This window comes from Strongylocentrotus purpuratus, unplaced genomic scaffold, assembly GCF_000002235.5.
Source record: "Strongylocentrotus purpuratus isolate Spur 01 unplaced genomic scaffold, Spur_5.0 spur5_scaffold_2, whole genome shotgun sequence".
NCBI classification, from domain to species: Eukaryota; Metazoa; Echinodermata; class Echinoidea; order Camarodonta; family Strongylocentrotidae; genus Strongylocentrotus; species Strongylocentrotus purpuratus.
In genome coordinates, this window is record NW_022145605.1 from 37,506,528 (window position 1) to 37,578,616 (window position 72,089).

The 72,089-nt window shown below is 36.1% G+C and overlaps 5 protein-coding genes and 2 long non-coding RNA genes across 7 annotated transcripts; 3 read left to right on the plus strand and 4 right to left on the minus strand.

The window, feature by feature from the left end:
* Positions 1–3,727: 3,727 nt before the first annotated feature.
* LOC105447376 lies at positions 3,728–5,485 on the plus strand. Its single transcript, XM_011685328.2, has one exon. It carries the CDS (start codon positions 3,728–3,730, stop codon positions 5,483–5,485), a length of 1,758 nt encoding a protein of 585 aa, XP_011683630.2.
* Positions 5,486–12,129: 6,644 nt separating this feature from the next.
* On the minus strand, positions 12,130–13,961 carry LOC105447375. The gene is made up of 4 exons (XR_004065087.1): positions 13,887–13,961; positions 13,630–13,696; positions 12,729–12,817; positions 12,130–12,194 (listed from the first exon to the last, which is right to left on the minus strand). It is a non-coding gene; the product is annotated as an uncharacterized LOC105447375 (long non-coding RNA).
* Positions 13,962–18,004: 4,043 nt separating this feature from the next.
* Positions 18,005–27,089, minus strand: LOC115926504. The gene is made up of 5 exons (XM_030991268.1): positions 27,077–27,089; positions 26,344–26,609; positions 24,764–24,860; positions 22,541–22,666; positions 18,005–18,929 (listed from the first exon to the last, which is right to left on the minus strand). The coding sequence occupies exons 1-5, from the start codon at positions 27,087–27,089 to the stop codon at positions 18,673–18,675; spliced, it is 759 nt and encodes a 252-aa protein (XP_030847128.1). The 3' UTR covers positions 18,005–18,672.
* Positions 27,090–27,096: 7 nt separating this feature from the next.
* On the plus strand, positions 27,097–30,603 carry LOC115926505 (uncharacterized protein K02A2.6-like). The gene is made up of 3 exons (XM_030991269.1): positions 27,097–27,222; positions 27,297–27,606; positions 28,739–30,603. Exons 1-3 carry the CDS (start codon positions 27,097–27,099, stop codon positions 30,601–30,603), a joined length of 2,301 nt encoding a protein of 766 aa, XP_030847129.1.
* A 37-nt stretch (positions 30,604–30,640) lies between these two features.
* LOC115926506 (uncharacterized protein K02A2.6-like) lies at positions 30,641–32,190 on the plus strand. The gene is made up of 2 exons (XM_030991270.1): positions 30,641–31,520; positions 32,183–32,190. The coding sequence occupies exons 1-2, from the start codon at positions 30,641–30,643 to the stop codon at positions 32,188–32,190; spliced, it is 888 nt and encodes a 295-aa protein (XP_030847130.1).
* Positions 32,191–53,692: 21,502 nt separating this feature from the next.
* Positions 53,693–55,826, minus strand: LOC105437858. The gene has a single exon (XM_011664958.2). It carries the CDS (start codon positions 55,568–55,570, stop codon positions 53,693–53,695), a length of 1,878 nt encoding a protein of 625 aa, XP_011663260.2. The 5' UTR covers positions 55,571–55,826.
* Positions 55,827–67,919: 12,093 nt separating this feature from the next.
* On the minus strand, positions 67,920–70,011 carry LOC115926857. The gene is made up of 2 exons (XR_004065311.1): positions 69,761–70,011; positions 67,920–68,670 (listed from the first exon to the last, which is right to left on the minus strand). It is a non-coding gene; the product is annotated as an uncharacterized LOC115926857 (long non-coding RNA).
* Between the last annotated feature and the right edge of the window lie 2,078 nt (positions 70,012–72,089).

Here is a 72,089-nt window from a genome sequence, read left to right on the forward strand (position 1 = left end):
TGGCTATTTCTAAATACCACTGTGATGTATTTTGTCCCGTCGAACCCCCATTTTGCACCTCACTAAAAAAACTAATACGAGTTTCAATGGCCGTCAAAATCCTTACCCCCAGATCTGCCTCGCCCTACTTAAAGACTCCATTTAATACATTATATTTAAAATCATTTTATTTTTTTACAAAGCCTAGTACTAAAAATCTGAATCATGCCTTAGAAATATTTCCGTCTCATATTGTGCAATCCTTTTTAACCATGTTAATTTGAAATAAATCAATGTGGGGAATAATGAAAGTTCGTATGGCATACGAATCCCCCTAAATTGCAAATTCCATCATTTTAATAATTAGTGACATTTTTCATTTCATTTTTATCTGTAGGCCTTTATTGACGAGTTGTACTTTTGTTTGTGTTGTCAGTTCAATATTTGTTCCATACTGTTCTACATTATTTAATCCGATAAAAAGGAACAAGTATTAGCGTTTAACAAACAAACACACAAACAAACAAACAAATACGAATTCCATACCACGATTACATACGAAACATTATACGGGAAGTATCCCTTTCAGCATATCCACACATGAGAAACTTAGGAAATATTTCACCCAGGCACGCCTGGGGCTTTAAACAACATGTTTACCTTTAACACAGGAAAACGCTCAATCTTCTCCCTACTTGTCATTTATCATTGACTTATAAAGTTTTAATTGTAGGACAAAGTTCAAGTAGTTTGTATAAAATATCATATAATCCTATTTTATAAAGAATGATGAGATATGAGCTCGCCCATACTACCTTTGACTTATGTTATGTAGTATGAAGGAGAGAGAGAGAGAGAGAGAGAGAGAGGGAGAGGGGGGGGGGGGACTAGTGGTGTCATTTCGTCATAAGGTGTCGCGTATTCACGTCTTGTTCAATTTCTTTGATTCAAACTTTCACTAAACATGTTTCTCTGACTTTTCAGCCTTTAAACAGCTCAATTTGTTTTGAAAGTCTTCTCTTTGATAAATGTAAAGCAATCTGTTACTTGATTAAATGACAAAGATGATTACAGATTAAATGATATGGATAAGGCAGAAAACTGCCGCATTACACCAATATTTAAAGGAGGAAACATGACAGACCCATCAAATATTTAACCATTATCTGTCCTTCAGGTTTGATTACAGATCATGACAAGTTTGTGTTTAAACGAATGAATAATTACATTTCAAGTAACTATATTTTGAGTAATGCTCAGTTAGGCTTTCGGCCAAATTTTGGTCTTATAACTATCACTGAAAATATCCGCAATAGTCTAGATTAAGGTCATGCTGTTGGAGTTGGAAAACAATGGATTTAAAAAAAAGGGTTTCTATTTGGTACCACATACAATTTTACTTAAGAAATTAAATGTTATGGATTCGATGATGATAGCTTGGCTTAGTTTGAAAACTATCTGCAATTTAGAAAGCAATTAAAATTAATCGACGGTGAAAGGTCAACCCATTTCTCCTTTTTAACATGATAGGTTTTTATTTCAATATCGTTGTTCCTTTTGTTTTATTCATATGACACTTTTTTATATCATAGATGTTTATGTTTGTAATTCCTTTGTGTGTATCTATATTTAATTTGATATCTATAATGATCTGTCTGTCACACGGATTTGGTGTTAAGCAGTCTTTTTAGGCAGAGGTGACTTTTACCGTGATTAAATAGATTCAATTCAATTCGCTTAAAGGCACTCCAAATTTGAAGTGAGTGCTTAAATCATATGTAGCCCATTTGACAGAAGTTGATCCCCCATTGTGGTCCTGGGAGTGAAAAGTATCAACTATCAAGATAATATAAGTTGAAAATCATAACAAAATGTGAAATGACGGAGTACGGTAATATCTACAAGTTATATACACATAATATTGTGAACCGGTGTTATGACCATTTAAAAAAGAAGTGAACAGAAACTTTTTTTGTGAAATATTAAACTTGGTAATAAAAAACACCCGTGTAAAACAAAAAGATTCAGGCGAACAATTTAAAATAATTGATCCGTGGCAATGATAGATACTTGTTGATATCTTGCAAGGTGACATCTGAGTAAGTCAAATGTGGATTCTGTTCTGTTTAACCTCGTATTTTATCTCCTAACAAAGTGTCGTCCGAGGACAAAGAGTAATAATGATATATATTCAGTAGGCATTTCGATATTACAAGATCATGCCAAATAACATATTTTTCTTGTATTCTTATTGCAAAGTCCACATTACTGATGACAGAGATTAGAACGATAATCGATAGACTATGAATAAATCTACGAGGAGATAATCATTGAAAATGTATTTTTAAAGGTTCACTGAGAGGTAACATTTTGAATGCGTAAAACGATGTCATTTGAGCGACCAAGTGTATAAATGTTACATTTGAGGAGTCGAGATGGCTCAGGGGTAGGGCAGCGGTATCGTAACTGGCAGAACTCGGGCCCGGAACCAAGTAGATTCGATAGTGCCCTTTGGTTAGGCATTATATCTAATCCTCGTTACCACGTCCAACCAAGAGGACTTATAGCATTCGGTCCCTGAAAGCTCACTTAAAACTATGCTTTCTTAGCAGTTGGGTGGGAGAAATATTCCATGAAATCAAACCCAAATATGTTGGTAGGTCTCTTTTATTTGAAGCGTTGTGATGCGTTTAGGTTATCCAAAAGGGGGAAAGAAAGAAACCCGAAAAAAGAAACGGTTATTGCCAACAGACTATTAGCCATATGAACAATCGGTATATATGTGCTTAATAGAGCAAAGAAACGTTCATTTAGAAATGGCACGTCAAATTTCTTCATTTATTTCAAACATTTGTTTTGGCCCGTCATATTTTCTAGCAGTTGCAGTCTTTCTTCTACAACGATTTTATCAAGTTTGATGAAATATAATATTTTGACAATTAGTATTTTATTCTTAAATAAAACAATAATTGTAATATGTATATCTGCTTATTTATGGTTCATATTCAGAAAATATATTTCGTACTTTATGTTTGTTATGTTACCGAAAATGGTTTATATTTATATGGAAAGCAGAAGAAAATCAATCAAATCAAAATTAAAATTGCCTGATTTCGTTAAAACCGTGAAAACGTTAGTATCACATGAGAATATGACATGAGGGATATAATGAACTTCGGTGTTTTCTTGCATGGATCCACAGTCCAATTCTGCTGGTAGTACGGCACAATCAACAGTACATGGTATACATGCCCTATTCCGAAACCTTGGATCCATTATTGTTTCTTTTCTTGAAATTCCCACCGTTTCGCCACGCTTTTTTCTTCAAATAATCACATTCTTAACATGTTTCATCTTTCTCTTGTCTTTTACTTTTTTAGGGCGGATCATGGACCATGGCATATTAAAGCCTTTAGGGAGGGGGAACTGAACAAGCGAATTCTTAAATGGGCTGCCTGTACTACCAAAGATATAATTCAACAAACTAATAACATTTTATCATTCATGTTTTTTGTATATATATGTTCGATAATATAATTGATATACAAAAAGTAGTTGCTACCATTCTATCAATATTTATGACTAGCGAATTTCAATCTTTAACTCACATAATAGATGAAAAATAAATATGGCGACACTTGAACACACGGTTTCACGCGGCTTGCAGTGCCCTGTTTGTCTGAATCTACTAAGTGATCCTAAACAGTTGTCATGTACGCACACATACTGTCAGAAATGTCTTAGAGACATGTTATCGTGCTCATCGCAGAGAAATGCAAACACATTAGCATGTCCCATCTGTAGAAAAACGACATGTGTAACGGGTGGCAAAGTAGCAAATCTCAAAACCAATGTTCTCGTTAAGTCTCTCGTTGATGACATCAGGAACAGTAAACAGCTCTGTGAAATGTGTGACGCGCAATCAAGAGCTGTACGTTTCTGCTGCGATTGTAGTAAGAATGTGTGTAACGCATGTCTGCAAAAGCACAACAACTGGTCACCTAATCTCAAACATAGGGTGGTGAGCGTCGAAGACATCAGAGAGGGCAAGGTGGTCCTAAAGAAGAAGGTCTACTGTCAAGAAGAAGTACACGAATCAGATGACGAAAAATATGCCTGTACCGATGTATGCGCCACTTGTAAAAAGTTCATCTGTATGAGATGTATATTCTACCACGATAAGAAAGGCCACACAGTTCAAGATGCGGGGGAGTACAATATTTCCTTCAAAAAGGACAGTGAATCCCTACAAGCCCGGGGTAAGACAAAAACTACAACTGTCAAGAATCACATGACATGTGTTGATAATCAGCTGAAGCGTGTCACTGATCACATCGATGGAGAAAAAGCTAGAATCAACAAGACATGCGAAGAAGCTATCAACAAAATAAAAGAGAGAAATGCGATCTTGAATAAGCAATTAGATACTGAGAAAGAGAAATTATGCCAAAGTTTAAAGAAGATGAAAGTTGCCGATGAGAGGTTGGTAACGAGTATTGAGAGTGCGAGTGAATTAGCGAGTAATAGTTTGAAAGCCCCACTAGAAGGGGACGTTGTAGCTATTCGTGATTCACTGTCTGGTGACCTGAAGAATGTACTGGATCAAGATGATCCCCAGAAGAAGCTTGCTAATGATGTAGCTGACCGTGCAGAGGAACTGACGTTTACACCAATTAGCCATCAAGATCAATTATCCATGGGTAAACTCCGGTTCATAAAATGCGAGTCGAAATGTAATGTCGCACTCCCCCAAAAATACAATATGAATGCGATGGCTGCTACCAAAAATAGTAGGATGGCAGTTGGATACAGCGCAGGTGGAATCGATATCTTCTCTGCTGATGGTCAGCTGCAGAAGACAGTCCTCAAAGACATCTCTATATTAAAGTTAGGTTTCCTCTCTGATGGTCGTCGTGTTGTACGAAATACAAGTAATGACATATCCTTGTACACATCAGAGTATGAGAAGCTGGATGTTACATTCAACACTCTAGATAAGAGTGAAGGTGGACGTGGTGGTCTCACGGTAGACAGTAATGATCTGATCTATCTCGGATACAGGATAGCCAGGAAGATCCAGGTATTCTCATCAGCAGGCGGGAAGGCGATCAGGGAGATCCCTTGCGATGGATATGAACCTATACAAATCACTAGTTATGGTGATTCATTGATCGTTAAACATTATGACAATGTGATAATACGTATCGATAGAAAGGGCAATACAATGCATAAAGTAGTCAGTTCGAGTGGTCATAACCTCAGCGCTAGTGTGACTAAAGGTAATTCAATCATGATTGCCTCTTTTAGGCACGCAGAAGGGCTGCTCAATATCGATGAGTACACCAATGACCTGAAGCACGTCAAGACTCTCATCGTCGATCACAAGATTCAGAAGCCTGAGAGAGACTGGTACTACCTTAAGGAGTTCCAGTCAGGAGAGTTAGGCTTCTGTACACCAGATAGGCTCTACATATTCAAACTATCAACCACCCCAGTTAACCCGTGATTATTATGTTTAGTAGAGTTTCAAACGGGATTCCACTGGAGATATTGTAATAAATTGAGATGTTATTTTCGTCTTATCATGATGTAACGTACCGAACGAAGTGATGGGAATATCGCATACATATTTAAGTTTAATTATGAAGCAATCTTTACTCTTGAAGGTGGGGTTCATATATTTAACAAGGTAGATGTAATGCGATAACATGAGGCCATCGATTCGAGCAGATTATGGGAGTGGTGTTATCATCTTTTTTAAAATCATAATCCCTTTCCTTCTCTCCCTTTCGTTCTCCTTTAACTGCAAGTTTCTCCTTCTTCCCGATTGAGACCTCACCCATAGCTATATGCCACTGGTTCTATTTTGTTATGTAGCTTTAGATCTTATTTGGTTTGCTCCCTATGCTATCCTGACTCCTTTCCGGACCATACGCACCCATGGATATCCAATTCAGTATTTTACCTTTCTACTATACACGATTGTAATAGCAAACAAATTATCAAATTAATTCTGATCGACTTGATGACCGGATTTACAAAATTAATTTGGATAACTTATACTAAATTCAAAGTACCATCATTTGGTTCTAACTCTAATTAATATAACGTTGTTCAATTCCTTAACAAGTTTACCAATCTAAAGTATGTTATTGTTGTGTTATCAGTGTGGAAGAAATGGGATTGCATTGATCTGAATTCTTTGTAGTACCGAAACATTGTAAAGTCAAAATGAAGGACAGCCAATCGAAAATTCACATTAAATTATTGCATTGAATTCGCAAACAATTCTTTATTTTCTGAAGAATAACTTTACAAATATTTAGCAGATACAAATCAACAAATCATGCATGTTCATCCTGGTATTTTTCAATTTCGAATTGATCTCTGTCTTCATAACTTTGCCGTAGACCAATTTTCATATTTTGTCATGGTTCTACAAGGAATCTAGAATGAATTTCTATAAGTACTTAACGTGTATAGCTATCATGACTGCTTGCTACTTGAAGATTGCTGGCAGAACCTCAACTTTGTAGCTAACTTTGGTTGTGTTAGTCAACTTGCTCTTTAATATGTTCAATACTATTTAAAAATGGACAATCTTTCAAAGAAAAACCTCTTGGGGGGGGGGGGGATAACAACTTTATATTATACTTCATACTACATCATTTGTGTACGCATAATACTAAATAATGCGACGGTACCTGCATATCAGTGTATGTTTTATTGTAAGTATGATATTAATTACATGTACGTGTCTATGTAGGACATGCATGTAATCATATTGGTATTATGTTCTAGTCCATGTATCGAAGTGTGGAAATACAAATGTGTATAAGCCTTCATGTTATTTTTTATTCCCATTGCTGGGGAAATAATTGGAAAAAGAGGAAAAGGATCATGAAATACGTTGTTTTGAAATAATTCGAGATATCATTTAAGTAATAACTACTTGACTATAAATGTTGATGTCGCTTTACATACAACAACAAAAAGAACATGTACAGTGCGTATTTATGCTTATTATATCTCCATGATGAATAAAATTGTAGTTTATTTGAACTTGATGCCTAATAGACAATATCTTATCATAATAAATACAGTATTTGTTTAACCATCAATCTCAAAGTTACACTGATAATTTACTACATGCAATAACAACAAACTGCTGACAATGCAGACCTACACCAGGTAGATTAGAAAAAACACTTATGGAGTTAAACAAATGGTTATGACAGGGTTTTAAGCTAGATATAAACATTGAAATCAACTTGTCGTGCTGCATGTTATCAATCACTTGTACCATTTATATTTCTACAGATAGACAAATCTCATAACATTCGCAAATCCCAATGGTTATGACAGTGGTGGTGATGGTGGTGGTGCTGGTGGTGGTAGTTATTTTACCTGACTGCTAAGAAAGCATAAATGCTTGTTAGTAAGAAACCAGACAGCCGACGGCTTTAGGTCCTCTCTGAGGAACCTGGCAATGAGGATTAATTACTAAAGGGCACTGGCGCATCGACTTGGTTTCGAACCCGGGTCACGAGACTACTGCTCTACCGACTGAGCTATCGCACCTCATCTTTTTTTAAGCTAAATAAAATAGAAATAAACTTGTCGTGCTACATGATATCAATTACTTCTACCGTGCATGCAGATACAAAAGTTTCATAACATTCACAAATCCAATACAGCAAGATATCTAACTGAAGTATATCTATACATATTTTTACAGTTTGATTTGTTTATGTGTAGCCTTTGATTCGATATCACTGTTTGGTTTGTTACGTTTTATTTTGTAATTTGTTTATCTGCAATTGTATTGTTTTATTATTGTAAAGAGCATTAATATTGTCTCCGAAGATGACATACGCCAAGGAAGCATAGGTTATTATTAATTATATTATTCTAACTTCAATCTTTATTAATATATTCTTCATACTGCTATGTGATAACTCTACTCAATATAGGTAAGTCTTATAAGAGGTCATAATCCTTCCTGCTGGCACCTGTTTATGCAGTATTATGTTATTGAAATTATTTTGGACTTGTAAACCTAATATTGGGCTTCATCCCTGCGGCGAAATAAACACATTTTGGCAGCAGTCAATATTACTTCTTGACCATCAAGATCACTGATCATTATAAAATAATTATATTCATCGTTCAATCATATCTTTTGATTGTCAAAAACTGAACAAGTTGTTCAGAAACCAGAACATGTAAAAGCATGCGTGCTTAACTCTCTTCATCTTTTTCACTCTCTTGATTTTAGGATTGAATTTATGCCAATATCATTTTTTGTTCTTCATGGGAAAGCGGTAAACGTGCCGATGACCAAAATAACTCAGAAGCGGGATGCAAAATAGAATTTCGTAGAGCTGTAAGTAGCAGTACGAGCTGACATATTACTATGCTAGTGAATATAGCAACCTGGCAGCCTAAAAAAAAAAAAAAAATTGAATTATGAATTTGGAGTTCAATTAGAAATAGCAAGCTTCTTCTATATGAGCATTATTTTGTTTTTGATATTGCTGGAAGTGTATACTCTTCTGTTTGTTGTAAGATTACGATTGTAAATAATTATTTAAGATGCAATGATATGTTCTTTTCAATGCTTTTTGTCGTGTTTGTAAGTCACTATACTAAGATATTTAATTACAATAATCGGTACATTATCAGACTGTACATGTAATTATTTGACTGATAATAGGTAAATGGAAGATAAAAGAGCAATGTTATATGTCAATGCTGCTGGTGTTGCTGCTGCTGCTGCTGCTGATTATGGTGATGGTGATGGTGTAATGATGGGGATACGATGATAATAATGATCAATGATGATGTTGATAATGATTGATACTTACCCCTGGACATCCACACTAGGATAACTACCCCCAGTCAACTACCCCTTAGGACAACTACCCCTAGGGAAACCACCCTCTAGGACGCCCAACCCCAGGACAACTAGATTTTAAAAAAATGCACTCTGACTGATATACTGTCTTCATATTGAGATGCATTCCATGAATCTGGAATTGACTTTATATTGATGTGTATACATCTGTATATCTAGCAGAGAATTACACATTGCAATGCTGAGAAGCCCTCAAAATATCATGGCATTTCTAATGCATACAAGCAAATATATACATGATATTAATTTGCTACTTGAGTTAGGCGGTAAAGAGTTGGGAATAGGAGGTAAAATATTTCAAGAAAAAACATTAAAAAGAAAAACACACCAAGGACACACATATCAATAGCGCTATACAGATCTAATTACCCAATGAAATATAAAATATTTGATTGTCAAAACTAATACTATTCCATGTATTGAGGTCATAGTGAAAAGAAAAGCTTAATAATAAGACCTCGAATCAAACACTCAAACACATAAAAGTGTTACCGTAGAAACAACTAGTATACATATACATTGCGTCCCAGAAAAACGAAACCGAGAATTGTAGATGTTTTATCATAACTTAGTCACATTTATAATCAATAAATGACACATATTTGGAAAGCTTAGATCCTCCTCTTTCATTTGATGCAACTCATGATAACAAAAGACTTAACTCCGTTTCGTTGACAATCAGCCGTAGACTGATGGCATGGCTGCTTGTCAACGTAACGGAGTTAAGTCTTTTGTCGATTCTGCTTGTTGCTACAGCAGGAAGCCAGTGGAAACGCATTCGTTTGATAAAATTATGGAAATGCAAGCACTACTTTAAACAAACAGAACTTTGTTATTCCTATCTCATATTTCCTGACTGAGGTGTCATATGAAAGGGCAGAAACTCAGCTTTTTAGAAAAGTGATTTTTCCTTTGAAATTCAGATACCTTTCGCCAAATTACTTTTTGGTTTCCTCTCTTCAAATTCTCTTTACTCACTCATGCGTGAAAACCCCCCAGAAAAAGCACTAAATTTTTAATAATTAATTGCATTTTACCCCGGTCCTCAACATAAAAAAATCCTCTGTGTGCCCATACCTTGAGCCATAATGCAAGGGCACACAGAGGATTTTTTTATGTTGGGGACCGGGGTAAAATGCAATAAATTATTGAAAATTTATTGCATTTTCTTTGTTTTTTTTATTTATGGAAACTGCCCCCTACCCTAGCCCCCGCTGCGTACAGTCATGGTTAAGTGACAAACCAATGGCCTCGTAACTGTGAGGCCCCATGATCAAAACCGTGTCGATGTGCTATATTAGTGCTCTTTTGTGGGGCATTCATCTTCATTACTGCCATTTATGACTTAAGAGCGTAGGTCCCCCAGTATATAAGCATAATAGCATTCACATGCTTTAGCAGTCACGCAAAACACACATTGGTAAATTATTATTCAATAAAATCTGAGAATGTATACTATTATCTAGATCTATTATTTTTAAATTATTTTTGAAATAATTCCATAAATTGGGGTAAAACAAAAACATTCCAACTTTATGAGCGACAGTGTATATTAATGTCTTTCGAGAGGACATCGTTGCTTTGTAGGAGCTCGTACCTATGCTCAATCAAGTGTTCAAGGTACTTGTTTAGGGCATCTGCTTAGGTTGAGTAATTAGAGACTCCGGATTGGTTTTGCGTTGGACCAACTGGAGCTGGGGCGACTCGAATCATTCTCATACTGGGCTTAGCTGCACTTCCCTGACAAAACGAAATGGTAGATAACAGAAGGAAATTTAAAAAAAAGATACCCCAAAAGGAAAAAAAAGAAAGGGGTAGAAAGATAACCATAAAGATATGATTGCAATCAAAATAAGACTGCATATTAGTCGATCCTACATAATATTATAATAATAATTTTATAATAGACCACGACACCTCCACAAACAAATATTTGTTTGTGAATATGACAACTCTTAATTTTAATACAGCTAACATGTTTTGATATGCACCACACATTCGTTTTTTTTTGTTGTTGTTGGGGGGGGGGGGCACGTTACACGCCGACTGTGATGTTTGGTGTGAAAGGTAGCATTTCGAGGCTCATGAATAAGATCAATTAAACTACGCAGACATATGCTATTTTTGCACTAGAAGAAAAAAGAGTCATACCGATTGCATAATTAGATAAAGAGTAAAATTAAACTCCATTTACTTCAGTTATTGAAACTGTACTGGAATTGGTGTCCGAAGTCCTGCTTTCACGAGCTTTGCGATTACGCTCTCTGATGACGTTTCGAACCTGTGGTAATACGAAGAAAAACAAATCACAATTATTGAGACTTTCTGTTTGATTTCATGTAATTGGCTTAATCGAAATCGCCAGATAGTGTGCGCTGTCTATTTTGCCTGTTTCGAGGAGTTGCACAGATCTACTGTGAACTATCGGACGCTTGCAGTTTTAACGAACTTCTTTGTCTAAACTGGCGGGTTGGGGGATCAATATTCGGATTTACCAAAAAATTATATAGCCTACTTTTAATTCGAAATAAAAAATCGGTGTCGACAATAATTTGCCTTACACTTAACACGAAGTAAAAGCAGCATATTGTGGGACGTAAAATTTGCATTCGCATTTTTGCTTGTTGCAGCATAGCTATATTTTGTCTCTGATTACGCCCCTTTTTACTTCTTTACAGAGCAAATTCCCCGAAATGAAATTGTTTTGAGTGTCTGACGCCAGCTTTGATTTTATTACATACCTCCGAATTGAGAAAGCAGTAGAGCCATGCGACGAAGAACCCCTGCAAGGAAACAACAAAAATAATCTACGTTAGTACGATACATGCACAGCACTAAGTTAGATATGAACGTCTCATAGTAAAACAAAAGAAATAATATTGTAGGCATTTCGCCCGTGCGTGAACTTATCAATATGATATTCATCCTTATTGTGAAAAATTATATTTGTTCACTTTGACAGAGCTGAACATTCTCTTTAAAGAAAATGAAAGGTTATCTTTGTTTCATCGGCCCGGCCCTCTCTCTCTTTCTTTTTGTAACAGGTCAAAATTGTACTGTTTTATGGTGAAAAGACCAATCCAATATATGGTTATGGAATGGTTGTACTCGTCTTCACCCCCCCCCCCCTCCCCTCAGCAATAGTATATGATATCACTTATATTAGAAGATACCTGAAGAGAATTGAGCAGGTTGAAGGTGTATTCTAACGCCTTGACTTGGGGAAAAACTGCCAGGTGTCAATAACCAAGCGATACCAAGCAGGGGGAAGAGCAACAAAGTGCTCCGAAGTCCAGCTCTGGAAAATAGTTACAAAGAGAATTTACACAGTGATGTTACATACACATCAAAACACACCAACAACCATTGGAACACCACGCAACGTCCAAATGGATACACAAATTTAACAAAATACCCACACACAAACCTATCCAAATCCACACTTACACACATAACCAAAACCACACACACCCTTCGAACCCCCACATACACATACACACGCACACATCCACATACAAACTCACACACATTCCTAAACTATTGATGAGACAATAACCAATTAATACCAAGCAATACGATGAGAATTTGAGAGCTCCGAAGATCAGCTCTGAAGAAGAAGAAATGATTTAACGAACTTAACATGAAGAAGGGATTTGGAAATGAATATAGTGGCCTATTAAAGCCTCCGTTCAGAATAATATGTATGAGTGAGTATACATTATTTAGATAATTTACTCTGGAAAATACCTTCTAAAAATTTACGTAAGACAAAAGGTAAGGCAAGAAAGTTGTGTAAATTAAATAATTTCTTAAAGAATAATTAGTATATTACTTGATTTGCTTAATCTTATCGTTGTTAAGTTGACCTCGAGATGCAGACACAACTGTCTTTACAACCAGTAGGAGAATAACTACGTTGACCTAGAAGTGGAAATAAATGTATACATTTTGTAATTTTCCTGCTAGTGATGAATTTCTAATCAATATATGTATTATCGCAGACACAAGGAAAGCTTCTAACGTTGAAATACAGTATTAAGGAATCGTTCAATTGTTAATTTGTTTTTCTTTTTGCAGGCGATCATGCTTGGAATAAAATTGCATAAAGATATCGTAATGCGACGATGTAAAAACGTAGACCTAAAAATTAAATCATGCATAAAATATGATACTTTACGAGATTTAAATTTCGAGTAAAAACATGTATTTTTCCAAACTAGAGGGCCATTGTCCGCAATTACATCACAGTGAAATGACCACTTTAGTCATTTTAAAGTGCCCATACATATAACGATGGCAACTTTCAAATTATCATAACTTTCTTCTGTTTTGGTCTGATTTTAATAGTTCAAACTTCCCCAGTCTGAATGTCTGATTTGTTTCCCTTTTTGTTTACTAATAATAACTGTCCGTTGAGGTTAAAACTTTTCTTTAAAATATTTATTGAAGAACGTGGTGTCAGACTCTGATTTACATATTCACACAATCCTCAAAGAACAAGAAATGTGCAGAACACTATTTTAATCTTCTCATATTAGTACATGTATATTCGTGGAAATTACCCAGCTCATCCGTATAACGGTAATCATACTAATATCCAGGCTTCCCAAGCTTCCGTACTATAGAAACACAAATGACAATAGTAACGAACCCACATACTAATACGCCCCCCCCCCCCAAAAAAAAAAAAAAAAAAAAAAAAATCATATTGCAAACTATAACAAGCTTCTTACGAGTACGATTGCTATAGCCGGGCCGGTGAATGCCCAGATTGTCCCATCTCTTGGATTCAGCCAGCAACTGTGTTTTAAATTAGAATATAAAGATAAAACGTTTAAGTAAATTATGCAAAAAGTTTAATTTGTAAGCATTCGTTTTGGGTACCTTTGTAAATATTTGACAATTAAGCCATGCTATCACAATGCACCTGATTTCCGTGAAATATCATATATATTGATAATAGTAGTTTTTTGAATAAAATGATGCTCACCTTTGTTCATAGCCATAGCTTTGATGCTTCACGGCTCCAGTTATGATGAGTATCACGGCTGGACCACCTGCGAAAGAAGGAATTAGTATGGTATATTGCAAAAGGCCGATGTGATATTTTGATTATATAGCCTAAATCAAAGCCAAACTACATATATATTACTTTAACAATCCAATTACTTTAACGATGTCATCATTAGCTTAAGTTTGAGCGATAGTAAGTATTAATTCGCCTCTAGCAGCGTTGTCTAGTAAAACCGCCTTACATTTGGACTTACCCTACCGTAATATGTCATAAACCAGATTCAAATATAATAACTTCTTGATATAACGATAGAGATGTACTCCCTCTGGTCAATGAACATTAATGTTTTCAAATATTAGCAGTGTCCATTAATTAATCTTGTATTTAAGCTTACCGCTGTCATTTATGCTGACAAAAGTCAAAATTTGAGGATCAATTACCAGAGTCAAAATCCTGAATGATCTTACGATTGAGTTGCACGCCCTCAACGTTCAATGTAAATCGATGATTTAGCCTATTTAATGTTGTCATGAAAAATGATTATGGACTTCATGTTTGTTTCGAGACTGAAATATGGCGCTCCATGATGCTTTGAGTGGTTTTCACCAACTTACCCCATCCTAAGATTCCATAAACCCAAGTTCGAGGGTTACCAGAGTCAAAAACTTGGATGATCTGACGATAGAGGTGTACACCCTCAACGAGCATCCAAAACATCATTGCTAGTGAGAAGTAGTGCAGGATGAAGGCATATGCCTTGCATGCAGACTAAACAAGAGGTTCACATACAAGATAAGATATAATGCTGGGGAATCGTAATGTAATACATACGAAGAAAAAAAAATTCCCATTCTTTAAATCATTTAAATAAACTAGAAAATGACTTCAAGAAAAGTCATAAGGGTTGTAAAAAAAAAACATGTCTATGACGCACATTTTTAAATGAATGAAAATGTAACAAAAAACAGGAAGAATTCGTTTGCGTCGCGTTTTCGTTGTTCTTCCTGAATGCCTTCCTTTGATGGAATTAACTGCAAAGTTTGCAAAAAGCGGTCTCTACTGGGAATAAAACAAAGGTTTTGGGTTGGGTACGACAAATCCTTTAACAGCTAGACCAAGAAAACAGGTTGAATAGTTTTTCCTGCCACATCAGATACAACCATGTTGAAAAACTCAGCATATAATTATATCCACACAAAAAAAGAAACTGTACACTATTTGTAGTTAAGATTTTCAAATAAATATTTAATATAACTTACCTTTCATATACCTAACTGAACATAAATTAATCCCAGTTAAGATGATATGCAATTGAAATCATACCTTTAATGCTTGATTAAGCATATACATTTAACAATGAATGCATACATTGTGTGCGGGCAAGCCTGAATCCGACAAACGTGGTGATGGAATTATCTGTAAAGCGCTTTAACAGAGACATAATGTATTAAGCGCTTTATAAAAGCGGAATATTATTATTATCTTGGGTGGGAGGAAAGGCATCTTGACCGTGCTTGTAAAAATTATGCAGTCCTGAGACTACGTCTGACATCAAGAGCTCAATCCTCCTCATCGTTTCTCCTTTTTTTTTCTTTTTTTAAGGTTGAGCAAGACTGTTTTACATATACACATGTTCATTATTTTGAATGGCTACTTGCTCGATTTGTTGTTGTCGAATTTTTCTTAATCAGACCTTCTAACCGTTTAATAAACAGGCCCATCCAAGCGTGACAAATTCGAAACCCGATCCTAATTAATGTTGGTAGAGTATTACTCTTTCTTTGATTTTAAATATATTTTAATATATTTGTTATTGATGGTTTTGATGAAACAATTTTTAAGTTGAAAGAGTGTCCATTTTTTAATTGTTAAAAATATTAATCTTGAGGATAAATACTTCTGATAGCACACGGCTTGACTAAGGAGAACAAGGGGAATGGATAGCCAGTCGGAAACCACTGAAAACAAAATAATCAAGATTACCTCAATTTCAATAGGATTGATGCCGGCCAAGAAGGTGATATCGAAAAACAAAATGGCGACCATAAGGTTGGCGTGAATTATAACACGGTCAGCTGTTAACGATCGTCTATATATAAAGTGAAAATTGAAACCTTAGGTTTACAAAGAGTTTATTTCCAAGTTAACGAAATATATGTTCATTTATTTGTTTCCAAGGCATGTATATCCATGGTACAAAGGAAACAAATATATAATTTAAATCACCTGTTTTCAGTTATAGATGTTAAATGTAAATGTGTTCCTTGGACCTACTGTGGTATAGGGTTACAAAACAACTCTGTATAATTTCAGCTTTTGGTAAAATAGATTACTCTGAGAAATATTTATGAACCTATCATGGCGTGCATCCTAAATTCTGATTTGTTTTTATTTTATACGCACAGTGCACGCATTGAGTGCAAAATAAAAACTTTCTAGTATTTTGAAATCCAAGGTAAGTGCCCAATCATTTCAATACACGTAATCATTTTCATTTTAAAAGAATACAAATATCACACTAACAAAGACAATGATGTTATAATGATTAAAAGATTGTTTATTGTGTTTATACTTTTTGTTGCTTTTTCGGGGAAAATGGTACGTACATTTTGTGTCAAAAGTAGATTTTAATGAAAATAATGCATTTTCAACTTTGAATTGAATTACATTAAAAGAGGATGCATACATTAGAGCAACGTCGATATGGCGCTGCTCAGTGACTGCCGGGCTCACGATCAATTGGGCAAAAAGAATTTCCGTTTCGGTTTACTTCATACAATTTGGAGTGGACTTAAAAGATTATTATTATTATTATTATTATTATCCAAATCGCCAAAATTATACTGGTTTGACGAACCATTTCATACTATAAATTCCTATATATTTTCACCTGAGAATAAAGAATGTAATCAGACTGATAACAAGTGACGTCACGGATAATCCAAGGCCAACCCAGGTAAGAATATCACTGATGATATCTCCATCCTGAAACGTATTGTCAACAAAAAGCTTTCAACAATATTATTACTCTTGGTATAGAAATATTTGATACATTTTCAAAAGCAACAATATTATAATAGACTTTATATCTTCAAGTCTAATCGTGATCACTCGTTTTTTTCTTCAAAATGTCATTTGGGGTAATCATCACCAAAAGCTATTGAGAAAAGGGCTTTTAGGAGAAGCACATTCTAGGAAAATGGGACATATTTCCAACCTTTGAATCATAGCTGCGTCTTTAGGGATCGTTCTAATCATTTTATTATCAAAGATATGAATATTCTCAAAATTAACTCGCCAATTTATAATTTAAACATTAAATGATAAAAATCATTAATTCATGTAACGCATATATTAACAGAAACTCTCTATAATTATCGTATTTTTAAGCTCACGAATTGTAGATAAATATTGCTAAATCTCAAACGTGTTTGTGAAATGATAAGCCGAAATATAATACATCATGGTTGTATCTTACCAGCTCACTCGGCAGCAAACTCACGAGAATGGCAAAGCTGGTCATGTGATCACAGTAGCATGACGTCATATTCAAGTTGTCTGTCGCGATTTCTCGACAGCCGGTGGAATTCCACGTTCTTTTCATAAAAAAAATAGCACACGAGACAGATAACTAGAACGAACATATTATTTTATTTGGTATGGATACATTATTAATTTGTTCTCTGTAACGGTTTATATGAATAAGTCAGAATCTATTCCGCTCCGATATTAGGAGCACATTACAAAATCTAGTTTTGGGGGTTGACGGAAGAACAAAATGCACGAGAGTGCCAGAGTAAACACATCGTTAGGAATTGATGTAATTCCTGCAAGTCCATACATGGCTATAGTTATTGTGTATTATTATTAGAGCAAAAATAACACTTTATTTCACTTTCTGAAACAGTATAATTCTTATTCCAGATTCATCTCATTAACAAATCGAGAATAATCATGTGTAAAGAGACAATATACGTTTTTGTCGTATTTCATTTTCATTTCAAATAAAAAAATAATGTGAGAAAACATGATTGTATTTGCCCTATTGGTAAAAAAAAAATTAAATTTCATTTGTGTCAACATATTTGGTTTATTGTTGTTTAACTTGTAAAAAAGAGTGAATACAGGTCATATTCTCAACATAATCACAAAAATCTTTGAGAATGTAAAAACATGATGAAGAAGAGAAAGAATTACGATTGATCAAATCTTATAATTACAATGCCATATTCCCTACATGATCTGGGGATTATATTGCTCTAGGAATCGTATTTTGTCCTCTGTCTGCATCAAACAGATCTCCACTTATAAAAGAATGACCAATGAGGAATGATAATTGTTTTAAGTTTGACAAAATCCATTTATCAATGTAACATGTACATATAGAAATCAAATGAAAGGCATTTTTTTTCGAAAATAATTTCTGATATCATGATATTATGGCTGTCAAAATAATACCTGGTCTTTATATCCCAGAAGCTGCATGTTGGTGAAAAGTATTTCTGACGTGATGAACAAACACTGCTATATACATCTCCTTAGAAATCTAGCCATCTGTTTGGTCGAAATTGCAGTCGTGATTATAGCCTTTCCCGTTAAGAGACGAACAGTGAGATATCCGCAAGAGTCCGGGTACCAGGAAAATAGTTATATTTTGCTGCGATCCCCATTGGTTTACGTGTTAAACCTAAGTTTGTGCGAGCGCGGCTACCATACAGTGCTTTTTCTCTGCGATTAATTCAGTCGCTACATTTTAGGTTTTTTAATTGCACATAGACGACCGCCGATCTCGATTGTAGGCATACATGTCATCTCCGATATTTTGGTTTCTAAAGCTGAAAGGAATAGATACCAACTCGTGACCCATGTATACAACTGCCGTTATGACATTACTTGCAACTCGAAGATTGACATCATTATTGTCGGTGGTGGCGTTGTTAGCTGTCTTGTTATTAAGGAGTTCAGCAAGACGTGCGGACGTAACAATTCCTAAAGTGACAGGCCGCTGGTCATTTCCATCTGCAGAGGGTAAAGAATCCATTTATAATCCAGTTTAGTTCACTGTAATCGTTAGCAAGGTTATTATATCTTCTTCCTAGAAATATTACAATAATATTAGGTATAGCACACCTAAAAATAGGTACAACAAACACATGTTATTTGATGATTGCAAATGATCAAGCTTCATGAAAGCTTCAAAAAACAAAAAACAGAATTGAAATCGGTCAATGCGTTGTGATTTTATACCATTTTTTTGATATCGCAAAATTACCCCAAAACCTGCCAGAAATGGTCAAATTGGCAAAAATGGCAAAATTCGACAAAGTTGACAACTTAATTCATCACTTTCTTGGACACAAATAATAAATTAAATTATCAGACACTAAAATATCATCTTTGTGGTAAAAAAAAAAGAAAAAGAAAATTCAGATATCTATTACCGTTTTGAAAACAGAAGCAAAAAAAAGAAGTAATTTTTGCCATTTTTGCCATTTTTGCAAATCTGCAGGTATGAAAAAGTTGTGAAAATAACTAAGTCCACATAATAAATATGCGCATATGAAATCAAATCAAAACCGAACATGATACATCAGTAAAACCTATGTAAATCAGACAGGTATGGAAATATATAAAATTATGAATATTCATCAAATATGCAAATTAGGTCATTTTAGCTAATTATATAATTTGTATAATATATAGGAAAGTAAAACTGTTCATTTTGTTGGCATTTTTAAATCATATATTTATAGATCATATTTACACCAACTATTAACATTAAAGTCCAAATATTTTTGCAATGCCAATAAAATATGGCGATGCAAATTACTTGGATCACCATTACAGCTATTTCCTCATATGTTTCACAAATTATTCAGAAAAACAAAAACAAAAAAACGATAAGAATTTGCAGACCTTCAGCTACATCACAGTATATGTTTCTTTTTAAAAAAATGTCAGATTTGAGGATTTATGACGATTTTTCGATAAACCATTCAGCAGGCAATAACATTCTACAGAGACTGAATTACAGGAAAAAACAAAATTTGGTGACCTCAGTTTAGTTGTGGCCAACTTGAGTTCAAACAACAAATTGATTTAATGAGTGAAACACATGAGTATATTGCATTATTGTAGGGGAGTTTTATACATTGAGGTGCATTTTCATCACGCAGAATAGCAGCGCCAGTCAATGGGCGATCAGCGGGCCATGTCATACATGGCTGAAAAGACAATATTCTAATTAATAATTTAACATATTTCTCACATGCCTATAACAGTGAAACTACACATAATTGTAGTCAAAGGTATGCTTGAAAGATATGTGAAAAACAAATTTGAAAAATATTGTTTAGTTTTGTTTAAAATAAATTTACGAAAATTGCTATTTCTACCAACTGACTGCTGTTGTGTGTGTTTGTGTGCATGGGGCAGGCTGTGTGCACAGGTATTGTGATCACCCTAATAATATTCGTTAGTTTTTAGGATTGCAACTGTTTTATATGGCCCATTTCAAATTGAAAAATAAGAGGAAACTGAACAGGGATAGGGAAAATACAAAATACTACAGAATGGTCATGTCGTCAACACAACAAATGATGATATTGAAAATGCGTTTATTTCAATTTTATCTTTTTTCATTGGTAGTTGAGAATGTGTGTGTGTATAGTAGTTTGATATTGAATGAACATTTGTTTCTTTCATTGATACTGCCTAAGGTGTATTGATGTAGGTGAGAATCTGGGGGTGTAGGGGTTTGATAGTATATGAGCATTCGTCTTTTCCCATTGATGCTGGACTTATCTGTTGTGGTGTGGTTGAGAAGGTTCCAGGTGGAGATTTAAATTTAATCTACATTTGCCACTCTCCAGCCAGGTGTTAAATGGGTACACAGGTATGAGCGCGTTTGGTAAAATGTCTGGGCGGAATAATCCCTATAGTAGGAGACCAGCCTGTAGGTCCCGTGACCAATCTCTGAGAACAAAGGTTTGAAAGTGTTTTTGTGTTCCCTGATGAATACCGAACAATTTTGACTTGGGCTAAAGTGTAATGACCTTTTTGACCATAGCGTCCTTTTTTAAGGTCGGAGGTATAACAAACTATACATTTTTGGAATCCTCATGACCAGACGAGTAATTTAATTTTGACCCCTGTTTGACCATTGTTGACCCCTCACGAAAATGCCCGGGATTTTCAAGGGGGCAGCCCAAGTCAAAATTGTTCTGTATTCATCAGGGAACACAAAAACACCTTCAAACTGTTGTTCCCAGAGATTGGTCATGGGACCTACAGGCTGGTCTCCTACTACTAGGGAGCGAAGCGTGAGCACTATCATGTGCGGATTAGCAACTCGAGTGACCGAGGTGATAATAATAACAGTGCAAATGGCTTGTAAACGTAGTAGTAAGCGGTATACAGATGTAACTATTAGTATATAACCATTCGTTGTTTTTTTAGTTTGATACTGAACTAGCATGTACAGGTGTGGATGGGTTGATAATAATATTGTTGGCCTTATGCCAAAAGGGCCTTAACTGCTTTTGGCCATTCCGAGATAATCGCGTTTGAAGTTTTGGCCTCTCTAATAATCAAAAGTTTGTGGTCGTTTTTTTTTCTTTTCTGAAGTCAATTTCGATAAAGATATTAATTTATTAAGTTTTACATGAAATGTGTTAAATTTGTTTTAAAATTATACAGAAAATTTCATGCTATGTGCAAAAAACGTGTTAGGGGCTTTTTGGCATATGGCTTGAGAGTAGCGTAGTTATGCCAGAAGGGCCGTAACCTACGCGGCATTATGCCAAAAGGGCCGTAACCTCCGGCGTAACCCATGCGGCGTTCTGCCAAAAGGGTCGTAACCTGCGGTTATCGTTAGCGCCCTTCTGGCATAAAGACATTTTCTTGTTTCGCAACACCTTTGGTTTGCCAGAGAGTCCCTGCTATGGCTACTGGATCACGAGAACTGATAAAACTGATTAATTACAATTTTAGAAAAGGTATTTTTGATATCTGAATATTTTCATTAATATAATGCAGCTTTCGGTGAAGTTATTATTTAGAGATCGTACATTTAGGACACCTTTTTCGTTGTTTATTTTCATTACAGTCCCATCCGTTGACACCTGCGTATTTCATGAATCAGTTGCATTTCATGCATCCACATCTTACTTAAATCTCACTAAGAATTCATGATCTAAATTCATGACATATACGTTCAGTGATTATTCTAAGTACATTGTGTCTATTGTAGACTAATCATGTTTTTAATGGTGTTTCTACTGATATTTTTTTTATTGAATTATATGGAAATTACGAAATAATCTGTCATTGATAACAAATTTGCCGTGTAGGTTAAGGCCCTTTTGGCTTCAGGAAAAAGATGAGATACGCGTTAAGGGCCTTTTGAGTGAAACGAGTGAAACACATCATTTTAAAGAGAATGATGAAATCTAAAAGGTGATGTTAATAACTCAATAACCCCAAAAATCGGGTTAAGGCCCTTTTGGCACTAAGCCGACGTTGCGTGAGTGAGAATGAGAATGTGCGCGGTTTCGATAATTGAATAGTGACATAAATTGAATGATTGCAGGCATATTTTTTTTTAAATCCATGACTTCATAACCTCTTACCTTTGGATTGGTCATTCCTTTCACAGAAATAGTTTACGGGGAAAGAGAACCGATCTCCGTTCAGGCTGGTGTCCGTCCATTCAGTAGCACACAAATCTTCGAGTACAGATCGGTATACATAGATATCTAGCGTGAAAGTGTTTCCAGGGAGAAGGAAAAGATAGAATGTGGAGAGAGCGATAAGTGGTTGAATAGGGGGAAAAGTATTAGAAAGAGGAAACATTGTTATGGGAACGGAGAACAGAATGAATACAGATAACAAGTGACACAATAACACAAAATGTGTAGTTCCTCATCAAAATATGACATATAACGAAGAAAACATATTAAAAGAATGGAAACTCATGAGGAATGTAGAGAAGCTGATTGACATACTTTTTAAGAATTGATCTCTTTCAAATTTACCGATTCTATCACTTTTGTATCAAGTAAAAAAAAACTGTAAAAATCCATAAATATCCCATTTATGATAATAATCGCAGTTCAGATTGAGATAGAGATTTCTTTTACAGTTTCAATTGAAAGTGTGTATCATCAACAACAGACAAATCATCCTTGTTTTCACGAAGTGACGGTAGTGAAGAAAATCGTCACGCAAAGTGAATGCAATTTTTTTCACTACCGTCACTTCGTGAAAACAAGGATGATTTGTCTAACACAAAATGTGTAGTTCCTCATCAAAATATGACATATAACGAAGAAAACATATTAAAAGAATGGAAACTCATGAGGAATGTAGAGAAGCTGATTGACATACTTTTTAAGAATTGATCTCTTTCAAATTTACCGATTCTATCACTTTTGTATCAAGTAAAAAAAAACTGTAAAAATCCATAAATATCCCATTTATGATAATAATCGCAGTTCAGATTGAGATAGAGATTTCTTTTACAGTTTCAATTGAAAGTGTGTATCATCAACAACAGACAAATCATCCTTGTTTTCACGAAGTGACGGTAGTGAAGAAAATCGTCACGCAAAGTGAATGCAATTTTTTTCACTACCGTCACTTCGTGAAAACAGCGACGTTAATATACATTTCAAATAAGAATGATTTTTCACGTAAATCTCAGTGAATAAAAATCGAACATTTATTGATTTTAGAATAATTTTATGGCCTTCACTTTAATTCATATGTTGACATGCTTAAAACGCAGACTAATTTATTACAGTCAACTTCAGAGCTTGCAAACAAAAATTAAGAAGCAAAAACAGATTATTATGAGAAATGCTTTTAAATGCGCTTTCTTGATTAATAACATTTAGAATTACCAGGGCCCCGACTTATTGGAGTTGCGATTGATCCAAATCAATCGCAAGTCCTCTCATCAATCACAAATTTAGAGTTCCTTTTCTCTTTTGTGCATTTGCGATTGATATCAATCCTAAATAAGTTGTGCTTGATACCAGCTCTTTCTAAGACAGGGCCAATGTCTTACAGAAACATGCACTCACGTGAAAACTATTTAGCTCAGCGTATATTACTGTGAAAATTCATATGAAAGTTAGAAGATATCATATACCTCTCTTTAGAATGTAATAATTGGAGTCGTGATTTTAACCTAGCCCGCCTACCGGTCAATACTTTTTTGTTTTAAAGATGCCAGTTTCCCCGGGTAACGGGACGCATAAATCAATTTTGCTGAGATCCCCATTGGTTCACGTGTAAAAAGGTTCTTAGTGTGGGCGCAGATACCTTACAGTGCTTTTTGTATGCGATTCCCGAATGATCGCTACATTCAGGCAACCTCCAGTGTAGATTTACAGTGTCTCAGATTTGCTGTGATATTTTAACCAGTATTTACTCAAGAAAAAGATAAAGTAAGAATCTTCGAAGATTTGTTTGTGAATTCGGTATATCTGTTTCTATACTGGCTCTCGGGGATGTTACATCCTGTTAACCCCAAGGCGCGTCGTGGCCGGCGACGCGCCGAGGGGTCATAGCAGGAGCCTATAGAAACAGCGATGCCTCTCACAGCAGTCGATTTATATATATATATATATATATATATATATACTAATAAATCATGACTTCCAAAGTTTCATTTAAAATGACGCGTTTTGATATTTTCGCAATTAAAATCTCGTAGCATTTTCATTCTTTGAGGCACCCTGCATGTTAATAACACTTACCAAGATTATTGGAAAATTCCAAGCTCATGATTTTAAATTTCCTGTTTTCTTTATCTTTAGGCAAACAAAATACAATGCAAATCAACTTACTATTGACTTCTATTGATTGTCCTGTACTTAGATTCATTCCAATATCGAAGACCTTCTGCTCTATGATGTCAGGGTTCAGAAGAAGCTGAAGTTCCTCCTATATAAAACAGATGGACGTCATTATTTTGAAACAAAAATACATTGTTTCAGTTGCTATATCCGACACATCACTCTAAAATGCGGTATATAAGAGATCATTTGAAAAAGTTGAAAACTAATCATGTTGTGATAAATTTACGGATGTTTTAGTTCAATGCAATTGTGAGGCGGTTCCCGGCTTCCCTCTTGGTCAAGTACCTTCTGCTTTTCCTTTTACGAGATCCCTCAAGAGTCTGATGTGTTTTAATATAACCAAAATATTTTGCCTTTATTTCTATTATGATTCCTATATATATATATATATATAGCCTTCATGATTGTTGAAAGTGGGATTGGGTATGTATCTTAGCAAAGTCACCACGCTCAACTTGATTTCGCATGTAATATGGTAAACCCGCTATGTTCTCCATCTTCTTATGATCTATTTTCTTATTGTGAAGTGCCAGGGAGGTCAAGTATAGCAGACATGAGCGCTATACTATAACCCACTATTATCATTGTGGTTGTTATTAATATAATCATTACTGTTATCATAATATCTGAGATTCGTCTAGCTGACCATTCTTGGTTACATAATGTGCAGGAAAGTCATGATACTATCAAGAATTAGCTGGCTATGAACTCTTTACATGCTACACAAAGTAGTGATATCTCTGTGCCACAATGTATTTATCATGGGATTGATATACCACACGCTTCATGGTTATTAGGATTAAATATTTCAAGTGCAAGATATACTCTATACAGGTAGTAAAAAGCTTATCATGGAGGTAAACTGGAAAGGGAAATGGGTAATTTTGCAAAGCCATCGGGTTGCAAAAAGCAATCCTTCATTCCATATGTTTCTCATGCTGTGTGAATAATACAAACAATAAAAAGGCACCACAATTTATGATCGCCGTTGAAGAATAAGTGAAAAAATTGTTTTTTTTTCTTTCTTGAAAATATCATTGTACCTGAAACGAGAATGCAGAGCTTTGATAACAAATGCATGCTTTGACACATCCCCGCCATAGATGAACACGTAATAACAAGGATTTTATGATTGATTCAACTTCTCTATAGTATTTCCTTGGAATTGATTAAAATGTGACCTACATGAAATTAAAGCAGACAAATTAAGGCTCCAAAAGCGGAAGAGACCCTGCATTAATTACAGGGACTATGCATGCTTTGACCAAAAAATAAAGAAAAAGGAGGAGGGGGGGGGGGGGGGTGGCAGGCCAAATGCTTTTGTACATGCGAAAACGTTTGCCGTTATTATTTGTGACGGGATGTAGCCTCCGTATGTACTACGTGCTAAAAATCGCTTCCTGATCATGTACCACTCTGCTCTTGTGCTCTCGAGTATAGGGACTCACGACTCATGCATAGAAGCCGTGGCCCTTTAGAGATGTTACCTCAGTCTGAGCATTCAGACCAGGTGTAGACAATGTAGATGTATGCGTTGATACTGCAGTGATATCTGACAGTGAACTTACTGATGCGGTCAAGGTGTGGTCGGATGGAGGCAAAGATGAGGAGGGGAAGGATGGAGAAGTCGTTTCCAACGGTACACTTGTGGTGGGTTTAGTGGTTGGTGAGTCTTTTGACTTCTCGCATATAACTGGCACTAGGGTAGATCCAACTGGTGGGTATGTGAGTATAGCCGCTGTTATGCTGATTCCAAAGTGAGAGCAATTGGGTGGACCATTGTAGACACCACGAACAAAATATCCGTTGAAGTCTGCATTGAACAAAGAACCTCCTGTATATATCAAAATAAACCCCGAAACATTAAAGACCACCAATAAATCATATGAAGACAGAAGTTGTCGTCAATAATGCTTATTTCCTTTGGTTCAAACTGATTTGACTTTGCTTTGAGTAGAGTTTTGTCACGGAGGATTATGGTCCTAGCTTCTCTTCCTATGTATTATTTATAGCGCCACCTTGTGTTAATAAAACGTGCAGAGATATGACTCCCAAACCTGGACCATTGTGTTATCTTTGTTGTGTCCAAATTGTTCTAATGATGTACAGACACGACAATTGGCGACGAGGATAAAGATAACCGTGAACTATAAGCTGAAAAGTGTAAGTCATTAATGAAAAAATGATGACAGTGTTCCTATAGACTGCAGATAGAAGTAAAAGTCGGCAGTCTTGAGGTGATGTGAACTGTTTAGCCCACATATTGAACATGGTGTCAGCTATAGTATAGTGACTGTGAACGTACACGTCGCATCGTAAAAATGGCGTCAACAACGGGTAGAGCTGAAAGTTACAATCCAGACATTGAGCAATATGAATCATACAGAGAAAGAATGGATTATTACTTCGTGGCTAATGACATAAGTGATGAAAGGAAGAAAGTGGCTGTAATTTTGTCAGTAATGGGAGCAAAAGAGTATAGACTGCTAAAGACTAAAAGAGTGTGGTAGCTCCACAGAAGGTTTCTGAGCTGACATTGAAAGAGGTCGATGAGGCGCTGAAGGAGCATTACAACCCTAAACCACCAGTCATGCTAGAGAGATACAAGTTCTATCAGAGGAATCAGAGGGCTGATGAGAATATCGCTACATACTACGCCGAGTTGAAGAAAATGGCGGAAACATGCGATTTTAGCACCTTCAGAAAGGAAGCACTTCGAGACAGATTCGTGTGCGGGTTAGCAGAGGAGAGCGTTGAGAGGCGTCTTATGTCCGAAGATGACATCACTATCGAGAAAGCGGTGAAGCTGGCTACAAGCATGGAAGCTGCCAGTAAGGGTACCGCAGCATTGAAAACACTTGAACAGAAAAGTTCTACAAGTACAACTGTTAATTATGGAGAAATAGAATGCTATTGTTGTGGAAAAAAAGGACACACCAAGAAACAGTGTCGGTATAGGGAACTGTCATGTGACAACTGCCACCGTAAAGGACATCTAAAACAGGTGTGCAAGAACAGTAAGAAGGGTAGCTCTAGATCACAAAATAACCCAAAGAGTACAGGTAGTACTAGTAAGTGGAAGGGACAAGAACATAAGTATAAGACTAAAAGAAAGTCTAGGTTAGGCGTAAGTCATTTTGAAGGTGACCAGTCAGAGTCGGGTAGTGTTGAATGTTCAGAGTCAAACACAGATGATGATGATGATAATGTGTATTACATTGGAGTACATAAAGTATGGAAAGGTGTGAAGCCTATCATGGTTGATGTAGAAATAGAAGATACTACATTGTCGATGGAAGTTGATACGGGCTGTGGAGTCTCGATTGTTAGTCAATCTGTGTATGAAAAGAACTTCAAACAGAAGGTAAAGGTAGACAAATGTGATATAAAGCTCAAGACCTTCACACGACAGACGATACCTGTAATGTAATGTAGAGGTGTCGTGGACGAGTGGATATGTCACCGGACTGTGGATCACAAGGTTCGCGGTTCAAGTCCCACCGTGGCACTAATGTCCTTTGGCAAGACATTGATCTACATTTGCCACTCTCCACCCAGGTGTTAAATGGGTACCCGGTAGGATGCGAAAGCTAATGTGGTTAGATTAGCAAGTGTGCGCTCGTAAAAAAGACGCCTGGCTGGAATGCTCCCCAGGGAGTGGAGAATGTGCATACATTGTGTGCGGGTAAGCCTGAATCCTATGACCGGGGTAATAATATATATATATCTGTAAAGCGCTTTGAGAGGGCCTTCGGTCTTGAAAAGCGCTATATAAGAACTAGCTATTATTATTATTATTATTATGGGCAAATGTATGGTGAATGTGAATTACCATGGTAAAAAAGAAAGGTTACCTTTAATCATTGTGAAGAATGAGGGTCCTACTTTACTGGGTAGAGATTGGTTGTGGGAAATTCCCCTACGATGGAAAGAAATATTTGAGGTACACCATGTGACACCTAGTGGTACACCACAAGATAAAGAAGGCAATAGCAGATAGTGAGGTCTTTGATAGCAGTGTAGGAAGAATAAAAGGGCAGGCCAAACTGAAAGTGAAAAGTGATGCGGAACCAAGGTTCTTCAAGCCCAGACCTATTCCCTTCGCGATAAAAGACAAAGTGGCAGAAGAGATTGATAGGTTAGTGAAAAAAGGGGTACTAGAGCCTGTAGAGTTTTCCGATTGGGCTGCTCCTGTAGTACCGGTACAGAAACCAGATGGTAAGATAAGGTTGTGTGGAGACTATAAAATTACAGTCAATCCACAGTTAGAAGTGAAAGAGTATCCAATGCCAAGACCTGAAGAGTTGTTTGCTAGCCTACAAGGGGGAAAGAAGTTCACAAAACTTGACTTGAAGAATGCATATCAACAAGTAGACTTAGAAGAGAAATCTAGACAATATGTCACAATTAACACACATCTAGGTTTATACAGGTATACACGGTTACCGTTTGGGGTGAGTTCAGCTCCTGCCATATTCCAGGAATGCATGGACAAGATTCTCCATGGTCTTAAGGGAGTAGGATGTTATTTGGATAACATCATAGTCACAGGTTCAAGTGACAAGGAACATGCATCCAACTTAGAGAGTGTGTTGAAGAGGTTGAGTCAGTTTGGACTACGGTTGAAGAGATCCAAGTGTGCATTCATGCAGGATTCGGTGGAGTATTTAGGTCATGTGGTAGATGCAGGAGGGTTGCATCCTTCACCATCGCGCGTTGAAGCCATTGCGTCGGCAAGCCCACCCAAAGATGCGTCAGAGGTACAGTCTTTTACTGGGCTAATCAATTACTATCGGAAATTTATTCCGAATCTGGCATCCATCTTGAAACCTATTGATGGGTTAAAGAAGAAGCAGGTGTTCGAGTGGACTACTGAATGTCAGAAGGTCTTTGACTTGGTGAAGAAGATACTGAGCTCCAGCAAGATACTGGTCTATTTCGATCCAAGCAAAGAGGTGACATTGGCGGTGGACGCATCACCATATGGGATAGGTGCGGTCATTTCCCATGTGACAGAAGAGGGGGACAAACCGATTGCGTATGCGTCTAGGAAGTTGACAAAGGCAGAAATGAACTACTCTCAGTTGGAGAAGGAAGCTCTAGCTATTGTGTATGGTGTGAGGTATTTTCATCAGTATCTTTGTGGTAGGAAGTTTATGCTTCTTACGGACCACAAACCATTGACATTTCTACTTGGACCCAAGAAGGGGATTCCGGTCCTAGCGGACTCAAGGCTGCAACGCTGGGCAATTTTGCTTTCAGGATACGTGTATGATATAAAATATCGGACATCCCAGCAGAATGCCAATGCAGATTTCCTATCACGTCTGCCTGGTTCAGGAAAGGTGGAGAGCGAGGAGGATGAGTTTGTAGTGAAGTGGACTGAAGAAGCTACACAGATGAATGAGACACAGTTGAAGTCACTGCCGGTGACAGCTGATAGAGTGCGGAGAGCTACGGACACTGATAGGGTGTTGCCAAAGGTTAGATTCTTTGTTCAGAATGGATGGCCTTGCAGGGACGAGATCTCACCAGAGTTGCAGGTTTGGCTGAGGAAGAAAGATGAGATGACAGTAGAAAGTGGTTGCTTGCTTTGGGGAATTCGTGTGATCATTCCAGATGGTTTGCAGCAACATATTTTGGAAGAGCTCCATAGAGGCCATCAGGGGATGGTGAGGATGAAGAGTCTTGCCAGAATGCATGTCTATTGGCCAGGTCTAGATCAGGATATTGAACGCTTAGTACAGGCTTGTTCATCTTGCCAAACCATGCAGACCTTACCACCAGCAGCACCGGTGAATCCGTGGGCATGGCCAGCCATGGCATAGAGTGCATGTTGATTTCGCTGGACCATTTCTGGACCAGATGTTTTTGCTAGTCGTAGACGCTCACAGTAAATGGCCAGAGGTCATTCCCATGAGGTCTACAACAGCAGCAAATACCATTCGGGTGTTGAGGTGTTTGTTTTCGAGATATGGCCTTCCCCATGAAGTGGTATCTGATAATGGACCACAATTTGTTGCAGAGGATTTTGCTGTGTTTTTGAAGAAGAATGGCATCAAGCACATCAAGTCAGCAGTGAAGCACCCAGCTTCGAACGGCGAAGTTGAACGTTTTGTTCAGACCTTTAAGAAGGCTATGAAGAAAGCCAAACCGGATGGGGGTGATGTACATCTGAAGTTAGCTAGGTTCTTGTTGTCATACAGGACCACTCCTCATGTGGTGATCCAAGAAACACCGTCAAAGATGTTCATGGGACGAGACTTGAGGACACGGCTGAGTCAAGTGAGACCTGATTTAGGCTTGAAACTACAGCAGAAGCGAGCTCTGAAAAAAGATAGAGTGAGAAGCTTTGAGGTTGGTGAACGAGTGAGAGTGTTAGATTTTCGGATTCATTCTGAAAGATGGTCAGAAGGTATGGTGACCAGAGTCCTTGGTCCTGTGACTTATCAAGTAGTGGTAGATGGTATTCGGTGGAAGAGGCATGTCGACCAGATAAGAAGGATGTCGCAGTGTGTAGATTCAAGGGCAGAGCCACTCAGACAAACGGTACCGAACACAGACATATACAATGACAGAGACACCATCACAAGAGCCTTGACAGACGAAGACATACCAAACACACACACACATCTCATTCACCTAAGAAAATACCTCAGACCCAAGACAAAAGTTACACAGAACAACAGCAACACACAGAGCAAAACCTCCGTCGTTCAAAACGTCACATCAGTAAACCAGATAGGTTGGATTTGTAAAAAAACAAAACACACAATGTGTAACAGTTTTTGTTGCATGTCATAATGTTATTGATAAGATGAGATCAGAGTAATATGTGGGGATATGAGGATTATGATCAATACTGTTTGGTAATTTGTACAAATTGTACATTAAAAAAGAAAAGAAATGCATCTGTGATGCATAGTTTGACGTTTTAAGATGAAAAGTAATTTTTGTTGTTATGAAACCATCTATGTTTTTTATAGTACGGAGTCAGAATAAGTATTTTACGTAGTCAGATCAAAGCCTAAGAGGTGAATGTTCAGTACACAGTGTTTATACATTTTCACAGTGAAGGAACCAAGCATTAAGTTTAAAAGAAGAAGAAAAAAAAAGAAGCAACAACAGCAACAAAAAAAAAAATAATAATAATTTTGTGACGAAATTCAAACCGCCTCTTTATTTGTTGTTATTGATCGATACCGGATAACAATATATCTATGCAAACTGGCAAATATATGTATACTGGAATATCACATGTGATGATATTAGTTGTTACAAAAAAAAAATTGAAATTTTGTGCGGAAGGAGAGGAGATGTGGTATAGCGCCACCTTGTGTTAATAAAACTTGCAGAGATATGACTCCCAAAACCTGGACCATTGTGTTACCTTTGTTGTGTCCAAAGTGTTCTAATGATGTACAGACACGACATTATTGACCATGAATTTGAATTAACTCGATGAATCAAAATATGTCAAACCCCATTTCTTTCCCCTCAAACATCCTACGAAACTATAGGCCTTTTCAAATGGTTGTGGTTGAACAAAAACGCAGACCAGGTAGATGAAGTCGACAAATGTCAAGAAACGTAAAGCCACAATGAAAGATATTATGATCAAATCTTATAAAATCATTATAGATAAAGATCAGGATGATGATTATCACAGTAATAACAGTATAGTTAATGATAGTAGTAGTATCAGTAGCAGTAGTAGTAGTAGTAGTAGTAGCAGTAGTAGTAGTAGTAGTAGTAGTAGTAGAAGGAGTAGTAGTAATTATAACATTACATATATATATATATATATATATAATAATAATAATAAATAATAATAATAATCATAATAATAATAATAATGATCATGATAAATATTACAACAATAAGAGTAATGACATCAACGGTAATGTTAGAACAAGCAGGCGTAAGTATAATGCTATTGATTAGTTTGCAATTATAAGCCTACTTGCTACATTCAAATCAGGCAAAAATACTAAAATTTTATTTCAATTTATATAGGAAGGGTAGCATTCATACGCAACAAATAATAATAATAATAATAATACAAACGTTACTTATAAAGCGCTTGCCACCGAAGTCTCTTAGCGCTTTAACAAACAAAAAAGACTGATAAACACTTACATATTTAAAAAAAAAAGTGCAAATAAACCTACAATACATATGGAATACACATCAAAGTGAACAGAGTTAGTTAATCTTCGAATGCAATTTTGAATATATGTATCTTAAGACTAGTTTTGAACTGCTTCACAGTTTGACATTTTTTTTTACATTTAAAGGTAGTTTGTTCCAAAGTTCAGCAGAAGTTTTGCAAAAAAGAGCGTTTACCATAAGAAAGAGCTGACACAGAAGTAGACATGAGGTTTAATTGTGAAGATGACCTTGACAAATTGCGTGACGGTTTGTATTCCTGGATTAGTTCTTGCAGATAAATTGGTGCCAATTCGTGAATGCATTTATAAGTTAAAAACAAGATTTTGTACATAATACGGTACGTCACCGGCAGCCGATGCAATTTGTGAAGTACTGGAGTGATGTGTCCACAAGAACGTGTGCGTGTTACAAGCCTGGCAACGGAGTTATTGGTTCTCTGGAGTTTTGCAATGTGTGAGTCCGAAAGGCAATAAAGAAGGCTATTGCATTCATCAAGGCGGCATGTAATACATATATGCGTGTATAAACGTTTCGGTAGATTGTTGATCAAGAACATTTCTAATACGACCTTTTTTGTACAAGGGCAAGACATATTAAGCTGAGCGACAAATATTTTTTTTTATATAATCATCCATCCTAAGATCATTTTCAAAGATGACACCAAGGTTACGTGCACTTTTGACAGGTTTTATCGGAACTTTAGCAATTTCGACAGATGGTAAATGGGATAACTTTCTGAATCGAGATGTTACGTGTATAACCTCAGTTTGTTATCCTCATTTAACTTCAAATCATTAGCAGTGGACCAAGCTTTGATATCATTTATACATCTTTCAAGTTTGGTAATGACAGAATGGTCGGAATCACGTTTCAAAACAACATAAACTTGGGTGTCATCTGCATATATGTATCATTCGGCCTAAGCCAATGCGCTTCAATAATATCTTCGCGTTCGTTAGCCTTAAAAGGCTAATGTCATTCCCATTCCAAAAGGCATTACATCAACAAACCCATGCACTTATCTTTATGAATAGATACATCACATGCGTATTCTACAGACACGACTGCGTCGATAATAACTATTCCAACGTCCACCAATATAGCTTCGCCTAGGTTTAACCACCGAGAGGAATTGAGGTAAGTAGTTAATAAGATTGGCTAGGCAATCAAGAAGGTGTCACATTAAATAACCCATGCACTTATTCGTTTACAAATGGATTACCTGTGTATTGTACAGACACGACTGCATCGATATAGATGAGATTATACTTATAGGCATCTTTACCGGGTACAGCCCCCATGCAGTATCGGGTAGAGTAGCTAGCTAGTAAGATATAGGCCAGACTCCCACAGGTATAGGAGTCCCCACAATTAACAATGCTGTTAGCTGCCTCCGTGGCATCCACAGTCGCTGTAGTCTCTCCATACCCGTCAAATGAGTTGACCGTCACGTTAGCATGGGTAACATGGGTGGTGTCCAGTGAGCCCTCTGGACACGCAGGGAATGTTGGATTACATGGATTGTATGCGGTATCTTAGTAGGGAATCAAACATAATGAAATAGTACGTGCCTATATAGTATACATTCCCATTGTATAATGTGCTTTTACGAAAGAAAGAAAAAAAAAGAAGAGGAAAAACCGTAGAATAGTAAGTATGCGAAAGGTACAATCCTTTATAACAAAAGAGTAAATGCAGCAAATGCATCCCTGACAAACAATTAAGGCAGATAAAACGGTTTACTCTTCCATTGTCACCGTATTAGGTCATAAAAGTTCACGGATGCGTCACCATAAACAGGGTATCTTCACTTCAATAAAGGAGTTCATTTCCTAAATACCCATCGGCAGGGGCATTTCAGTTTTCATGGGGGAGAGTCATGGAAACATTGAGGGTTTTATACATGCATATCCCCCGTCACTCCACTGTCTGCTTCTGTGAATGGTTGATGATATTAAGTATTGCTTCCCCCTCAACATATTTGACTCATTCACGCTCTGAGCATTACTAAGGTCTAACCATCACTGTCCGAAAGACCGTAAACTTAGACCTTTTGACCTTTTGGTGTCTTATCTCGTACACGCTTTCCCTCAAAATTCATTCATATTAAAATATAGAAGCCATCTTACCTAGGCTTGTTCGGAAACACAGCTGTCCACTTATGCCAGGTAAGAGCTGAATCCGTAATTATACCAAAGTATGAAATATGAGAGGAAAACAAATCCTGGTTAAAACAAAATATAGAATTAAATATCTGAACATTTTCGGGAGCACAATTACCTAATCTAAAAGATATGAACAGTGTGTACATCTTTGAAGATAAATGTTAGTTGAATTGAATATGAGTCACAACACTCCAGTATTTGTCATTTATCATAAAACTTTTTATCCGCTGTGACGACTTCGAAAGAGACTACAATTAGAATATTTGTATTTTCTCCAAGTTTCACGGGCAATCATTAAAAATCATCATCAATTATCACTGTCAACCTTATGCTACGGTCACAGAGGCTCGTACGAACGATAATTTCGTAAGAAGCTCCCTGTTTTTCTATTGTCTTCCCGAATTTTCATTGTCTGAAAATCGTTCGTGCGGCGTTCGTAGCAGTTCGTAATGGCATTTGTGACCGAGGCTTAACCTCACTATAATATCAACAAAAGAAAAAAAGGGGTTAAAAATTCACCTCGCCCAGCTTCGAACCCGGAAGTTTTGAGTATAAACGCAGCGTTCTTACCCATCGCGCCCAAAAAAATCGAGCAATATTGTATATTTACGAAAAGCTTGAATATTGTATATAATTTAACTCCCTACAACCAGGGGCGTCCCTAAATGGAGTGTGGGGGTGCGACACCCCCGCCTGTCAGGATATTGTCGGTAAAATTGCGCTGCTGTCGGGGAAAATGAGAAAAGGGGAAAGGGGAAAAGGAGAGGGAAAGGGAAATAAAAGAAAAGGAAAAGAAAGGAAAGAGAAGAGGAGAAAGAAAGAGAAAAAGAGGAAGGAGAGGAAAGAAAGGAAAAGAAAGAAAAGGGAGAAAAGGAGCAAAAGAAAAAGAAAAGAAAAAGAAAACAAAAGAAACAGGGGATGGAAGAGAGAGAGAGAGAGGGGGGGGGGGGTAAGCGCCTGAGAGAAGAGGGGTGAGTAAGAGAGAGGAGTCGCCACGTCGAGGGAGCAAGAAAGACACACATAGATAATTTTTTTGCTGTGTCGGGTCCGCTGTCTCGGTATTCTTGCTTGATCCTCATATACCATATTAATGCAGAAATTTGCAGTCGGTGAAATGTATTATGTCGGTCACCCGGCAACTTTTTTCCCTACGAAGTGTGACTTTTTATCGGATAAAGAAACATTCTTGAAAATTCAGACAATGATTAAGAGTCGGTACAACGTATCGTCTTCTTTGTCTAATACATAAATTAAACGTCAAAGCTTCCGCGCTTCGCGAGGAGAAGGGGGGGGGACTGGAAAATAATTTAGCTCCTGTACCCGGATTTATAGGGTTAAATTTGTACGCATTGGGACATTGGCATTAATAATATATGTCGGTAATTGGTGGCTATTTTTGTAGGTATTCGGTGGCCTCCCCTACCCCCACTGAAAACGATCTAGCGACGCCCCTGCCTACAACCCCCTTCTTGTCGCTTCCTTCCTTTGCTGAAGGTAAGGGACATGTATTATATCAACCCCTTGATGGCAACACTGCTACACCCCAACCGCACCTTCCGTGAAACACAAACAGGCTACGCTATCTATTAACTATTTGGACGAGAATTGGCGGTAATATGTACTTGTACCACGGAAATACTGCAGGGAGGGTAGGCCGAATGGTCGGACTGATGGGGGGGGGGGGGGGGGGACGCCTTCTTCTTCTTCTTTCAAAAATGTTTTCAATAAATGGTTTCTACAAATATTTGGGGCCATGTGCCCCCCACCCCTCCCGCCTACGCGACAGCCGTTGGGTGTCCCCTGTCCATTTTCGCTCTCTTATTAACATTTTGTTTATTGCTTATTTCATTTTCATTCGTTATGAATAGCAACCCTTAACCCTTATTATGAAGAGCGAACCTCATTCCGCGTTTTGAATAGCGACCATCATTCCGTTTTATTAATAGCAAACCTCTACTCCTATTATGAACAGCGACCCTTTTCTCGTACTATGAATAGTGACACTCGTCTCGTATCATGAACAGCGAACCTCTACTCCTATTATGAATAGCAAATCCCTGCTCCTATTATGAATAGCGACCCTCATTTCGTATTATGAATAGTGACACTCGTCTCGTATCATGAACAGCGAACCTCTACTCCTATTATGAATAGCAAATCCCTGCTCCTATTATGAATAGCGACCCTCATTTCGTATTATGAATAGCGAACCTTTACTCCTATTATGAACAGCGACCCTCTATTCCTATTATGAATAGCGACCTTCGTTTCGTATTATGAATAGCGACCCTCCTTTCGTATTATAAATAGCGACCCTCTACTCCTATTATTAATGGCGAACCTCATTTCGTATTATGAATAGTGACCCTATTATGAATAGCGACCCTCTATTCCTATTATGAATGGCGAACCTCTACTACTATTATGAATAGCGAATCTCTACTCCTATTATGAATAGCGACCATCATTTCGTATTATGACTAGCAAACCTTTACTCCTATTATGAACAGCAACCCTCTGTTCCTATAATGAATAGAGACCTTAATTTCGTATTATGAATAGCGAACCTCTACTCCTGTTATGAATAGCGAACCTCTATTCCTATTATGGATAGAGACCCTATTATTAATAACGACCCTCTATTCCCATTATGAATGGCGAACCTCTACTACTATTATGAATACGAATCCCTACTCCTATTATGAAAAGGGACCCTCTTCTCTTATAATGAATAGCGACCCTCATTTTGTATTATAAATAGTGACCCTATTATGAATAGCGACCCTCTATTCCTATTATGAATAGCGAACCTCTATTCCTATTATGAATAGCGACCTCTACTCTTATTATGAATAGCGACCCTTATGAATAATTAACCTTATGAATAGAGACCCTCATTACGCAATATGAATAGTGACCCTCACTTCGTGTTGTGAATAGCCAACATCTACTCCTATTATGAATAGCGACCCTCATTTCGTATTATGAATAGCGACCCTCTTCCCTTATTATGAATAGCGATCCTTAGGAATAACGACCCCGATTTTGCATTATGAATAGCGACCCTCTTCTCATATTATGAATAGCGACCCCTTTTCCCTGATTATGAAAAGCGGTCCTTATGAATAATGATTTCCGACCGACCAATCCATGTTTGGCACCTAAAGGGCAATACAACTAGGCCTAAGGTAACGACACGGGGGTTACCAAAAGCGTCAATGTATAAATACTTTCATTCATTTACTCATTTATTAATTTGACAATATTGAAACTCACTTGTCCAGGATAAAACATCGGCAACGCTACATTTGTGTCCTGATTAATGTCCTGATTAACGATATACATCATTACGAGCATTTCGAATACAAGAAAAGATACGAAAATGTATAAATGCCCGTTACACTTTTGGCATCTTTATTTTATGAGTTATGAAAGAATATTCAAATAAAAAGAGAGATGCAATTTGATATATACATGTAAGGAGTAGGAGAATGGAAGAAAAGATAGAAGAGAGAAAGAGAGAGAGGGGGGGGGGAAGAAAAAACCTGAATCACAAATACGACATACAAAAAGCGGAGCCTTGAACAAAAGATTTCGCCTAAGATGTGAATTTTACAAAGAGGACGTTAAGAAAAAGGAGGAAACTGGAACTAAAAGAACAGTGGAGTAGAAGAAGTAAGCTGTTTTACCGTTACAATACTCCTGAATAACGCCAAACATCATTAAATTTCGTTAATGCATATAACGGATATTTTGAAGAGATACAAGTTTGTTTTCTTTCATTTACTTACCTGAGAAAACCCACAGCACAAGACAAAGAATATTCTTAATCCAGTCAAAGGTGAATCAACCATGATGATGATTTTCTTTCACCAATCCCTCTCTAAGATCGATATTGTCAATGGAGAGTTAGTTATGAAGAATATTCAGACAAATCCTGAACCTTCGTATACTTTTTTCCCATTAAGAATCAAGGGAAGTCATCTCCTCCCTTTCTCAAAATGTAAGTAACCAGTGTTTTTCTCCCTTTTTTCGCAGACTAAACTGGTTGTACTCAACTCAACTTTGAAAGTCTTCTTCTAATAATCTGCTCCTTTGAAGCATGAAAATCCAAAGACGGGAACCTAGGAATCACTAAAGATGAAAGCGATTGTGCACGCTCTCCTGAAGAAAACGCTGTTATCTTGGTACGTTTAGTTGCGAAATGCTTAATGATAGCATGAGGCAAATGAGAGACAATATACAAGAGTTTAATAGACGCAGCCTGCTGAAATCACGTGAGGCGGTTATCACCATGGTATCAAACACACATTTTGTTATGTTTTCGTTTGTTGTAGTGCCTGACTACCTACGATGGATTAATGCCATAAATGGTTTATCTCTAATTGATATACCGGTCACATCAACAAGTCCGACAGCTGGTTACCTTACCCCCACCGGACAAGAATCGGGCGGTTTGAGTCAGAAACATATTAGTAATTTCAATCAACCTCCCCCTCCCCCACTCACCCCCACTCTCGGTCTCTATATACAACTCTTATTTTGAATCTGTCATGTTCTATATTGGTTTACTTTGTTATCAATCATATTACTTGTGTTCTTCCTTTTTATTCAAATCAAGCTGTGATGGGTATTTGACCATTCATTGTCGTTTATTCTTGTATTCTTTCCCCTTCTTTCTATTTGCCTCTCTTTCTGCGTCTCTCTTCCATGTAAAGTCTTTTCTGCATCTCTCCTCCACACTTAATTTCACCTATCCCCTATCTCTCTCTCTCTCTCTGATACTCACACACGCGCGCACGCTTGGACAAACACATACACACGCCCACACAAAACAAGACACACGCACAGGTATAATCGGTCTTCTCTTCCTCTTTATCTCTCTCTGGGTCTTCTACCGATTTTATGTTATATATTTGTCTTTATTTAATTTTTTTCTCCCTCGCTCTCATTGCCAAGCTCTCTCTATGTCTGCCCCCACCCTCCCGCCACCTCTCTCTACCACTTTTTAGTACACTATACATTAATGCCTTTCCCACAGTTAGTTTATCACTATTTTCAATGACAAAACTAAGAAGGCATTCCGTATACAGTGTGAGTAAAAAAAAATGTTTACACCTAGAAAATCACTAATTATTTTTAGAATCTTTTATGAACAGTAAATTATTATACATCTTATGAAAGAGTGTTTTATCCCAAATCATTTTGTATCATTTTTGTGTGGTATGTGATCACGCTTGGATGAACGGGAGACATTGTTTAAGAGAGTGCAGCAAAGTGACTTGCGCCAAAGTGATGCCTATGAGATGTTTGAATAAAACAATTGGGATTTGGGTATTAATTCGGTCTTTGCAGATCCAATTATCATCCCTAACACAATTAATCATGCCATTTTTTGTCTGTAGGTAAATTAAATCGTAACTAGGTTTTAATTTTTCTCCATATTTCTAACATATCAAAACCTTCCAAGGAAATCCTTGAACTCTAAATTAAAATATCCAATTCAAAATTTAGAATCATAATAAAATTGACACCAACTATCATAAGGGATTTGTTTAAATTTAATTAATTTCAGCGAACTCTTAAATGGATTTAAAAAATCTATTTGTTCCTGCTGTTTATCTCGAACTATAAAATATACATTACAAATAATGTATCTTAAATGTTTTGTAAATAAACTTCCAATATTATGTACCTCCCGTCTGAATCACACTCATTCCTTACTACCTTCAACTTCAATTTTTGTGAAATCAGAATACAAACTCCTCGACTGTGGTTGCTTCCATGACGAAAAAACACTCCCCACTCCATTCCCTCTCCCATCGATCCTCCACATTGTTTGCACTAACAGTTTTATGAAACAAAATTATATATCCTCTCTGTTTACTCCATTTTACTATAGCGTTCCTTTTGGTAACGTCTCTAAGACCCTTAACATTCAAGGAAACTATATTCAACATATCGTACTCCCTATCCATCATGCATTATAAGACTAATACCTCATAATATGCCCTTAAATCATTATATTGGGTTTCTGTTCGTGCATTAAATATTAACAAGTGTATCAATGATAGCATGTTTGCATCTTCATTGTTGAGTTCTGTTGCAGAGGGTGTGACACAATTTTGTTGTAAGATAATGAAAAACTGAGTGTCAAATTTGAAAGAAAATAATATTTAAATGACAAAATCATCTTTGTTTGATCAAAATCGGTGCAGAGACGGCTAAAATATAACGATTTCTAATAATTGTGTACCACCACAAATATTATATATTTTGACAAATTTGAAAAAAAAACGTTGAAAAAACGAAATAACTCCTTTTACGTCGTATTTCAGCCAATGCCGATGTTGGCTTTTTTTGTTGGCATTTTAGTGTTGCTTATAATTACCCACAATTAGCCGGCTCATGTATTGTTATTTTTAATTAAATAATTAATTAACGGTCACCGTGTTTTTTTTAAGTGGAGCTGAACTGTTATGATCGTATTGCCTAAATTTCACACATTTTGGGGTCTAAAATTACCTTCATAGCAATTTTAGGTTCTAAAAGGGCACAATAAATGTCATAGATAAGAATAAGAGCAATAACCATGCACTTTGACGGCATTTGCGGTCTGAAAACAGAACTCAACTATCCCTTTAAAGGTAATGCAAAGTTTTGGGACATTTTGACAATTGGATGGATAATAATTCCTTAAAATTTTGATATATTTGGATGCTCATGTGGATGTATTTTAAGCACTAAGAAATCTAGCCCCTAAAACACTTCTGCTTTCTAAAATTGAATTAAAAACAAATTACCGGTGCTCCCGGTAAATGTCAAATATTTCAAATAACCCTATGGCCATTCCATGGTAGCTGCTACCATGAAAATCTCGGAATATGCAGTTCTGTTATATAATTTCCAAACTGGAATAGCCAATCGGTCGATTGTAGTCAAGAAACATTGTTTTAAAGCTATAGTAATATCAGTCTTGAGAGGGAGCTATGCAACACAAAGAGTTTATTATTTACAATGTCATTTACTTTAGACTCGATTTCAACCGCGACAACGATGATCATTGAATATTGTAAAATCGCATTTGCTTCCAATATGTTCATGTGAACCAAATTCTTGACCGCAGACCAAAACTTTGTATTACCATTAACATCAAAAGACACAACGCAAACACAAACATAAAACATCACAACACACACAAAGAAAAGAATAAGCAAAAACAAACGAAGGAGCGGACGCATTATAGTGCACCAAAGGGAACCGAGGGCCCGCTGCAAGAAGCTATTAAAACTCACTTTTCCGGACCACTTTAAGTAACCTTTTTCTTAACTTGCTGTATTCCATCCCCCTACTCTATAAAATCCATACCACTACTTATATATATACATTTTCTCTCTATTCAGGTTCTAATAGATTTTATTCAGCCTTGAATTAATACTCTATCTACGCGAACATGACAAATAGAACTATTTATATATTAAACCAAATACTATTGTTTCAACGTTAAACAACGATTTTGCTTGTTAGGCTATTTTTTTTTTTGAAAGCACACCACTCACGGATATAAACTAATATTTTGGCTTTGGGCCGTCAACAGACACCCGTATAATTATTGAATATATATGTATAATCAAACCTCGTTTTGACAATATCCTCACTCACACCACCCCCCCCCCCCTCGAATTTTTTCCCTGATCTACAGTGAATGAAAATGTTGTCGAATTACCACTACGTCCATGTTGTCCTATATTAAGGATTCTGATGAAACGTCTCACCGATTCATTATATGTATTCTTAGTGTCACATGAGTTTACATTTGAAAGTATATAACATCTTTGATGAATATAACCTGAATATGTATATAGGCATAATTTATAACCATCGATTGAGCAGTAAGGACCTAATCTCAAAATGAAAAAAACAAACAAAGAAAGAAAGAAACAAACCTTTCTCATCCTGATTATTATGTAGATACCTCATTAAATCAGGTTAAAGAGAATCAAATACCAAAATAAGAAGAAATATTAATAATAATAACACATAACATTTATTAGGCGCTTAATACGGGTCAATGACAATGACAATGACAATTTATTCTCATGTAACCCACATTAGGGTATTGGAGAAGTTTACAATCAGTTTGAATTTGTCAATTTAACACTGTGAAATAAACAATACAAATAAAATCAATGTTAATCCATACAAAATAACACTATCGACAATGGTGAGAAAAATTATGATGATAATGATAATAACACAATTGATGATGATAATAATAATAATAATTAAAAAAAACACGATAATATTAATTAAAACGATAAATAATGAAGAAATTAATGGAAGCAATTGAAAAAGAAATTTACTGGCACCAGTAAATTGATATCTGAATCAATAAATACTGAAAATATTCTTGATACAAATTTAATAAATTTATATAAGACAAAAAAGAGAAACATGAAGTTAATATTGAACTCATAACATGTTTTTTGCACATACTGAAATAAAAACGAAGCATTATTTTTCGACAGAATTTTACTAAGTTTAAACGTGTTTTTACATTATTGGAGTTAAAAAGCTGATCCATTTTCAGTGTATTTGGTCTTTCAATAAAATGTTTATCGATGAAAATGTTTCGGTCTGAACGAAAGGTAGGGCACACAAACAAGTAATGAAACTGATCCCCAAGTGATTGCAAATTGCACAGCGTACATAGCCTCATTTCCCTTGGAGTATTTGAATATCTACCAGCTACAATCGGCAGGTAATGATTGCCACAGCGAAAACGACTTAATATATTGTCCGATCTCTTTTAATGAAATCGATTAAGTATCTTTCTAAACATGAAGAATGTTTGAAGATTCGATAGTTAACACAATGCGAATTATCGTACATACAAGCAGACCAATACTGAGCATGATAATCTCTCAATCGACGTTCCACAGTTTGTTTGACCCACTCACAGCTAGTATTTTCACAAATTTCCCATAAATTAGACATCCCCATATTGTCCAGAGTCAGCTTGATTTTGTTTAACCAAGGTGCCTGATATATATTCTTCTCAAAGAGTAATTTTAAGATAATATACACCTTACCAGAAAATGTATCTTGTCCACTATGTACAATCCTACACCAGAAGTTTATCATTATGCTTTCGATATATTTCTCAAGGGTGTAACATCCAAAACTTATAATAAAAACACAAAATATAAATCTGTTCTTTATTTAATAAATCATACGTATAAAACATTAAAATAAATCAAACATAAGGTCAAACGTAACATCAAACAAACAAGGAATACGATGGTGTGCACCTCCTTTGACCGAACCACAACTGCAGAATATCATTCATGAATTAAAAAGGTGCGTTTTCAGAAAGGATTTAAACTGGTCAAGAGAATGAAAATTATGAATATGCGCTGGTAAATAAATAGGCAGGTCAATTTGCAAAATACCACCTTACTTTATAGGATCTACAAATCAGAGCATCATGAGGTCCAAATTGATATGTCACATTTTCTTTATATACACTCTTTTTTTTTTACCAGAATTTCACTCAAGATTAGTGATATCAAAAAAATGATTTATTGTTGTCGTTAAGACAAATGACACTTTAGCTTATAAGTATCCAGAAATAGAGCAAGTCTTATGGACAAAAACAGAAGTAAATAATTCGTCTTTCTTGTCGCTAAGGAATTTTCTTCATTGAAGAATAGAAAAAAAAGTGTTTAAACGTATAGACCAGTTTTGTTAACGCCCCCTCTCAAACAAATGAAATGGAAGCTCTTATTACCAAGCATGTGAAAGAGTATGTTTTGACTCTCATTACGTGATGATACAAATTTTGCCGGGAAACTGCCTACTTATTGATATATTTGGTACATTATCATATTGATCCGGACTGGATAGATATCGCGTAGTCCCATATACATCTTTCTGTGTACAGTGCTTGTAATTTTACCAAAACTGGGCCACATTTCTTATAATTTTGATGATTCCAGAACGTTGCAGTACACACCAATACGTATATGCTAGATGATCAACCTTTTCTGATCGATTCCACAACGTTTCTTTCACAATGCAATCGTATGACCAGAACGGGTCTATACCTTTAAGTGTAGTTTAATGACTGTGGTTTTCCATTTATATGGAGACAACTGATGCTGACTGAGACACGGTAGACACCGGTATGGAGCTACGGTCACGAAAGAAGACTGTTAATAAAAGTCGTCTTCTAAAGTACGGAGAACTTTACCATAACACTTACTTTTTTTTTGTATCTATTTCACGTACACCTTTTTTAAATACGTGGAAATTGTAAATTAATTAAAACACGAATATCAATTAAAAGCGTAATCACCCATACTCCAAACAATAGCATATGAAATAGTTTGGAAATCATTTATTTCTTTATGACGACGTGTTGATCGGTTTAATTTAGAAGTATACAAAATATATCATTGAATTGACCAAAAATTGCACTTTTCTCTTTTTGTTATGTCTCGGTTGCCTCCTCAACCGTAACTATGCCACCAGTTCTCTTGATTTATTTTGTTTTTTGCTCACTAAGCTATCCTGCCCTATACCAGTCAATACACACCCCTGTATTTCTGCTCTACACGACTGAAATAGCAAAAAAAATATCATTACAATTCTTATCAAATTCATGACCAAATTTGCAAGATTTTTTTTGGTTTACGTACACTAAATTCAAAGTACCATCATTGGATCTAAATATATAACAACTTTATCAATATTAAAGTATGTTATTGTCGTCGTTTGTTATCACTGAAAAAAAGGGATTGCGTAAATATGATTTCTTTGCAAGTGATACCAAAACGTTGTAAAATTGAAATGAATGAAAGACAAACAGATACAAAACAGGTAGATAAAGCAAACGTATACATGTAATTATACCAGTTATTATGACAGTGTTTGAAGCTAGATAAAATGTTATCAATCACTTCTACCATCTATAGAAATATAACAATCCCATAACATTCACAAATCTCAATACAAGAAAATATGTACTGGAAAACATTTGTAAATATTTGTTAAGGTTCATGTTCTTTGTCAGTTTGGTTCGTTTCTTGCATACTCTTCGATTGCATGCCATTTTATTTTGGTTTCTTTTACTTTGTTGTATATTGTTAATTTCTTTATTTTTCAAATTGCTTTGTTTTGACTTTTTAGTTGGGTTAGGTCAGTTGTATGGAAGGAAATTCCCTTTCCTGATCGTTCATGTAATGTTATTAATGTTAATGTTTCTTTTCAATGTACTTTACGATATAAATGGTACGTTTTATTCAGTTAATTTCTTTTCGCTTTATTCAACTCATTTCCATCTATGTTTAAAGAAAAACATTGATACAATATATTCAATAACAAAAAATATGCAATTGTGAATAGAATAGACACATTGCAATAAAGTGTGAACTAACTAAATTTGGCACAGCTGTTAAAAAACTACATGGGTTTTATTTAGGGAGCTTCCCTCAAAATCAAGATTTGGTAGATAAAGATGGTGGAAAATACATATCAAGAAAATTAATATGAGAATAATGTGCACCTTGTACCAACACAAACTAACAATACAATTAGAAAAGACAGCGGAAGAAAAGCAAAGTAAAACAAGTTTTACCGGTAATATTAAAGATAATTTAGCTATTGAAATGAACTGTCGGACATCAGTTAATTGATCAAATAATAATTCTGCAGCAGTGTGCATTAAGAAAAATCCATAATGTCTACTTTCGTTCTCACACTTACCACTTATTTTTACAAGACAAAATTCGTATTCTTGGTACCTCGGTATCTTTATGTTACAACTAATTAATAAAGAGTTACCTCTGCCGATTTCTACCATGTTTAAAAGAAATAACGAGATAATTCATACCCCATTAGACAGTCAAACCATTTCCACACTCCTCGAATGAGAACAGCTTTCGCACAAAAAACAGTAATTTACACCGGTCCAGTATTTTGGAATAACATACACTGTTAGAACGGTGTTTAAAATATCACTGTTTAAAAGAATGTTGTTTAAAAACGTAAACAACGTTGTTCAAAATCGAAAAATCAGTGCTCAATTGGCTTAAACAACTATCTATTAAAAAACAAAAATATTTAATTAAACAGAGTTGTTTAAAAAGTCCCCGGGGCGTCGTTGATATTTTCTCGATACGCGATTGCAATCTGCGCACACACATGCGATATGCACAAAGTACGTACATAATACATGCATGCAAGCATGCAGTGCTAGTGTGCGGTGCAAGTGCTAGTGCAGTGCAGTGCAGACGAAAATGGCGGAACAAGGGCAAGGCGACGACTTGGTTCTTCTCGGCTTCGCCGATGGGGTTTAGGTGAAGTTATAGAGACAAATAATAATGTTGTCTGTCACTGCCATGAATATGATGAACAAATGTTGAAGTAAATTAGCAACAAGCTCTGCATGTTACAATGTATAAATCGTTTTGATTATTGCAGGAGTGGTTCCAGTAGGTCATTTCACAAATTTAAACATCCAGATAATAACCATTAAACAGTTCTGTTTAAAATTTAAGCAACTCCTTTTAAACAACCCAGTTGAGCAGTAATACTGAATAAACAACAGTTGCTTAGTAATTTAAACATTATTGTTTAAAATTTAAACAACTTGCTTTAAACAACCGAGTTGTGCAATTTTATTACTAAACAACTGTTGTTTAAAAGGTTTCCTAATTTTTAAACAACTAAGTGTTCAAAATGTAAACAACCTTAATTTGTTTAATTTTTAAATAACAGTTGAGCGATTCACCGGTTAACTTGGGGTTGTTTAAAATTTTAAACAACTTGTTTAATTTTTTTCTAACAGTGTAGATCCATCTCTTAAACATTTAAACACTTATACATGAATCTCGGTTTGTTTGACTCTCGACTCAATCTCTTTCTCCCTCATTTTACGGATATGACCTCCTTTTCCTAGAGATTTTGCAATCATTTATTTTCCCTTTTTTGTATCTTTCTTTCTTGTTGACTTTTACTATTTCCTATTAACTATTTCCTAACAATTAAGATCACTGATGAAAACAATTACAAAATTTAGAGTAACCGTCTCATTAATACTACGAATATATCTGTTGGTTTTTACACAACTGAATAAGTGTTTTCAAATGACATTAATAGCATGTATGGTTTTGTCTATCGATATCAGGATTTAATGTATGCCAATTTCGTTTTTATTATTAGTGATTTAAATGATACCATAGATACTGCAGTGGTTTGTATCAAGTTTTTACTCACAACCGAGACGCAAAATGAAATTTCTTAGGGATGACGGAGTGGTATAAGCTGACATATTATTATGCAACTGAGCGTAGCGACCTAGCAAATTAAATGAAACAAATGAATTCTTGAAAATGTATAGATTATAAGCATCATTTTGTTCATGTAATTGATATTGATATTCGTGTTTTATCGTTCTGTCAGCTGATTCTCAAGAATGAATGCATGTATATAATGATTCTAACCCCCCCCCCCCCCCCCTTGGCCTGACCTAAAAAATAAAACACAATTGTTAAATGTCGGGGGCAAATGTTTTGTTTTGTAGTGCTTTTTACCCCCCCCCCCCCCTCCCCCGAAATATTGGTCAACACTTTTTTCATATTTCAGAGGGCAAAGTGAGAAAAAAATGTAATGCTCACTAAATGATAGTGAAGATGATGCTACTGATGATGATGATGATGACTATGATGATTACTTTGATAATGGTGGTAATGGTAATGATAATGATGATTATGATGATCGTAGTGATAGTTTAAAGGGTTATAATTATGACGATGATGATGATAATAATGATGATAATGATGCTATTAATAATGATGATGATGATGAAAGTCATTTTGATGAGCGTGGTGGTCACGACGACAACGACAACAACGAAGACGATGATGAAAATAATGATCATAATGATGATAATAATTACGACGATGTGATGGTAATAATAATGACGATGATAATGGAAGTTCATAATGATGACGATGATGATGATGATGATAATGCTTATAATGAAAATAACGATGATGGTAATGAAAGTATTAACGTTTGCCATGTTGATGTTTGTGATGGTCACGTCAACGATGATGACGATGATGATGATAATGATTGTGATGATATTCAGATATTGATTGTGATAGTCATGATGATAGTAACAATTATATTCTAAAATATTACTCGTCTCTCAAGGTGACTTTCTTGTCAATAGCATGCACATTCACAATTGTTGTTTTCAAAAGTATACCCAAGAGAAAATGTAGATAGCATATTATTATTCTTTTCAAATGTAAATCTGTTTTATATCGTCAAGTTCACTGGTCAATTCTTTTAACTGGACCCCAAGTTTTGTTATGTTGGCCGATTGAGTTAGCAAGCCTTCACTATATCATGATTTTTATTATCATTATTATGTTTACTTGACTATATTGTACGTTTTTGTTGTTACTTTATGAACTCGAAACATCATTACAAAACATTATAAAGCACTACAATACTATAGAATGTAACATAATATTATACAAAACAATAAAATACGATACTTTTTTGTAGTCAGGGAGTATTTGCTTTAATAGTCCCTGACCGCAAATCAAACATTTGTTTAAGTATCTTACTATGACTCTCAAGAAACTACTCTTCCAGACAGTGGGTTTGTTTAAAGTCTGAATATGATATCTTCTGTGTTTTTCTCTGGCGCTGCCTATACATTCAAGCCTTCGAGATTAGTTTTGTCTCTCATTGTATGTTTTCCCCCAAAAGATGGCGCTGCACCTCTTTACAGACATTGGGTCCGAGGCCTTAGAAAAAGACTATGGATTAATAGCATGCTTTAGTGAAAACCCCGTTTGGTATTTAGATCTGTAAAGCGCTATTGATATGTGTGTCGTTGGTGTATCCCGAATTATTTACCTCCAATTCCCAACTTTGTACTGTCTAACTCAAGTAGTAAATTAATGTTATGTATGCGTTGGCTTTTATGAAGTAGAAATGCCATGATATTTTTAGGGCTTCTCGGCATTGCAATGTGTAATTCTCTGCTAGATTTATAATTGATAGTGAAGGATAATATCAGGATGTAATCTCTTTATCATAGGTCATATGCTTCCACTACTACTCGTTGACATAAAAGTATTCATATTTCTTTTATTGATCATGCATATATCAATAAAACATCATGTTCCAGATTTGTGAAAGGTACTCCCAGAATCAATCGAATCATGTAAAACCCTAAATTCATTTAAATTCAATACGAATAAGGTACTTTTGTCAGAGTACATGTACATTGTTCGATCCCATCCCAGTACTGAATTAATATTTGATATTATTTCATGATTTATTTAAAAATCTATCACTCTTTATTATAAATTCCATATACTTAATATACTTTTGTGTCAGATATATTTACATCAGCATATTTGTATCTTCATTTTCAGAACAATTATCATCATTCCCATTACCACCTTTTTGTTGAATCATCTACACCCCTCCCCCTCTCCCGGCTCCGGTGTATCTTGCTATCAAGCAAGCTGTTACTGTTGTAGTCCTTCATCTTCAGATTGTGCAATGCATCATTCTTGTTATTGTATTTTCATAAACATTTTGTTTTTTAATGTCATAATTTATTATTATTGATATTAAAATTTGTACACGTTCAAAAAGATGGTTATATTTTGTATTATGTTGTATTGCTGAAATGAAATGTATTTGTTAGTTGCAGAAGAAAATAAATACAAATCAATTCGATTCAATCTCAATCATCACCATCATCATCTCCATAATCATCACCATCGCCATTATTATTATCATCAGCAGCAGCATCAGCATCATCATCATCACCACCATCATCATCATTATTATCCCCATCATTATCACCACCATCGGCAGCAGCAGCATCATCACTTGCATTACGATCGCCATAACCACAATCACCACCATCTTTACCGTTATCATCAACATCATCATCACCATCGTCATTATCTTCATCATCACCAGTAACACCAGCAGCATTAAAATAATTATAACATTCCTATTTTCCCTTCCAGTCATCAATTCTCAGTCCACGAATTTCATATAGAGTATGGTAATTTATTGATAATTGTAATTTAATATCTGAGTATAATAATTTACAAACATGAAAACAGGTATTGAAAGAAACATACCATTTTGTCAGTAATCAGTCAATCAATAAATATTTCACCTTTAAGTTGTCTACGCCTTAGATGATACAATCGTTATCTTACTACAAACAGAAGCGTATACACTAACCATTAATATTAGGAACATGAAAACACAAGTTTGCTCAGATAGAAGAAGCTCGCTATTTGTAATTCAATGACAAATCCATTAGTTCAAAAAGTTTTTTCATTTTTTTTTTAGGCTGCCAGGTTGCTACGTTCACTAGCATAGTAATATGCCAGCTCGTACGACTACTTACAGCTTTACGCAATTCAATTTAGGATCTCGTTTCTGAGTAAAACATGAAACAAAAAATTGTCATATTTATTTCGTCATTTAAATCATCGGCACATTTACCGCTTTCCGATGATAAAAAATGATATTGAAATAAATGAATAAATTCAATCCCAAAATCAAGAGAGTTGAAAAGATTAAAATAGTTTAGCATGCTATCAAATGTTCCTCGTTTTTTTAACAACTTGCTTACTTTTGTAAAAACCCGAAAATATGATTGAACGATGACTATATTTTAAAATTGTTCTTATCAGTGAACTTCATGATTCACTTGATGGATGAATGCTCTTTTCAATGATAAAACAACAACATTACAGATAATCAGATTCCAAAATAAAACATATCAAACCAAACAGTAGAATCAAAGCGAAGGGTACGCATCAACAAATCAACTGAAGAAAACAAATCAAACTTTTGTACAGGTTCGCATTGTCAGCAGTATTTAATTGCAAGAAGTAAGTAATTAGTGTACATTTGAGATTCACGGTTCGAAATATCCCTACATTGTTATGATAAGATAGGCTTTTTCAGACATCATCTTCATATAATCCCTAGGAAATTCATTTTTCATGGAGGAATGATGAAAAAACTACACCCTTTATTTGTATGTAGTTTGTTCATATGTAAAGATATATCAACATTTTCAGTCTGGTATTCATTACTTGAATAATTCAAAAAGTAATTTCACAATCATTTAAATAATATTTTCTGCTCGTTCTCCTCTTTTCTATTTTTTTAACAAGTACTACGAATACAAAATAACACAAACGCTTACAGACACTTATTTTCACACTAGAAAATATTACCATCTGATTATATGCAGGTCCTATATATTCACCTATGTAATATCATACTTACAATAAAACATACACCGATATTCAAGTACAGTCAAATATTTTAGAATGTACGTACACAAAGTATATGTAGGATATGGGAGGTAATTGACTGACTCTTTAAAAAAAAAACGTTAGCTACAAAGATAAAGTTCTATCAGTAATTTTCAAGATATCCCTTGTCGAACCAAAACAAAATATGAAAATTGGTCTAAAACAAAGTTATGAAAGATATAGATCATCTTGAACATGCGTCATTTTTTTAATTGTATCCGCTTAACATTGTTAAAGTCAATCTTACAAAAATAAAGAAATTCTTAAGAATTCAATGCAATTATTCAATAGGAATTTCCTATTTTGGCAGTCTTTCATTCATTTCGAAATTACATTGTTTTGGTATCACTTACAAAGGATGCATATCAACCCATCCCATTTCTTGCACAGTGGTAACACACACAAATAACATACTTCTATATTGAAAAAGTTGTTTTGGAATTGAACAGCGTTATATTATAGACCCAATGATGGTACTTTGAATTTATACTTCATCCAAAATAATCTTGTAAATCTCGTCATGATGTCGATAAGAATTAATATGATATTTTGTTTGCTATTTTAATCGTTTTTTAAATATAATGCATCCTGGGAGAAATTTCAATAGTATAAACATATTTGTGGCTTACTCCCAGTAAATAAGATCGATCAATCGATCTTATTTACTGGGTGTAAGCCACAAATGTGTTTATACTATATTTCAATCGTGTAGAGTAAAACAATAAAATATTGAATTGTACAGTGGTGCCTATTATCCGGTATGGGGTCAGGATAGCTTAGTAAGCTAACAAAATCAAATAAAATGCTACATAATAACACAAAAAACAGTGGCATAACTACGGGTGAGGGGGCAATCGAAGAAAAATTTATCTTGCAAAAACTGATGCGTTGCCCCCCCCCCCGGTCCATAGTGGCAGTTTCTAAATCCACGCTATGTAGAAAGAGAGAATAATAACTTATGCTGGTGTTTCACTTTGAATGATTTTATTTTGTGCAGTGAGGTTATTGAATTAAAGTGTTGTGATACGTTCTGATTAATTTTGTTGAAGAGGAATTCTGAAGCTATCATAGCTCCGGAATTAAAATGCGTACGATATCCCTAACACTGCGTTCGTTCCGTTAAATAACATCTCAGTTTATTACAATACACGTCCAGTGGCATCTGTTTGGCTCTGAAACTCTACTGAACATGATAATCACTGGTTAACTGGAGTGGTGGATAGGTTAAATATGTAGAGCCTCTCCGATGTACAGAAGCCTAGCTCTCCTGATTGGAACTGCTGAAAGTAGTACCAAATTCTCTCAGACTTTTTAATCTTGTAATCAGAGATGACATTCTTGACGTGATTCAGGTCATTGGTGTACTCATCGATATTGAGCAGCCCTTCTGCGTGTCTAACAGAGGCAATCAGAACTAAATTACCTTTAGTCACACTAGCAAAGAGGATATGACCACTCGAACTGACTACTCTATGCGTAACATCACCCTGTTTATCGATACGGATTGTCGTTTTGCCATTCCGTTGAACGATCAATGAATCACGATAACTTGTGATTTGGCTTGGCTCATATGCATTACATTGAATCTCCCTGATCGCCTTCCCGCCTGCTGGTGAGAATACCTGGATCTTCTTGGCTCTCCTGTAGCTGACATAGATCAGATCATTACTGTCTACAGTGAGACCACCATGTCCACCGACACTGTCATCTAGAGTGTTGAATGAAACATCAAGCTTCTCATACTCTGATGTGTACAATGATATGTTATTAACTGTATTTCGTACAACATACCGACTATCAGAGAGGAATCCTAACCCACGGATACTAATATCCTTGAGCACCGTCTGCTGCAATTCCCCAACCTCAGAGAAGATTTCGATCCCTCCTTTGCAAAATCCAACAGCCATCTTACCGTTTTTCATAGCAGCCATGACATCCATACTACCTTTCTTTGATAGTGTAACATTGCATTTCGACTCGCATTTTACGAACCGGAGTTCACCCATGGATAATTGATCAGGATGGCTGATTGGTGTAAACGTCAGTTCCTCTGCACGATCAGCTACATCACTAGCAAGCTTCTTCTTGGGATCATTTTGATGTAGTACATTCTTCAATTCACCAGACAGTGAATCACGAATGGCAACAGCGTCCCCTTCTAGTGGGGCTTTCAAACTATTACTCGCCAATTCACTCGCACTCTCAATACTCGTAACCAACCTCTCATCAGCAACTTTCATGTTTTTCAAAATTTGACATAACTTCTCTTTCTGTGCATTGAATTGCTTGTTCATGATCGCATTCCTCTCTTTTATTTTGTTGATAGCCTCTTCGCATATCTTGTTCATTTTAGCATTTTCTCCATCGATGTGATCAGTGACACGCTTCAGCTGATTATCAACACATGTCATGTGATTCTTGACGGTTGTCGCTTTGGTCTTACCCAGAGCCTGTAGGGATTCAATGTTCTTCTTAAAGGAAGTATTGTACTCCCCCGCATCTTGAACTGTGTGGCCTTTCTTATCGTGGTAGAATATGCATCTCATACATATAAGCTTCTTACAAGTAGTGCATACATCTTTACATACATATTTTTCGTCATCTGATTCGTGTACTTCTTCTTGACAGTAGACCTTCTTCTTTAGGACCACCTTGCCCTCTCTGATGTCTTCGACACCCACTACTTTGTGTTTGAGATGAGGTGGCCATTTGCCGTGCAGCTCAAGACATGCGTTACACATATTCTTACCGCAGTCGCAGCAGAAGTGTACAGCTCTTGATTGCGTATCGCACATTTCACAGAGCTGTTGACTGTTCCTGACGTCATCAACAAGGGACATAAGAGGAACGTTTGTATTTAGATTTACAATATTGCCATCCCTTACATGCGTTGTGCCACGACATATTGGACATATTAATGTGTTTTCCTCGTCTTTTGATGAACATGCTAGAATATCACTAAGACATTTTTTACAGAACGTATGTGTGCATGATAACTGTTTAGGATCACTGAGAAGGTCTAAACAAATTGGACATTGCAGGTTACGAGAAACCGTGAGTTCAAATGATGCCATTACATTAACATAATCTCGAGATACTGCATTGTTTAAAACATTAGTGCCAACATAGAACAACTTTACCAATTAAACAGGTAGGAAAACACCCTTTTGACAATCTGTAATGGTATGATATTTCGACAACTCACACTGGGTCTTTTTTTTAACAGTTCAGAGCTGTGTGGACACATTTATTCGTAGTATCGGCCTGAGCACTACAAATCAGGATACCAATCGATTGGAATCGAATACTTCAAGAAGATGATAATCCTAGGTGATTTTAGTTAATGTGTCTCAACCCTGCTAGGTGATTGTATGTGCCCTTACGTGCTGAAATGAAACAGAAAATAAGTATATTTAAGTTATTATTGTAGGCTAAAAAACATTTATATCACTATATATTTCTTCAAATACTTGTATGTTAGATATGTTCGTTAAATTAATATTAATTTTTAAGTTATATTTTTTTCACATATTTTTTGAGATCTTAGTTTTGCATTACATGTTTATCAAACAAATAATACACCCTTGACTTTATCAATTAATACTTACAGACATTATCAGGAACTAATTAGAAATGAGCTTATTTTAAGCCAGTTCGCGGTTGCAGTCTGAGCATGAGCAGAAAAAGGTCATTGCAGATTTTAAAATACACGGAGACGAAATACTGGATACGTGCTCATGAAAGTTATGTAATCATTATTCATTCATGCACATTCAGTCCACTCCATGAAACACAGGAGGAAGTATTCTTTGCAAAGGGGAAACAAAGGCTATTTATCCAGGACCTCCATCGCTGTAGGAGAGATTATTTCAAAATTTATAAAGTGGGACCTCTTCATGTTTTGAAGATCTGTGGATATTCGGGGTCATTGCAGTAATGTGCTAACCGTGAACTGGTCTATTCATAGGTTATCATGTCAAGGTAGCCTACATTTTTCCTTCTATCTCCCTCCCCCCTCCCTCTCTCCCTCTCTCTCTCTCTCTCTCTCTCTCTCTCGTATCTGTGCATATTCCATAATGTAAATGTTCCTATGACGAATAAAATCAATCTTCATAACTTCGACAGAGAGAAAGGGCAATCATGCTGTTAGAGGGAATGGATAGAGATGGAAAATGAGAGAAGGAACTAAATGAATGAAGCATGTTGGTAAAAAACATATTTAAATACATATACCCCACTTCTATCCTTATAAGAGATATAGACATAATTTGTTGTCATTTTAGTCCAAAATTCTCATTTTTAGGGATCCATATTAGGGTTCAATTAAATCGAAGTGGAATCCATGCTCAAAATAAGGTAATCCACACTAATAAAGAGTCATTCAACCACAACGTAAGAGTGGATTCAGCTCTGATGCCCGCCCCCTTCACTCCGGGAACGAAGGGACCGCATGCGTGTTCCCAAAATCTCATGCTCGTAACAATGAAAAAGATCTACACATATTGACTTTACACACCGTACTTATGCTGAAGGGGGGGGTGCTAGGCAGGCGCGTACGCAGGGGGAGGGGGTTTACCCCCCCCCCCTTCAGTTTGTTTTGTGTGTGTATTTTGGAGCAACCCCCTCCCCCCTTTGTGATTTTTTTTTTTAGATTTAAAAATGTTAAAACCACCCCCTCCCCCCTTGAACAAATCATGCGTACACTACTGGTGCTAGGAACACGCATTATGCGTACCCTAAATAACACTGAGTGGGAGGGGCGGGTGGGCTCTGAAGGAAGTGAATCCTAATAGGACGACTAAACAAGTGAGTTTACACTCATATTGGAGTATTCGAATTTATCGAGCAAATCCATGGATGTAAAACTCACTTCAACTTTTACGATCACTCGCTATGGCGAAGTCTAGAAACAGATCTAGGTGATCCAGTACCCATGAGTCCTCTCTCTCTTTAATGTGTCAATAAGTATGTCGGATCTGCAAGATAAACATGATTAGTAAATCACAGAATAACATTTTGTAATTTCTATTCAAGGCACAGGAATATAACATAGCCTTTAATATGGATATCGTGATTAACTCTCGATTCAAATGATTCGAATTCTTCTTCTTCTTCTAATCCTTCTTTTCTTCGACTTCTTCTTCTCCTTCTACTTCTTCTTCTTCTTCTCCTGCTCCTTCTACTTCTTCTTCTTCTTCTCCTTCTCCTTCTCCTTCTTCTTCTCCTTCTCCTTCTTCTTCTTCTCCTTCTCCTTCTCCTTCTACTTCTTCTTCTCCTTCTCCTTCTTCTTCTTCTTCTCCTTCTCCTTCTACTTCTTCTTCTCCTTCTCCTTCTTCTCCTTCTCCTTCTCCTTCTCCTTCTTCTTCTCCTTCTCCTTCTTCTTCTTCTCCTTCTCCTTCTCCTTCTCCTTCTTTTTCTCCTTCTTCTCCTTCTCCTTCTTCTTCTCCTTCTTCTTCTCCTTCTCCTTCTTCTTCTCCTTCTCCTTCTCCTTCTCCTTCTTCTTCTCCTTCTTCTCCTTCTCCTTCTTCTTCTCCTTCTCCTTCTTCTTCTCCTTCTCCTTCTTCTTCTCCTTCTCCTTCTCCTTCTCCTTCTTCTTCTCCTTCTTCTCCTTCTCCTTCTTCTTCTCCTTCTCCTTCTTCTTCTCCTTCTCCTTCTTCTTCTTCTCCTTCTCCTTCTCCTTCTTCTTCTCCTTCTTCTTCTCCTTCTCCTTCTCCTTCTCCTTCTTTTCCTTCTTCTCCTCCCTCACATTCTTCTCATCCTTCTCAGAGTAATTTCGATTGTTATACAAAAAATTCGTAGACTCGTATGTTAAGAAAAATCTTAGAGCATTTTTGTGTTACTGCCATCAATGTTCAAACTATTGTATACTGAAATGCCGTTCATTACATTATTGTCCAGGATGATTATTTGAACGATAACTTCCTCATCTTTTCATAATCTTATTTTATTCTAAATGTGGTATGTAGATTTCTCGAAGGAGGACCCAAACACCAATTTCTTTGTTTTGCTACCTCTAATGTTTTGCATTGGGCGGATTTGGAGAAATCCCATTAGATGCGTGTAGACATTTTTGTTTACTTCTTCAAGAACCAATTAAAGTAAATTAAGATATCCAGCACATGATGAAGCCCGAGAACGTCCCCTCATCCGTTTGAAGACATGTTCGAATGAGAATCAGTAAAATTTGCAATGGATCTTCCAAGGTACACTGTGATCGTTTCCTTATACGAGGATTCCACTGTTCATATTGTTATGTTAGATATGTCGATTCCTTGAACATACATTATGTAGAGATTTCCCAAAGTTTTGCTCCATCCTTTCATTTTCTCATGCTCGCCAAAGTCAAAGAGTAGAAATGTCTTGCATTTCAAAATCAAAATATGGTCGCTTTGTCAAGCGTCTAGCTAACTGCAAGGGAAAAACAAATCTTCGGGTAAACTTTTTTGTTGAACACACTCATTTGAGGATGAAGTAGCGCATTTTAAGTGTGTAGAATTGGCAATTGCAAATTTGATGAGTGTACGGATCGCCTTGTACACATGCAACCGCTATACTTTGGACAAGAAATTTAGGCCTACTCTTTGTGGTGTGTATCCGTCAGGCTTCAACGCAGTGATCGCTAACAATTAACGTAGGCATTCTGTCAGCTTTTCCCAAGATAATTGTCATTAGACAGAAATAATGAATCATAATATATAATGAAGCAATCCGATCACCACATGCAAGTCATGTACATTTTCTAGGGAAAACGTGGCGTATACAGGTAATTGACTCTTCAAAAAGTCATCGTCATAATACATATTTTCTCACGGCAACTCTTTACTAACTGAGCGTCATGTAAGTTTTTAATGAAAACTTAAACATTGATTCTTCACCCCATCCCCCCCCCCCCCCGGGATCGACACCGATGATCTCAGTACATATTTTCTATGGATATAATTCTGCACCAGCTCGCGGCAACTCTTCACTAACTGAGCGTCATGTAAGTTTTCAATGAAAAACTTAAACATTGATTCTTCACCCCATCCCCCCCCCGCCCCTCCCCGGGATCGACACCCATGATCTCAGTACATATTTTCTATGGATATAATTCTGCACCAGCTCATGGCAACTCTTCACTAACTGAGCGTCATGTAAGTTTTCAATGAAAAACTTAAACATTGATTCTTCACCCCACCCCCCCCCCCCTCCCCGGGATCGACACCCATGATCTCAGTACATGTTTTCTATGGATATAATTCTGCACCAGCTCATGGCAACTCTTCACTAACTGAGCGTCATGTAAGTTTTCAATGAAAAACTTAAACATTGATTCTTCACCCCATCCCCCCCCCCCCCCTCCCCGGGATCGACACCCATGATCTCAGTACATATTTTCTATGGATATAATTCTGCACCAGCTCACGGCAACTCTTCACTAACTGTGCGTCATGTATGTTTTCAATGAAAAACTTAAACATTGATTCTTCACCCCACCTCCTCCTCCCCCTCCCAAATCCACCATGCCCATTCTAATCGGTTGCGATCGCTGCGCATACATTACGAGTGAATAGTGTAGCGGCTGTGTGTGTACAGTGCGATCTGTACACTCACCAAATTGGCAATTCTATGTACATTGAAATGGCTACCTCCATCCTCGAATAAGTGTGAAAAATAGCTTCACCCAACTTCTTCGAGAGCCAAACAAATCGCTGTTAATACATCATTTAGGGTTCTATATCATCTATAGGTCTAGTATGAAGTATACCTTCTGTGAAACAAAATTATGTCAGTACCAAAACTGAAGATTACTTTTAAATGGCTGTCGTAACTAAATGGACAAAGTTAGTATTTGTCAGAAGAAAACAAGAAAATAGTGTCAGTAAACACGTATGTGGCAAATGCTTACAATTCCCCCTACTAACATGCCAGTAATTCTCCATCAGGTATAGTGGCACTTTTTTCATGTTCAAGCCTATATTTCATTGATATAGAATTCACATCTTGAAATATAATAATTGAAGTTCTACTTACCAAATGGACAAGTGACACAGTGGTTGCAAGCATGAAAGTCCACTCTTTTACATCCAGGAACAAGTCAGTAGCCAGGAATAAATCAAACATTCCAACAGCCGTAATATTGACTTTGACTTTGAGTCTGTAACAGTCACGTTAGAAATTCAGTAGTTGTCAATTTATGAAAGCATACTTGCACCAAACATACATGGAGTCAAATGAACAGCACCTGACTATTAAAGCTGGTTTTCCCCGTCAAGGGGTCATATGTCAGTGGGTTTTCCCCCAAATCATGCTATTCATCAATAGCCCTTTTCTAAGGCCTCGTATCTGTTTTTTTTTTAAAGCTTTTTTGTCTTTATTCAGATCTTCATAATTATACAAAATGATGAATAGGAACACAATTGTTCTTACAGTATAAACATACATGTAGTACATTGTCTCATACATTATAAACACAGACATATTTAAAAAATATTTTCCATTTGTATCAAAACTAATAAAGTACACATTCAAAAACAAGTGTACAGAATGTGCTCCAATTCCTTTAAAAAGGAAAAGGTGACGGTAATACTTGGATACAACATTATACAAAGGAACAATTTTTACAATATAATAAGCAAATTAATTAGTTCAATATAAATTAAGCAATCTGAACAAAGATTTTCTTATATAAACAAAAAGTATAAAATGAAGGTGCTGCTTCATAATCCATGATAACAAAATTTGTTATATTTACATATAATGATATGGTGCATTTTTCATTATAACTATATAAGGGTCTTGTATCAGTGGAGGTCTTTAACTATACCGTTATTTAAAAAAATAAAAATATAAAATATAAAAAACAAGCAAACACGATAGCAGATATCCGTATCCCATATCTCGTATCCCATATCTGTAAAGAGGTACAGCGCCACCTCTTGGGAAAAAACATACAATGAGAGATAAAAACTAATCTCCCAGGCTTGAATGTAAACAGCGCCAGAGAAACAAAACTGAATATAACGGCTTCAGACTGTAAATAACCTACTGTCTGATAAAGTAGTTTCTTGAGAGTCATAGTAAGATACTACAACAAGATATGTCTACGGCGCGGCGAAAAATGAAACAAATCTTCATCGACTACAAATTAGTATTGTATTTTATTGGTTTGTATTATGTTGCATTATACAGTTTTGTTGTGCATCGTATTGATTTGTATTCATGTTTCAAGTTCACAACGTAAACAAAACAAATACAAAAATAGTAAACTATTATCGTGTCAACATAGAAACGGTGAGTGAGGGAATGGCTTGCTTACCCACTTTAGTCAACGTAACAAAACTGTGGGTCCAGTTATCACAACTGGCCAGCGAACCTGATGATATCATATAATTACTTTAAAACGAATAAGAATATGCTGTCTTTATTTTTCTCTCGCAAAATACTTTTGAAAATGTTGGCACTTGTGCTGAGACGACATCATTTTTTTTTAGATATCCATCACAAGACTGATTTATTAAGTGATATTGAAAAGAAACACACTGTGAGGGTTTGTTTAAAAATGTGTTATTATACTTATTACCGTCATCATGGCCATCACCATCATCATAATCATCATCATCATCATCAAAATCATAATCATCATTACCATTATCAACATAATTATCATCAACATCATCAACATCATCATCAACCATTATCAACATCATCATCAATCAGTATAAAAATCATCATCAATCAGTATCCACGTCAATACCATGATCAGCCTGACCATGATCATCATCAGCAGCAGCAGCAGCATCCGATTCAGAATCATCATCAATCGTTATCAATATCATCATTATCAACATCCTAACAGATCAACATCATCATTAATCAGTATCAACATCATTGTCAATCAATAAAAACATAATCATCGATCATTATTAACATCATTGTCATTATCATCATCATCATTGACATCATCTTTTAACATTATCATAGTCATTCACGTCATTATCACCACCATCATCATCGTCATCATCATTATCATTACTATCATCATCACCATCACCATCACCATAACCATAATCATCACCATCACCATCACCATCACCATCACCATCACCATCATCATCATCATCATTACCATCACCATTATCATCATCATCATCATTACCATTATCATCATCATCATCATCATCATTCACGTCATTATCACCACCATCATCATTATCATCGTCATCATCATTATCATTGCCATCACCATCACCATCACCATCACCATCACCATCACCATCACCATCATCATCATCACCATCATCATTATCATTATCATCACCATCATCATCATCATCATCACCATCATCATTATCATTACCATTATCATCATCATCATCATCAAAATCATTACGCCATTACCATTATCATCAGAATATCACAATCATTATACCATTACCATCAATATCATTATCATCAGTATCACTCTCATCATCACCGGTAAGTTGGTAACACCATTCGAATTAACATATAACATAATACCTTCCAGCTACCAATTTTCAGTTCAAAAATGACATTGAAAATGTGATAATTTTAATAAAATATATGACCGTAGTAGTTTACAAACATGGTAACACAAAATGAAACGCACACACCATTCCGTCAGTAATCAGTAAATCAATAATCATTTCACCTTTAAACTGTCTACGTTTTAGATTATTATATACAATCGTAATCTTACTACAGAAAGAAGAATATACACTTCAAGCAATATCAGTGACATGAACAAAATTCTGCTCTGATAGAAGAAGCTCGTTATTTGTAATTGAATGTAAAATTTTCTTTCCATCTTTAGTCTGCTTGGTCGCTACGTTCACTTGTGTAATAACAAATCAGCTTGTATACTACTACGTGCAGCTCTACATAATTCTATTTGGCATCTCGTTTCTGAGTAAATACATGACACAAGGAGCTGTAATATTTATATTGTCATTTTGATCATCGGTACATTTACCGCTTTCCGATGGTAAAAAATGATATTGGCATAAATTCAATCCTAAAATCAAGAGAGTGAAACAGATGACGAGAGTTCAGCGTGTTAGATTTTAAATATCCTGGTCATTTAACAAATTTGTCAATTTTGTGAAACAAAATTATGATTGAACGATGACTATGTTTTGTAATTGATTTTATTAGTAATATTGATGGTCAGGAAGTATTATTTTGAACTAATGTCCAGGTAATTTAATTTTTTATATCACCTTAGCGATGAAGTCCAGCATTTAGATCAACAAGTCCGGAAAACTAACAATAACATAACACTGCATGAATAAGTGACAACAGGAAGGAAAATTACATCCTATAAGGTTTAACTATTTTGGTTAAAGTCATGACATAGCAATATTAAAAAAATGAATATATACAAATTGACAATAAAAAAATATTAATTAAGTCATGACATGGCGGAAAAATATATACAAATTGGCAATACAGTAATATTTATGATAAACTATGCTTTAATAACGCGTTTCGTCTCCGGAGACAATATAATAAAATAACAAGATTAGAGATGAACAGATTCAAAAACAAAACATACCAATATAAACAGTGGAATTCAATTGAAGGCTTCGCATACACGAATCAAACTTGAAAAAAAAACTTAAAACATATTCAAAAATATTGTTCAGTAGATATGTTGCTGCGGTGGGATTTGTGAATGTGAGAGGTTTTATCTGTATATACATAGTAGAAATGATTTATTACCTGCAGGACGACTAGTTTATTTCTATTTTTATCTAGCTTAAAACATTGTCATAACCATTTGTATAACTCCATGTACGTTTTACTTTATGTTTCTGTTTCAGACGCATACGCCCCTTATTTGTTTTTAATAAAAAAAAAGAAAAGAAAATGTGCTAATGGGCGACCAAAACAAGTTGACCTTACCCCCCCCCCCCAAAAAAAAAAAAAAAAAAAAAAACGGAACGAAATATTGATCGGTCATATTTTCAAATTTTTGGGACCCCCCCCCCCCCCCCGAAAAAAAAAAATGAATAAATAAATGAAATAAAATAAAATAAAAAATGTCCTCTTACCGCCCGAATGTAATATCATACTTACAATAAAACATACACTGATATTCAAGTACCGTTACATTTTATAAAACGTATGTACTCAAATGATGTATCTTGCATTGTTTTGTGGAAGTATAATAGACAGTTTTAATCCCGCAAAGATGCATTCCTTTGAAAGTTTGTTCAGATTGTAAACACTCTAGGACATAAATTGACGGTTGAATTAAAAACAAAAATGATAGGTATATAAGTGAAATTCTATCAATAATTTTCAAAATGCAAGCAGTCACGAAAGCTATACAATTTATATTGATCTATTCTAGATCCTGTGTAGAACCATGACCAACAAATGTGAATTGATCTAGGGCAAAGGCTTAAGACATATTATGAAAGACATAGATAATCTTGAAATACAAAATGAACAATCATGATTCGTTGAATTGTATCCACTAAATATATATTTAAAAAATCTGTTAAAAAAGAGCAATGCTAAAGCCACTTTTAAACATGAATTTTAAATTTTCAGTCTCTCATCTATTTTGATTTTACAATGTTTTGATATCACTTACAAATAATTTCATATCAACGCAATTCCATTTCTTCCACATTGATAACACAAGGCAATAACATACTTCTTGATGAAAAGTTTATTTTAAAATTGAACGGCGTTATATCTAGACCCAATGATGGTACTTTGAATTTAGTATACGTTATCCAAAATAATCTTGACAATTCGGCCATAAAGTCGGTTATGAATTTATATGATACTTTGTTTTCTGTTTCAATCGTGTAGAGTAGAAATATAAAATACTGAATTGTAGATACAGGGGTGGGCATTGTCCGTCCGGTATGGTAGCTTAGTGAGCAAAAAATAAAATCAAATAAAAAGCTACATGATAAAAGAAAAAACCACTGGCATAGCTACGGGTGAGAGGGCAATCGAAGAAAAAGAAGATGGCCTTATGTATTCGTATTAAATCTATCTTGAAAAAGTGATCACCCCCCCCCCCCCATTCTATAGTGGCAGTATCTAGATCCACGCCATATACATAGAGAGGACTGTGACATTATTATATTAAAGTGTTGCGATGCACTTAGTTAATTTTGTTGAAGACAAAAGAGATTACTTAAGAATTAAATATGCGTGCTTTATTCCTGCCACTGCATTCGTTCCGTTAGGTAATTATGAGAAAAATTCAATCTCAGCCTATTACGACACACCTCCAATGGAATCCGCATGACTTAGAAATTATATTCAACGTCACGGGTCAACTGGAGTAATGGATAGGTTGAATATGTAGAGCCTATCCGGCGTACAGAAGCCTAGTTCTCCTGATTGGAACTGCTGAAGGTCCCAGATAACAATACGACGTTACGCCAACGTGGGGCCAACGTAAGCTGTTACGTTGGTCCAACGTCGCCAACATGATGTTGGGCCCACGGCTTTCTTGCCGGCGGGCCAACGTTGGCCCGACAGTGACAAAATGACATTAAGCCAACATCGGGCCAACGTTATGCCGACCCCTATCCGACCATATGTGCCGATGTCCTCCCGACATTGAACCAACGTTATGCCAACCTCTTTCCCACCGTATGCCGACGTCTTTCCGACATTGGACCAACGTCGTCCCAACCCTTTTTTAACCATGTGCCGACGTACGACCAACGTTATGCCAACCCCTATCCCACCATGTGCCGACGTTGTTCCGACATTGGATAAACGTTATGCCAACCCTTATCCCACCATGTGCCGACGTCTCCTCGACATTGGCCCAACGTTATACCAACCCCTTTTCAACCATGTGCCGACTTCTCCAAGACGTAGGGCCAACGTTATTCCAACCCCTATCCCACCATGTGCCGACGTAGTTCCGACATTGGACCAACGTTATGCCAACCCCTATCCCACCATGTGCCGACGTCGTGGGCTGTTACGTTGCGCCATCGTCGCCAATGTGATGTTGGGCCAACGGCTTTCTTGCCGGCGGGCCAACGTTGGCTCGACAGCGACGAAATGACATTGAGCCAACATCGGGCCAACGTCCCCCCGACGTATGACCAACGTCATGTCAACCCATATGCCGACATAGGACAAACGTAATGCCAACCCCTTTTCCACCATGTGCCGACGTCTCCCTGACGTAGGACCAACGTAATGCCAACCCCTTTTACACTATGTGCCGACGTCTCCCCGACGTTGTCCTAACATAATGCCAACCCTTTTCCCACCAAGTGCCGACCCCTCCTCCAACATGTGCCAATGCTAGACCAACGTTATGCCAACCTCTTCTCCACCATTTGCCGACGTAGAAGCAACGTTATGCCAACCCGTATCCCACCATGTGCCGACGTTGTACCTCCCCTTTCCAGTTCATGCCAACATCCTTCTGACATTACCAACACCAACTCAAAAACATATTCACACCAACATCAGTTGTCCGTTCATAAGAACATCGTCAAGATCATACTACATCGGATATGTACAATCATTCAAACACATGCATCACAACGTGACAAGGAAAAGCCAAGTAGTTTAAGATTGGATTAAATAAATAAACAGAGCAAAATCCACAAAATGAAGATAGTAAAATTTCATCAAAATTAGACTGAATTTGAGAAAAGTTCATTATAGAACTCGACTTAGATCCCTCTGGAAGATATGTATAATAACAATATTAAAGCAAGAGGGACATGTTATTTTAATTTCGTCATGTCTATTATCTTGTACATTTTAATCACTATCAAAACTTGATAACAACTTATTTGTCCCATTTTAATGAAAAGTTCACCATCTTGCTTCTTAGAATTTGCTCTGAATACATCCCCCTCCCTCCAAAACAAAGGAACAAGGAAAATAAACTGATTTTGTGATAAAACATACTTTATTTTATGTGTAATAAACAAACTGTTGTAAATGTGAATACAATTATTGTACATCTTTCTTTTGTATTTTCGTTTGAATTCGAAAAAGATGTAAACATAGTTTCAAGTTCAAGGTATCTCAATGTGTCACAATATAGGCCTACTATCAATGAATGCTAGGACGATAGGAGCTGTTATAAAATGAATTGTCACTTACACGTAACACAACATAACATACTGAAATTCATTGTACGAATATAATAAACAATCCTCACAACTTCCCGAGTAAAACAAAACAAACTTTCTGGCAGACGAACACGATTGCTTATGTACAGCACAAAAATATAAAGAAATTAATAAACTGTCCACCATTTGCATACCAAGAACTAGGCAATTAATGTAAACAATGTTCCATAAAAATAAAAAATAAAATTCAGAGAAATTGCCAACATTTTTGAGGCATTTCAGAGATGCTGATACATTTTGTCGCCATATCTACTGTTAACACATCTACAAACTGTTTTTTTTAGGAGGGATAGTATACATTGCTTGAATGTGTGAAGTAAAGCAATCGCTAAATGTTTATATAACAAGAGAGGAAATTTGAAAGTGAAGTAAGAAAGAGCAGAGCTTGTAAAGGGAAAAACACAAGTTTCTTCACTCTGATATACCACTTTCAATATTTCTTTAAATTGAGAAGAAGGTAGTACGAAAAACATTCAGTCACTTAGATATATGAAACATTTTTTTCTTACCTTTGAAATTCTTTATAGCATGCATTTAGTTGACACGTTATACAGGCATTCAAATCAATTACGACCTTCTTCGACTCATGGTATAGCTCTCTTTTTAAAATTGGGCCATTAGTGAAGTTTCACCACAATAAATAACAAGTTAAGATGCATAGCACACTATTTAATAACAAAAGTTATTGTTTATGTTTGTGTACAAAACATAATGCCTGCAGAGCTGGCTAGCAAGCACCGTAGCTTGCCTAAGCGGAGATCGTTCTTGATATAACATCACCAATCCTTTGGTCAATCATTCCGAGGGACTCTGAGAATTGAAAGGGGCGGGTTCCACCATTAGACGAGCAACTTGGAGAGGTTTTCAAAAAATTGTAATAAATATAAGGAGGCATTTATTTATGATAAATGTTGTTTTAAAAGGGTCTTGATACAAGACATAAAAGTTTTAATTTCCTAAGGCAATGGACCTTTAAAGAATGGGTTAGTCGGAATCAAAATCTTGTCTAGCTTGTGGTGGTACAACTTCGACATCTGCGGCAAAAAAAAGAAGAAGAAAGAAACCAAACAAGATTTAAAAGCAGATCATGGAAACATCACCTTGAAATAGTACGGATATTAATCAAATAGTACGGCATTCAAGGGAAGTAGTCCTGAGTGCCACATCCTCCCTAGTTTTCATGAAATTTCATGGATAGAAGTACTTTGTCATGAAAATAACTTCGTTCAAACTTTAGAGCGAATGACCCAGACGTATGGAAATTAGAAAGGAATGGATTTCTTTTATTTTTGTCTTGTTTAATTAGAATAGCATCAAACACTCTTCTTAACAAAGGAAATATACATTTGAGGTAAAATGGCAGTAATATTCTTCAATAGAAAGAACCAATTTATAGTATCTGTTTGCTCAGTGTTGAGATGCTTGATTGATAACAGTTTAAAGCCCCTCTTAAGTGTTGGATCCCAAAATTAGCCAAAGAATAGATGGCACAATCTCACTTAAATGGTATGATGTAAAAGAGGATGTCATTAACACCCGGACACTTCTGCAAATAGAATATTGCCCTAACAAATGTGTTTGAAGTAGAATATGGATGAAAGAATACAAAATTTGCGTTTTCTGCATACAACACAAAATGTTTGAAGAAGAGTGGCATTTTCTTTAACATCATTATAACATTGAAGTGAAATGTGAAGCTCCCAATACTTTTTTTTGTATTTATGTAAGCTCCCAATACTTGAGAGAGCTCGAGGGGCTTCAAAGTAGAAACAAAAACACAAAGCTATATCGTTAGTTCCTTATACAAGAAACAAATCAATTGACTGTGTTTTGTTTTTTGTGGCACCCTGCATTCAGAATTGTTTCCAAAAAAAATACTGCTATAAGCAGTATTTCATGATTTGTTGTTGTTGAATAGTTTTGTAAGTGATCACAATGCAGTTTCTCAATATAATCAGGAAAAAGATACTAGCATCCGTTAGCAGCTATGTCCTACACAAACGTACATTAATCCAGTACATTTGTACTTTGTGTGGAGGGCACAACTATAACGAATACTAAGAAGTGCTATCCTGTCTACATGTATAACTAAATACAAAATGAATAAAATGCCAAATGACTTACCCATATTTCTGATTGTTGAGGTCAATGGGGTCGTTGGGGTCGACAGTGTTCTGGAGGTTGATGGGGTCGATGTCGAAGGGGTCCTTGGTGCTGTTGATGCTGTTCTGGATGATCGAGGTAGGGGTAGCTGGATCTGAACGGGTAGAGGAATCTGGAATTTGTTGTGAAGTTGACGATATGAAATGCAGGATTTAATATTTAAATTTCAGAATTGTAGGGATTATGGGAGAAAAAAAGTATTGGGATTTGGAAGAGCTATTATAGAATTGAATGTATTAATAAAGAACGTCAGAATTTTAAAAATAAATAATTAGAATATTTACCTTCAGTTAAAATTATAGCAATTTAATATACATGTGCATAAACAATAAAAACTAATTTAAAAATGAGAATAAAAATGCAGCAATAATCAAATTTGTGAATGAAAATTATGAATGAAAATTATGGGATCGATCAGTGTTACCCCCGCCCCCAATAGTTTTTCCTATTTACTTTTTGATCAAATTGAGGTTCTTGGCCAATTGCGACTTTAAATGATTGCAAATGCCAAAATGAGGGTAATTCCCACCAGCTACCTCTTTCACATGACACTCACAATCCACTAAATGTGTTGATACAAAGTTCTTGCATATTTTGGCAGACTTGGCACACTCCCTTGTAAGATTTCAGGAGGCTAGAAACATGAACTAGCGGGATATCTTAATTCACAGCCCAATCTCGTAATTTATTCCTTTTCGAACTGAATCATCATCATCATATATTGAGCTACTACAGAGTATAGTATAGACCTACTTCTAAATCTGAAAGTATCAAAGACTATAATATCATTTAGATATGCATAAAAAAATGATGCGTCTTCCCATTTAGCTCTATTTGATTCAATTGGTCTTTCCAACAATGCATCAGCACCTTCAACACTTGTAACACCAACAGATTCACAATCATTTGATTCATGGTCGATATTGCATATTGGGATGAACATCATCACTGTCACGGACGCTGCAACATGATGTATCAATACATCACCTAGCTAACTCTAAGTCAGGAACATATTAACATTTATCACGGCAAACACTCGATGCATCTGATGCCGACACTTCGGCCCCCATCATAGCCTTCATATATAGCCATCACTCACACTTCAATTGCACGCAGCGAGTGCGCTTGCTAAGCGTACGCCGAGCGGTACACTCATACTCACTTTCACTTGGACAGGGAATTATCAATGATTACTTTAACAATTTCTCATGCTATTTCCCTCGCTTTGTGACGGGGAGTTCTCACACTATACAATTTATCAGTTTCACGCGACATGCTCACAAAAATAACGTTGAAAGAGAAAGAAAATCATTCATTTACCATGAAGTGTTGGTACTCCCCGGCAACTGATCCAGACAAATGAACAGGATATGGCTGACGTACGTTGCAATTGCATGAGCACATGGGCATGCGCACGCATGCAATTTTTTTACCCGGATGAAGCGGTACTAGGTCGTATTTGCTACGTTGGCCCAACGTCATATAGCCAACCAATATATACATGCACGATATAAACCAACGTTAAGCCAAGGTTGGCCCAACGTCGCGTATATTAGCCAACTTATCCACCATTTCTCAGTAAAATTTGAAACGATGGACCAACATTGAGCCAACGTTAATAGCCAAACGTCGAATAGCCAATTAACAGCCACAATTTATCAGTAATAATTGAGACGATGGACCAACGTTCAGCCAACATTGGCCCAACATCGAATGGCCAGCCAAAAGCCAACATTTAAAATTTAAAATTGAGACTATGGACCAACGTTCAGCCGACGTTAGCCCAACGTCGAATAGCCAACCCAAAGCCACCATTTTAAAAAAAATTGAGACGATGGACCAACATGAAGCCAACATTGGCCCAACGCCGAATAGCCAACCAATAGCCAACATTTATAAGTTAAAATTGAGACGATGGTCCAACTTTCAGCCAACATTGGCCTAACGTCGAATAGCCAACTAATAGCCACCATTTATCAGTGAAAATGGCGACAATGAGCCAACGTTAGCCCGACGTCGAATAGCCAACCAAAAGCCAACATTTATCAGTAATAAATGAGACAATTATAGACCAACATTCAACCAACATTGGCCCAACGTCGAATAGCCAACCAATAGCCAACATTTATCAGTGATAATTGAGACGATGGACCAACATTTAGCATGAAACATTGGCCCAACGTCGAATAGCCAACCCAAAGCCACCATTTATCAGTGAAAATGGCGACAATGGACCAACATTGAACCAACAATAGCCCAACGTCGAATAGCCAACCAAAAGCCACCATTT

What these genes read in the sequence shown, in the direction of transcription:
- LOC105437858 (XM_011664958.2), bottom strand. Translation starts at nt 55,570, where the DNA reads ATGGCATCATTTGAACTCACGGTTTCTCGTAACCTGCAATGTCCAATT.
- LOC115926504 (XM_030991268.1), bottom strand. An exon ending in ACAATCAATAGAAGTCAATA is followed by an intron (nt 22,667 to 24,763) that starts GTAAGTTGATTT and finishes CTTTCACGCTAG; the next exon opens with ATATCTATGTATACCGATCT. An exon ending in AAGGAATGACCAATCCAAAG is followed by an intron (nt 18,930 to 22,540) that starts GTAAGAGGTTAT and finishes TACCCTCTGCAG; the next exon opens with ATGGAAATGACCAGCGGCCT.
- LOC105447376 (XM_011685328.2), top strand. Translation starts at nt 3,728, where the DNA reads ATGTTATCGTGCTCATCGCAGAGAAATGCAAACACATTAGCATGTCCC.
- LOC115926506 (XM_030991270.1), top strand. Translation starts at nt 30,641, where the DNA reads ATGTTTTTGCTAGTCGTAGACGCTCACAGTAAATGGCCAGAGGTCATT.
- LOC115926505 (XM_030991269.1), top strand. Translation starts at nt 27,097, where the DNA reads ATGGCGTCAACAACGGGTAGAGCTGAAAGTTACAATCCAGACATTGAG. An exon ending in ATGAAAGGAAGAAAGTGGCT is followed by an intron (nt 27,223 to 27,296) that starts GTAATTTTGTCA and finishes GCTCCACAGAAG; the next exon opens with GTTTCTGAGCTGACATTGAA. An exon ending in TACAAGCATGGAAGCTGCCA is followed by an intron (nt 27,607 to 28,738) that starts GTAAGGGTACCG and finishes TGTGACACCTAG; the next exon opens with TGGTACACCACAAGATAAAG.